The sequence below is a fragment of the Macrosteles quadrilineatus genome, unplaced genomic scaffold, assembly GCF_028750875.1.
Source record: "Macrosteles quadrilineatus isolate MER2022 unplaced genomic scaffold, UCM_ALF_1.0 Scaffold_2__2_contigs__length_208266976, whole genome shotgun sequence".
NCBI lineage: Eukaryota > Metazoa > Arthropoda > Insecta > Hemiptera > Cicadellidae > Macrosteles > Macrosteles quadrilineatus.
In genome coordinates this window covers 46172025-46244113 of record NW_026542595.1, presented here as the reverse complement: position 1 = coordinate 46244113, position 72089 = coordinate 46172025, and the positions used below count along the sequence as shown (strand labels likewise).

Below are 72089 nucleotides of genomic sequence, written 5' to 3'. Positions count from 1 at the left end.
GATGGCACCACCACACTAACTAACTATACTTGACATCCCATTGTAAATATGGAAGGGTGTTTTTCGTCTCAAGTTCATGTTGGTGACTAATTAAGTATGGTATAGTATAGTTAGTTTTATTGATAAAAAATCGGTGAAACCCATCACAATCGATGGTTACTTTCAAGGTTTACGACAATTATTCATCCCACTTAGTTGATATCAGAGTGATAGTGGTAGTGCCATCAAAATATTAAATTGTTAATTTATTAACTGGACAAAAATTATTATAAAATATTAATATGACTATTGCGTAGTTTACAAAATATGGTTGATTTCCTCACTGCATACAATATTTCCGATACTTGGTACGAGTTAATATTACAGTACTTAAATTACTTGCTTCATGTCCTTTTGAAGACCCCTTCGGTTAGTATTCGAATCGTGACGAATAATCGCCATATTTTTAGTAAACACAACCAAAATTTGTATATTTAAATTTGTAAATTGTAAATCTTAAGCTACCATGCTATTATTATGAATTAGTTAACTGTTGCAGTTTGTTTGTTTATAGATTTATTATGATCAAACTTGGAAAATTAATTATTTTATACTAAGTTATTGATATTTTACTAAAAAAACACACTATAATAACCTACCTGTAGCAGCAAACCTAGGTACCTGTTGAACCTAATTTTATTTATATACATTTTTTCCTAAAGCATCCAATCAAATGGAAATTTGCTGAGTCTGCAGGTTTGCTGTGGCAGAGTTGTTTTACTCATAAAATAAGCTTAAATTTTTAGATTTTATAGTATCACACTATTTAACTAAATAGGATAAATTATCATAAACCTTGAAAGTAACGGTCAATTTCCATGTGTTTCACCTATTTTTTATAAATAGAAAAAACAAAATATACTTAATAACAAATAACTCAAAAACCGTTGGGTTTAGAGAAATATGGTAAATACAAAAAATGTGTATTTTTAGATGACCTACATTTTGTACATTTAGCTTTTTCCTGTATCTCTAATAATAAAGTCACTATAGCAAAAAATACAGAAATATGCCGCCATTTTCCAATATGGCGGCCGTAGCACAGCTTCAATTTTAGGGGACTTTTAGTATGTTCAAAAGGAAGGTACACCCAACATCTGTACCAAATTCCCCGGTTGTGCTAATTTTTTTAAGGTTTATGGATTTTTTCTCTTATTTTTACTGCACTATAAATAAAAATTCAACGGTTCAGTAGCACAAAATTAATCAATTTTAACACTTTAAGTTTATATAAGACCTTTGCCTGGGCATATACAATGACATTGAATTTATGTCATGTTTTTAATTGGAGAAATTTAAAAACTAACACAAAACGTTCCAATTTTCAAATAGCTCTGGAGCCTGAACGGTTCATCGGAGATTACCACATTAGGGGTACATTTTGTAGCAAATTTTGTGTACTTTAATTTTTATAATATAGACTAACAACAAAAAGTTGATAGTTTGTAAGTTATAAGCTAAATATTACAAAAAATATAATTTTTTCCATATTTTTCTCATTTTTGTCAATGTTGCGCCAAGAATTTTTGTTGGCAAACCTCAGATTCGGATTCAGCACCCCAAAATACATAAGAAATGGAAAAAATCAAAACTACCCCAAAACTTTCTCCCTATGAGTAAATTTAAATACAAATTTACTAGATTATTATTGGTTCTTATTAAGAAAAAATTACTTATACTGCGTCTACTGCAACAGTAGACAGTCTGAGTCAACACTTCGCTACAAGGAATCGTTTGGTACTTGTACTCGTCTGGTACTTGTACTCGTCTAGTACTACCCGTAACAGGGAGTACACGAGTAATCGCTAACCCCACTCGTACATCTACAAAACTAGATACTAAAAGTAATCGCGATTACTGTGTATCTGGTACTCGACACTTTTAGTATCTAGATACTTTTGGAATGGCGAGTACCTAGTACAAAGTAGTGATTACTGATACTTTGACCCACCTCTATAACCAGAATCAGATTGGATTTAAAGCATGGATCACTCTTGAGTTGCTGTTGGGTGTTTCCATCAGGGAGATCTGAGATTTCACCAAGAGCAACAATGCAATGTTCAGCGCATGGCTCTTTAGAGGGACAAATTTTCAGTTTAATCTGTTAATTAACTTAATGCAGCCTGTGCCCTCGCCTGGCAAGTGTTCTGAAAACTCAAAAAGAAATAACCTGAAATAACTATCCAATCTTGCTGGTACGCCTAACAGTAAGACATTTCGTGTTTAACTTACCTTTTCTGTTATCAAACTGAATGTTTAAATGAAACAAGCATGTTTGGTTGGTTATGTTAGGTTAGCTTAGAACAGTCCCATTTCTTAATGCATCATTATAAATAAACGGTATCAGCATTCTAACACATACTTTCTCCCATAAGTTTGTCAACTACCTTTATCATGTGTAAGCGGTGAGAGTAAATATACAGAAATAGGATTTGTACAATTTTAATCAGAATTTAAAGGACTATAACATACTAAATTTTTATCAAAATCGTTCGGGCCATATTCGGGAACATCCGATTTTTCCGTTATTTTATGGGATTTTTATGGGAAAATAACATAATTTACAATAACTTTTGAACCAAAATTTTTACAGCAATGGGATTTGTACCATTTTCTTCAGAATTTAAAGGGCTACAACATACTACATTTTTATCAAAATCGTTTGGGCCATTTTTGAGAAAATCCTATTTTTCCGGGTTTTTATGGGTTATTATGGGAAAATCCTTATAAAAAATCTAAATTAAAAAAAATGAAAAAAAAAAAACGCCTGGAGATACCAAGGATTAGAGCCTACATACCAAATTTCATCGAAATCTGACCACAGGTGTAGCCCTAGCTCTGTACACATCCAGACACACAGACACACACACAGACATCACTTCGAAAACCACTTTTTTGGGTCCTGGGGGCCCAAAACGAATATATCCCCTCAAAACTCAAACTCGAAAATTTTGACGAAAACAATACTTTCTCCATATACCATGGTATAGGGGGAGAAAGTAAAAATGTTATTACTTAGGTATGTTAATTAATTGTAAACTTTATGTCTTACAATTTCTCAACCATATTACCTTTTCGGAACATCGCTAATGGCCTATATTCAGGCTAATATAACTTTCTGGTCGTCTTTTGCTTACTATATAGCACTTATATCTAAATGGCCTTATTACCCTGCTTACTTCAAGGTGGCCTCCTTCCCTTCATAATTTATCCTGGGCGCCTTTTAGGCCCTGTTTCCCCAAAATGGTGTAAACCACGTTTACCTAACCCGCCATGTTAAACTTCCCTATTCCAAGCGTGATGTATATAGCTTAGTTACTTCTCGAGTGATGTAAAGTTGAAAAAAACTCACTCGATGAGGTAATGAAACCCATTTAAATAACATTGAGTGCTTAACTTAAAAAATATACCTCTATGGAGCCAACGACGTTCAACGCTAGAAATCAGCTGTGCGCTTGAATTTTATTGTTGTGTTTTGAAGAATTTTCCTAGTCTAGCTTTTGTTTGTAAATGAACGTTACTTTTAGAAGATGAGTGAAATGGATAATGAAAAATATTGTTTGTAACCCCCTGTATATTGTCGGGTCAGGTAAAATCTTGTACGTTACACGTTACGCAAGAGCGTGTTTACATCACTTAGGTAAATTATGCAACTCGCTTCCACTCGTTGCTCAACTTTCACCTGCGTGATGTAAAAACGCTCTTACTACACTTGTAAGGTAAATAGCTATTATAATGAACTATTTTTATTTTTAAACTCCGTTTAATATGTGTGTTCCGTTTCTCCAACATTTTACCGGCTTCGTTTAAGATAAACGGCAATTCGAGCGGTTGGCTATCCTGAATGTGTATTTGTAAGCAATTTTCGGTGGGCTTTGGGCTAGTGTTTCCTACAACCACCAACACGCTACGCTACAACCCAGTAGAGCAGACAGCAAAGTGCGAATGCAGCTAGAATAACATCACTGTTTACGGGTATGTTATCAAGTTATTATAAGTTGTGTTCAAATTCAGATTCATTCCATTTATTAAAATGGTCAATTCTGTCCCTTATTTTAGTAGGCCCTCTTGTTCTAGGTACTAAAGTGTCATAATCTTCATCTTCTACTCCTACCCAAATGTCTATTAACTCTTCCGTTTAAGTTAAGGGACAAATACTGCAATTAATAGTAGCATAACTTGAAATAAAATAAAAGTACAAAAAAGAACTTAATAAAAACAATAAATTAAAATATAAATAAAACTAAACTTATAAGCTAGCCCTAAACCAAGCCTATTTTCGTCCAAATGAATTTGTAGTTGCTTTGAACCTTGAACTTTCGATGCCATGCATAAATTGATTTCCTATAGGAGGGTCTTTGCGGTAATGTGTCCGAAATCGGCGTTGGACACTGGTGGCAGATTGGTGGCTCTCTAATTCTAACACACAAAGAGAATTATTTGAGAGCGTATTGACCATTTTTAAACAAATCAATAAATAACATCTTTTCTCACATGTTTGGTATTGTTGACAGCAATCAGCTGTTTGAGACAAAACTTAAGGTGTTTTCCGACTCACTGGTACCAACCGCAGCAATGTCGGACCCGTAGTTTTCGATAAATTGATGTTCAAAGTTGTTGACTTCTTTTATGTTCACCCTGTATATATATATACTGTAGTGATTAGGGCTACTATTTTTGTATACAAATGCATTATTAAAAAAACGAAGTGCCCTTTTTTTCAAACTCATTTTATTAAACAACGACTAGTTTCGACAAGTATGTCATAGTCATGTAAAAACAACACGACTATGACATAATTTTCATTTTCTGTTATTTTGACTCAAATGATGGGAGGATTCAAGATGTTTTGTCATGTTGTATAAAACGAGTAGCTGTTCCTTGAGTTTTGTTATTTCATTTGAATGGACTTTTTTCGAGGTTTATTCTTATTAGTTATCTTTTTTTCATTAGGAAAGGGTTTTTGAACAAGTAATTTTTGATAAAAAAAATCTCCAAACTTTGTTTGCAAATCTGCTGCATTATTTATTTCATCCAAGTTTCCTTAGATAGATGATACGAGAACGATTCTATATTTGAGTTTGAAAAAAGTCTCTCATATTTATATAGGGATTTTAGAGTTTGAATGATGTTATTAAAATGAAAAGTTGCAGATTGAGCACTGTGGTCAGAGAGTCCTAATATGATATCTGAGCTATCAACACTTATTATCAGTAAACACACGATCAATGAGGCTGCTTTTCCCCTGATCTACAGTAGGAGTCACACATCTGTAATCATTAGAGATTTTTTAAACTATGTTCTGTTAAAGCAGAATAAGTCTGGGGATTCGTCGTCTATAAATATTTCCAGCTCATTAAGTTTGCTTAGCAGGTCTCTTATATTTTGGTGCATAACTTTGAGCCTAGTGTTCCGAGTCCCCACCCCCTTAGAATGCTTAGGCAAATTCTAATACGGAACATCAAGGATGTCTCTGAACAAGCCGTGTCAAAAAATTAACATAAAACGTAGGCTAGGCCTAGGGCATATAAGTTAAGTTCTTAATTCTTACCCATGCTAGAAGTATGGATCACCAGCGAACTTTATTTGTACTGCTCATTTTGCTGTATTAATTATCACTTACTCAGTTTTGCAGTTTGCGATATTCTTATAAAATTTTAAGTAGATATAAAAAGAAGAAGTAGTTGTCAATGGAAGTTATACCGAAAAGATGACGTCACTAGCGGTTCACATGTATCAGATGTACTTGAAGTACAACAATGGTACAACCACACAACTCCACAAAAGTGATTGTGTTTAGTCGGGAGTATTCAAATACAGTACAAGTAATAGTGGAAGTACAGTGCTCAAGTTTTAATACATTTATGTAGCAACGTGTGAACGTGCTCACCACACTGTTACTAATTAGTCTATGGTTATAGTAGCCTAGATAAACTTAAATTACCAGGGCATTTGCCGAATCGAATATGGGTGCAATCTATGGCACCAACAACCCTTGGGAAACTAGCTATGTCATAAAACTTCAGCTGAGCTCTTCCAATATCCTCTTGCGTTTTCGGAAAAACTACAAAATCCCCACGCTTCGCAGCTATAGCACAGCTAAAACTCTGTGAACAATTCGGTGAGAAGTGGATGTGCTGAACCCACTTAAATCTCCAGATACTGATTGGTAGCAGCCTGTTGCATAAAATCTAAGAGCGCAGAGTAACTGGTTGATTGGTGCAACACAGTCATTCCTATAACAAAATAAAAAATATTTAATATCTCCAATTTGTTAAGTTTTTGCCATCACTAGAATAAGAATTCGTTATTCATTGCACTTGCAACGTTATTAATTGGTAGGTTGGTGCAATACTCAACTACTAAGGTTACTAAAAAAAATCATCCTTTTAGTGAGGTGAAATAAATAAATAAATAAATCATGTTTTCTACTTAAAGTTAATGAAAATATAATGCCTAAGCTAGGAATCCTACTGGCAAATAGATGGGCTAAACCACAGAGAATTAAAAGTAAGATGCAGAGGATAGTAACGCATAGAGATATCGTGGATTTGTACGGTACTCACATACCGAATTTCATCAAAATCGGAGGTGTTGTCTGTCGCTCAGTACACATCTTTACGTACTTACAGATACAAACACACACAGACGCTACTTCAAAAACCACCTTAATTCTTACCTCGGCTTTACTTGCATACTTTGCAATATAATTTAGGAACGCTTCCTCTGTCAAAACTGACTAATCTTAATCCATGTTTCCCTCCAATGCTGCAACACACAAGGATTGTATTTATTGACTAATTTGAACATTTCTTTTTGTGATCAATTTTAACTGCCCCTTGTCATTTAATAAAAGGCCAGATTATTCTGCCATAGGAAAGGGGAAATAACACATGCACTCCAATTTCATGTTTTTATGTAGACAATAATTTTTAATATTACAAATAGTTTATAGCAATACTTGGCGTGCCGTTCCACCTGTTAAAACAGTTTTGTTAAGAGGATTTAATATTTTAATATTTAAAGAATACGGCATTACAATCAAAGTTTAGTAATCAATTTAATATTTTAATACTTGAATTAATAAATTAAGTAAATACTTTACTGTTTTGACAATATAAATATATTGTATCGACAGTACAATTAGGTTTAGTATTAAATAACACACTTTAATTTGTGATACATTTTTCATTGAAGTAATAGAGTAGATTGGATTTTTAGTAAGCATTTGTTTTAATTTTTTTTTTGTATTCTTTTGATTTTATGTTTTGAATATTAGTTGGTAGTTTGTTAAAGATTTTCTTCCGTTGTAATAAAGAATCAAAGAAGACGACATTAAAATCAAAATTTAGTAGTCCCTTAACTACTAAATAATACTAGTACTACAAAAATAATACAAATAATAGGCACACGTCAAACCTAATTCCAATAATATTTCAAATTAGTATATCACAAAATGCTACCATTCTTTCTCTACATTAGTAGTGTATCAAAATACGGGCATACTATACAAAGTGTAAAAATATTTACAGAAGGAAAACATATACAGAGGGTCACTAGTCCGAATCTAAGAAATATCAAATACAAACGTATATAATGTTATCTATCAAATTAAAGCTCTTTTCAATCCTAACTATTTGGCGGAATCGGATATTGATTATATTGATTCATTTCAAAATGGCGGCTGTTTTTGTGAAAAATTAGTATTTTTTTTAATACCCTGTATTTTTCTTAAAAATGCAGATATCTTGATTCTGATTCAAATGTCGCATTCCTTATGAGTTAAGCTTTATTTTGATATGCAAAATATTATCTCAAAAACAAAAAGTTTCAAAAATATCAGTTTTTGAAAATACGTACATACCCAAAACTCAAAAATTTCAAATAGCACCATAAGTCAAATAGCATTTAATTTTAAAGGTATTGCAATTCGAAGAAACTTTCAAATTTAAACCTTATGCGTACCTATCTATTTTGGTTTTCGAGTTATCAACAAAAATCAAGTTTTCCCACATTAAAACGCATGTTATTTGTTAAACATAATGGTAAAGGCTGGACCACAGGTCTAGGCGTCTGGCTGACGCATGCGCATTAATTTGCTGTATTAATTCCCCATCTGCCAAAATTTGGGCTAACATATGATTAAATGCAAATTCGTTACTACGCATGCGTCCGCCAGACACCTAGAACTATGATCCGGCCTTTAATAGTCCCATGCATAGAGTAAATCTTATTTTATAAAAAATACAATAATAAAGAACTTGTCTTGAAAAAATATTCTTTATGTTACATTTGTTACAAAACCACTATAAACAAACTTTTTGTGTATAAAATATTTCAAAAGTTACCATTATTTTTAGGTGCTACTGGATAAACTATTTACAGATGCTCAAAATGCATTCCCCCTACTTCTAAAACCATTTCAAGTCTTTTAGGAAGGTTGTTTACAGCACGACGTACTTCTTCATTTGTTTGCCTACACGCCAACCGTATCCTTTCTTTCATCTCATCTCGAGTGGTAGGAGCTGTTCCATACACCATGTCTTTCAGTCTTCCCCAGATGTAAAAGTCCATGACCGTTAAATCAGGGGCCCTAGCCGGCCAAGGGATGAGACCTCCTCTCGCAATCCACTTATTACCAAACATCGCTGTTAGAGTTTAACGAACGTCAATAGCGTAATGCGCTGGACAACCGTCTTGCATGAACCACATTTCTCTTTGTACGTTGATGGGAATGGGCCTTAACAGCTCGAGAAATTCTTCATTTAAGAATGCATTGTACATTACACCATTTAGATTCGTTTCGAAGGAATGAGGACGAATTATTTGCCCATTTGAAACGAGTAATTTTTCCTAGGGGGGGTAAATTTTCGTTATTTGGCCGTGCGATTGTTGAGGTAAGCAAGCGGCGGCGGCGAACCTGGCTAGCGCCCTTTGACCCGGCTTATCAGTTCGGATAAGCCTGGGATATCCTAGATCTTCAGCACAGTATAGGTAGGACATTCGAGTCGTGGATCCCGGAGAGTGAGGAGTTAGCTTGCGTCTAGTGAGACGTCAAGTGATTTGGGTGACATCGGAGTGTGGTGAACAGTGTTGGTGTTAAGTTGGGTGTTGAGACCCACTACTTGTGAGTGGACGACGTTCTTTTGATTTTGGTTAAGGAGTTGATATTATTAGTTTGATAATATTAATATCTGATTTTATTGCGGGAGTTAGTTGTAACCAAACTGGTCAAAGCCTGACGGTAGTTAGGATTTATTTATTAGTCAGGAATAATATCAAGGTATATTCCTGACGGTTCTGGGCAGGTGCTAAAGCGCAAATACTAGATTTTATTGACTGCAGTAGATATTATTTTGCGTTGTACCAAGAGTTAGTTATATTACTAATAACCGTGAGGCCCGACAAACCTAGGCTGCACGATTTGGCGTGCGTAGTTTGAAGCACGTGGCCAGTAGGCTAGTAGGTTATATTATTAGCCTATTATAACAGAAGCCCAGCTAAGTAATATAACGTTGATATAGTAGCAGTAGGGTTGTTATTGATTAATCATTCGATTATTTTAATTTAACTCGAACAGCTTGTTTAGTAATCCAACACGTTATCTTGGTAGCTTGGATAGCGGAGTACCGGCTATCAGATAACATATTTATCTAGTGTTTGGAACGTATTTAATATTTATTTATCTGCTACTAAGTAGCTCAATAATTTAATAGTAGTGCAATTAATATTTATCTTTGCTTGTTTGGCTTGGTATTTATTGAGACCAGCTGCTAGAGGTGTAGTCACTCTGCCTATAGTGCACTTGTGTTATTATATGATATTATTATTGAGTGAACTGTTTGATTCTTAGCTTGGGCATTAGCTTGGTGTATTGTAGTTTAGTGGCCTAGTAGACCCCGCCTGGTGATAACTCACGTTGTGGTTTTTATTGGCAAGTCGTCGTGTAACTCACTGTGTTTTAGGCACTCTGGGCTTAACTATTGGATAGTTAAAATAGTTTTTAGGACGAAGCCCGAGTTGCGTAGTCAGCAACGACCCCCTAGGAGTGTGGAGAATCGGCGTAGGCCTGGTAGTGATTATTGCACGTTTGTTTTGGTGACTTGTTATCAACTTGTTCACAGTGCCCGTGTATGAGCCAGTCCTATACCGGTTAGACCCGGCTATTGGCCTAGTGGTTCCCCTGACCTTATTGCAGACCCTGGAACTTTACCCAGCCATTGTAGGCTGAGCTATCCCCGGCAAACGTTTGCGACTGCACGCACTTTTAATTTTTTTTTCCAGTGCGTGGTTAGTGCGTCGCACATTAAATACCGCACACCACACATTAAGGGTCCACTGTCTTTGATTGTTCACTTCCCGTAGCCAATGTGGATTCTCCCTGCTCCAATACCGCATATTGTGTCTATTAACGTTACCGTTGATTTTGAATGTCGCTTCATCGCTCCACATGACGTTGTGAGCAAAGTTAGGATCATTAGGAATTTCATTTTGAGCCCAAATAGCAAAATTAATGCGGTGTAGATAATCATCTGCTTCTAATTCTTGATGCAGTGAAATGTGGTATGGATGGAAATCATTAGCCTTAAGGATCCTACAGACTGACATCTGGCTAATACCGGATTCCCTAGAGAGAACTCTGGTAGACACATGAGGATTAAGTTCTACTGCAGCTAAAATATCCGGTGCTCTGGTCTGTCTTACTGGCATAGCTTTTAGTATTTTTTTGGATGGCTGAACGTTTCTAGTCGTTCTTACTCCTTGAGCTAAACGTACAAAATCTTTACGGCACTGGCGTTGCAAATCAGGAAACCGCTCTGCATACAGTCTTTCGGCAGCACTAAAGTTCTGGAAACACTCACCTAACACCATTAACATATTAAAAGCTTCTTCGTTACTGTATACCATAATTAACAACCAACTAGTTAACACAATAAGAAAAACTAATTACTGTTTGAAATAAAATAAAACTAATAACCGCTCAGACATGCATTGTGTTTACTTAAGATGGAAACATCTAATAAATGTAAACAACTCAACAATACTAAATAACAGCTGACTATTACCACCATGTTTAACAAATAACATACGTTTTAATGTGGGAAAACATGTTTTTTGTTGATAACTCGAAAACGAAAATAGATACGCTTAAGGTTTAAAAATTAAAGTTTCTTAGAACTGCAATACCTTAAAAATAATATGCTATTTGACATATGGTGCTATTTAAATTTTTTTAGTTCGGACTAGTGACCCTCAGTTTCTGGTACACCCTGTATTTAAAAATAAATCGTTAAAAATATTTTTACGTTATTCCTTGGGGTTGGTTTAGTGGGAAATAATTTTACTTCATCATCATAGGACCAACGGTTTGTCTGAAATCAATACTGGACACCTTACGAGATTCACCCTGTATATACAGGGTGGCTGAAAAGTAACTTGAACCCCCCCCCTTAACTTTTCAACCATTTGAGATATTTGAAATCGGTTTGTGGCAACCTTCTTAGATATGAGGGGCCACAATATTCATGGTCAATTTTGAAAATTTTGCCCTTAGGGGTAGCGGGGGTAGGGGGTAGCTCAAAATGTTCAAAAGACAAGTATAGTCAAGTTTGGTATCATTTTACAGGTCTTGACGAAACATAAACATTGACATAAAGAAAACCAAAAGCGGCTCACTAATAACAAAATGGCGCCCTAAAACGTTTCAAATACAAATAACCATAAGGGTGATAAAAAAAATTAACTTGCTCCATCCTTAACTTTTTAACTATTTGAGATATTTAAAATCGGTTTGCTGCAACTTGTTTGGAAATGAAGGGCTACAATAATCACGGTCAGTTTTGAAAAAATTTTACCCTTAGGGGTAGCGGGGGTAGGGGGTAGCTCAAAATTTTCAAATAGCAAGTATAGTCGAGTTTGGTATCATTTTGTAGGTCTTGATGAAACATAACAATTAACATAAAGAAAATATAAATCGGACCATTAATAACAAAATGGCAGCTAAAAATGATGGAGACAATGTTTATTTAAAGTAATTTTGCACCTTAATAACAGAGGGAAGTCAAAGGTTGCGTTGTTAATTGTAAATGCTATAACTGACTGGTGCAAAAAGACTCAAGAGGCTACTTCAGCAAACAAAATGGAACTTGTTGAGAAAATAACAAACTCTGAGGACCCAGCTGTAAAAATACTGGAAGCTGATATGAAACAAATTATCAAACAAAACTTGGATAAGAAAAATACAGCCTTTGCACATTGCATATCAGCAGATTTCACACATGAAAGAAATATGAGTGCAGGGGTAGCAGTAGCCTTTAAAGAGGAGTTTGGTAAACCAACAGCTAATGATTATTGCGAACCTAACTTGACTTTACAAACAATTGACAATGGGGCTCATGTATTTAAAACAACCTGGCAGATCCTCAACTCTGAGATTGGTAGTAAGAAAAAACAGTGAAGCAACATTGAATTTGTATATAACGACCATGCATTAGAAGATCCGCAGGAAATTTGTAGACATTTTAATGAGTTTTTCTCCAGTTATGTTGAACGTTCGATAATTCCACAGTTAGATCCAAATAGTCAAAATAACAATAATGCTCTGCCTTGTTTCATTAATTTCACAAATCAAAATTTTAAATTTAGACCAGTTACAGAAATTGAAATTAAAAAAAATTAAGTTCTTATCCAAATAAACTTTCAACTGGATATGATGAGGTTCCGATGATAGTGATAAAGAAAGCAAGCAATCAACTAAGAAAACCAAAAGTCCACTTCATCAATTCCTCTTTTATTAGTGGGATCTTTCCGTCAAAACTCAAAATTGCAAAGGTAATCCCGATCCTTAAAAAAGGAGATGCACAAAATCTAGCCAACTACAGGCCATTATCATTATTACCAACCTTTTCTAAAACTTTTGAAAGAGCAGCCTACAATCAATTAGTAAATTTTCTAGAAACCAATTGTTTGCATGATAAGGAACAACATGGATTTAGACCAAATAGATCAGTTATTACTGCTGGCATAGATTTCATTAATTCGGTAATTGACTCTGTGGATAAAGGAGAGAAAACAATAGGTATTTTCTTGGACCTGAGCAGAGCTTTTGATAGCGTCTCGCACAAAATTCTTTTAAACAAAATCAAAGGCCTGGGAATCAATGGTAATACTTTAAATTGGATTGGCTCATACTTGGTTAATAGAAAACAATTTGTTGAAATAAAAAGTACCATTAATAATCAAACAGTCACCAGTCATTCTTCGCTAGCACAGATGCAGCATGGAGTCCCGCAAGGTTCTATGCTTGGACCTCTGTTGTTTCTGTGCTATCTAAAAGATATTCCACATTCTTTTCAAAATGGATCAACAAAAACACTTTGTCTATATGCAGATGATGCAAGTTTCAAATTTAGTAGTAATACAATAAATAATTTAGAACATAGTTCTTCTTCAGCTTTATTGGGTATCCATAACTTTTTGAATAATCACAAACTATTATTAAATACAAGTAAAACCAATTTTATTATGTTCAATGCAGAAAGAAATAAAAATTCAGTAAATCCAGTAATAAAAATAAACAACCACTCTTTGGAAAAAGTTGTATCTACCTAATTTTTAGGCTTAACATTGGATGAAAATTTATCATGGAATCTCCACATAGAGCATGTAGTTAACAAAGTCACCTCTGGATTGTATGCTTTATATAGGATGTCTAATTTTTGCTCAGTAAATACATTAAAAAAAATTATTTTTCTCTTATTGAATCAGCAATCAGGTATGGCATTGAAATCTATGGAGGTACATCAAAACAAAATTTGGATAGAATTCTTATTCTTAAAAAAAGGGCGATAAGAATCATAATGAATTTGAATTTTGGTGATTCGGTTCGTCAGCATTTTACAGATTTGGGCATAATGACTGTTAATAGTTTATATGTTTTTCACGCAGCACTTCATGCTAAAAAACTAAGTATAAACAATCTGGTTCCCAGGTTAGGTGACAGCCATTCCTATTTTACAAGAAATAGAAATCAAATTGCCATTTATTTCCCAAAATTAAATGCGGGTGCTAAGTTTTTACTACGGCTACCTGTGGAATTGAGAAACGTTTAAGATGTAAAAATGTTAAAAAAAGAAATTAAAACTGCATTTGACAAATAAATCATTATATAAATTTGATGAACTCTGACAACCATACTTTTTGTTGTTTATGATCAACTTTTGTTTTAAATAGGTACCTTATGGCTTATGGAGGAAACGTAATGACATTAATTTGTTAGCTGTAATTTAGCATAATGACGCCATTCGATGTTTACCACTGTATATTATATGAATAAAGACATTTTCAATTCAATTCAATTCAATGTAATGTCTTCACAGCAAAAGATGAAGCTGTAAAAAAGGTTTTGAGTGGGGCTGATTGATCATTAAGCACTTTTGAAGGGCATTGATAATTTTATTTCTATCATTAAGCCACTGCTTAGCCCATGTTTTCCGTTTCTTCCGGCGTTCTTCCTTTTATATAGGACTGACCACCACTAGATCGTTTATTGGCTCTATTACTTACACCTCAGATTTCCTGAAATTCACTTTAACGCTTTAAGTGATGTTGAATTATTGTGTTATCCACCGTAACTCCTGGTTAGCTTGTACTATCTTTAAATTTTATTTGGAATAATACACTGTACGACTAGCATAAATCAGGATTAAAATAAGATGTAATTGCAACAACAATTTTTACACAACAAAAGTACATTTTAATTTTACAAACAATTTTCCACTTGTTGATGCATTCTACCTCAATACATAATTAATGGCGTATAACCTGTATGGAAAATAAACAGTTAAAACTAACAATAATTGTATTTACTTTTTCCACAAAGAATGTATACATTTATGTATAAAATAAAACTTGCCGGACAAAGATGTAATTGTTTTTCCATGTATTGAATAATGTATAACTGTGAAATGAAGTTAAAATTGTTTGCAATTGGTGTTCGACGGAAATGTTAAAATAGGTAAAATAATATGTTAAAATATTAACTTACAATCATCTTACCTTACAATTCTAGTGGATGAAATAATTTAAAAGCAGTTTAATTCCTTTCCTCATTGTTCAAACCGTGTCTATTGATAGCTTCTTTGGTCTTTTTGATTTCCGCAGTTTGCCCTTTAGTAGTTGCAATAAGTTTTCAAACTTAAAAGTACTTAAATTATCAACAACCCCAAAGTTGATGCTATTTTCTGGTAGGTGGGGTAGAGCATGGATGTTATGGGACACATGACACTCTCCATACAAAAGAGAGAAGCATTTGACTAAATGACATTCCGCTGTTTTCCAGTGTGTACTTGATTTAACAGTCTTGGCTTCCGCCCAAACTCTTTGGGGACAGACATGTTTTCAAGTTCTGTCAATTAATTAGAAATAATGGTTTCAGATGCATTACCATTCCTCACAGACAGCAGATCAACAAAAGTCTTATCAACTTTCTCATTGCTCCTAAACGTACAACGTGCATGTAATCAAACGGCACATTTGACACAAGCTTTATACCAGGGATACCTTCTAAAGGGCTTCTACCCATATGGCAGTCTTCACCTCTCTGTTGTAAGAAATCGTCATATGACCTCAAATTGTCATCGACCTAAGAAAAACACAACCTTTTCTCCTTGTACTCACCAACTACACTAAACTGGAGTAGCCGCCATGATTTTTGTACATAAAATTAACGACTGGAACATCACATGTTATCACTTTAAGAGAGAATTTATACTTATTGTTAAATTTCAAGCAATTTGTTGTGAGGTCAATACACTCAATAGACCAGAGCGTCCGGTCGACAGTCGCGACAGTCTTCATCCATTCTTTGGATTTCTCACTGCGGTGTCTCAATTACAAATGTTGAAATGTTTGGTCTGAGAGTGTGTAGAGCCGTCCAAGACGGGATGCTTGCAGCCGAACGGTCTAGTCTGGTTGTGTGTGGGGGGCTTATCTCTAATAGAAGGCATAGCTTTATTTTTATGTATCAATAATAGTAAGCCAATTCATAAATACTTTTATATAGGACTGACCACTTCTAGATTGTTTATTGAATCTTTTACTTAATCCTCAGATTTTCTGAAATTTACTTAAGCGCTTTAAGTGATGTCAAATCATTGTGTATCAACCATAACTCCGGGTGCTTGCACTCTCTTTACATTTTATTTGGAATAATACTCTGTAAGACTAGCATAAATCAGGATAAAAATAATATGCTATTAAAACAAAAATTTGTACACAACGAAAATACATTTTAATTTGACACCATAATACAGAATTGTTCTGATCAATGAAGGTTTTCCCCCAAAATACTTTCAACTCTTTTATACTTCTTCCATTTACTTTAACTGTGGTGTTTGACAAACAATTTTCCACTTGTTAGTGCATTCAACCTCAATACAGAATTAATTGCATAAAACATGAATAGCAAAAAAAAAAAACAGTGTTTACTCTTTACACAATGAATGTATGCATTTATGTATAAAATAAATCTAGCCGGACAAAGATGTTATGTTTTGTCCATATATTGCATAATTTATTCCATCTTCCAGTTTTTTTAATTAATTTTTGTTTTTTCATCGCTTTTTAAAACAAATACAGTGCAACTTTAAAGGACTTGGAAATTATTCGAGATGATAAATTATTAATATGGTTATTATATTCGATTACATCATTGCCTAAAAATATGTTTTCCTGCTGTTGCCAGACAAAATTGGGCTTCTTGTCCTGAATACAGCACGCAAAGTAGCCGATTCCCGCATTGACTTATTTTTCCGCACTCATTTCACGCTGTTGGACTTTGTTGTGAATAACCGAGTTTTTGCAAAACTGTTTGTAAGATAACTGTAACTGTGGTAAGACTTATCTTTGTTTAAAATTATACTAAAAAATCATTAACCGTTTCAAAATGGCAGCATCTTAAAATATATGATGCCAAATTTCACGAAAACCGTTAACTTAAAAAAAATTGCAAGAGACAAAAAAGTGAGCAAATTTTATGTAGTTTTCAATGATACCTTATTTTTTAAGAATGGATAAATAATAACAGAGAAATGCCTTCCATCCAAAAGCATGACCACTTTTCTCCGTTCAAACAATGCTAAACAACGTAAAAGGAGTATAAGCATTGTTTATATGGAGAAAAGTGGTCTTGCATTTGGAAAAGAAGGCATTTCTCTTTTATTATTTATCCATTCTTAACAAATAAGGTATCATTGAAAACTACATAAAATTTACTAACTTTTTTGTCTCTTGCAATATTTTCGTGTAAGTTAACGGTGGTCGTGAAATTTGGCATAAAATACTTTAAAATGCTGCAATTTTGAAACGGTTAATCATGTTTTAGTATAATTTTACACAAAGATAAGTCTTAATAAGATAAACAGTTTTGCAAAATCTCAAAGCTATATTCCAAAACGTTTAGGAGTTGTTAATGTTTTTGTAAAAAACACGTAAATACCGACAGTCTGTAAACCAGGCACCGCAGACCCATGTTCCTATGATGAAATGTGTTCGTCTTGACCTAAGCAATAACACTATACTAGTGTACCTGTTGCTCGAATTCGAGCAATTGCGAAGCATTACATGCGTTATTTTAAAACAAATAACGGTCATAATTTCCGAGGACTTTATAAAAGTCGACTCAAAGATTATGGAAATACTCACGATGTACACAACAGTTAGGTAATATAATCAAAATTGTTTGTAAATACCTTATCTTTTTTCAAAAGCTGATCTTGTTTTTTTAGAGTTTTCTACAAATGTTTCCCACTCATAGCCGCATTAGGTTCTCTATAATAACGATTATAAATTAACAAAAAAACATAATTTCTATTTCTTCTAATTCTGTTTTATTTTTAGTAGGCCTATATCAAATTGTCCAGGATTTCTCGCTTTTTCCATTGTAATAATTGCAGCAACCCAAGTATCGTCTACAGATGCAATACGCCAAAGAACATCATCTAAGTGCAACACGCCTACGTACAATCTCCAAGAAGTGGTAAAAAAATGCAGAAACCAACCCATACAATAGACATAAGTTAACTCCATAAGAAATAATTTTAAGAGTTACTGTGATATTAGGATTTTCCACTGATTTGGATTGCACATTATAACATTACAACATCATATTGCAAAACATGACACGATGCAGAAGAAAATCGATTTTAAAATCAGAAAAAAACCTTTGCAAATACTTCATTTTGACAAATTCAGTAAATCACAATTTAAATATTAACAGCTGTTTCATTAAAAAGTAGTGTAAAATTGTACATATGGCCATAATGTAAAAAAATCTGCTGAGGGGACTTTAAAGGCCTCTGGGGCAGAGCCCCAAGGAAATTTACCTCGTTTCTCTTTTGATGGCTCATCTACAGACCTTTCATTAGAGACCCCTACCAGGTTTCTACGCCCAGCCGTTCTCTGAAATTAGCTGTGACAAAAAACCGTCCCCCCATAAGAATAACATGGGATGGGAATTTAAAGACCACTGGGGCAGAGCCCCAAGGGAATTTCCCACGTTTCTCTTTTAATGGCTTATCTACAGACCAAGCCCTTTCTTTAGACACCTCTACCGAGCTTCTACGCCCAGCCGTTCTCTCAAATTAGCTATCACAAAGAAAAACAGTTTCAAATTAATATATAGATACATGTGTCCTGAGAGTTACGGGACACCCTTTTTTATATTTTGCATTTTTAAACTATGTGCAACTGGTCCGATTGCAAGAGGTCTCCTTTACCCAGATGTACCACACTACTACACCTGAAATGCCTCTACTAGAGAATTCAAATTAAGACGATTGGGGCAACCTGTTCAAGATTATCCTGATGTCAAGTTAACCAACCTTTAACAACCTTTACACAGGATCCGTGGCACCAAATCTTTCTTTCATCGATTTTAGAACTGTTGGAAATACTGTCTTTGCCTGTGATACGTACAAAGAGACCTGCCAAGCTTTGGGTGGTTTAGAAGATGACCAAATATGAAAGAACACACTCGAAGAAGTAGTACGATACAGATCACCCTCGCACGTCCGATACCTTTTCTCCGTAATGTTAAGTTCATGTGGAATGTATAATCCAGCAGTTCTCTGGGAAAAATTCAGACTCCAAATGTCTGGAGGTATTTTGCAGCTTGAAGGGGTGAATGATATTGTGTACAATGAGGCACTTCGTTATATTGAAAAGAAGGATTTTGAAATGTGTGGAAAGAAAGTGAGTTTTTTGGCTCCCTAATACACAAACTTATGTTGAGGTGAACTCCGATATATTCAGAGAATTGTTATAGAACACCAGTGATCTTCAAGAAGATGTTAACGAAAATTTAAGCTTACTAATCAACAAAGACGATTCTATGACACTATAATAAACATAATGGAAGATGCATTATTCTTCATGGATACTCCTGGTGGCACTGCCATAACATTTCTTATCAACGTTTTACTTGGTGTAATTAGACAAGAAAATAAACTTGCTATTGCAGTAGCATCGTCTTAAATTGGAATAAAAATAAGCCATGCGTTTTAAAATGTGCGAAAATTACCGGTCATACATATCAAAATTAAAAATGAAATTATGTAGTCAACTAGGCCTACTAACAGCTTTATCAGCTTTATCGCTACAAAAATGCTGAAAAATGACTTCAAATAAAAATGGACATCAAAGCAATTTATGCCTATTGATTTTGTTATATTGCGCATATGGATTGATATTGAAGAAAAAAAAAAAATCAACCGCTGTCCCAAAAAAGTTTATAATTGACAGTACTGAGGTAGAACACAATAATAGTGAACACAAATAAGATAAATTAAAAGTGTGTTAAAAAAACAACGATATACCGTATTAAATAACTCGCGAAGTCAATTTTTTGACTGGAGAAAATGATTAAGTTGGATGGACAAGATGGAGTCACTTAGGAGTTGAACCTTACTCACAGGTAATGATAATTGAGTGATCCCACACGGACGAGACTTTACTGCCTCGACCTGGCCTTGTGTCGTGATTTGTCTTGCTCATAGCATACGAAAATAAAGAGGTCCAACGGTCTTATGAAATGAAACCTTCCTTCTTCGCACTAACTTAACCCTTAGAGCATTTCGAGTTGAGGGCATTTTAAACACATACAATATTAGGCTATCTTGTTTATTCAGCTCTACTATTATAAGTATATGACTATATGACTAGGTTGTACCTCTACAATAAGTACAGACGTTTTAATACAACTACACCGATTCCTATAAACTCGTGTATTAGTCAACCTTTATATGGAAGATTCACGTAACCATTTAAATTAAGTCACTCCTTAAGTTAAGGTTAAGTTCCTAATTAACAGTTAACCTGTGAGAGTTAATCATTAATTAACTACTCTCTACATGAAAATGGAACATGCTCTAAATTGAGTTTTAAATTGATGGTGACGACCCAGAACAATATCTTTTGTTAGGCATCATCCCTTTCCCCTAGACCAGGCTGCCACGTGTAGTTCATTTAAATTCTACATTTAATTAAACGTTATTACTTAAATTAACTTTAAATAACCATTGTTTTAAAATGTTTGCCTAACTCAGTTGCTTTGTCAAAATATCAATTTTAATGTTAGAACACTACACGTTTTGTAAAATGTCATTAACTCAGTTATTTTCTTGAGATTAAAAAATTTGAATAAGTATTATTTTTTTAGTGAGTAACGCATTAGTCTGTTGTCGAAATCTTTCAAATAATAATGTTTTGTAATAATTAATTCGATAAAATTATCAGTAATTTAACCTATCATACAAGTATAATATTTTATATTATTTCATTCTTTATAAGGATGTACATTAAAGAACAGTCATTTAATAAATAACATATAACTCGAGTGTTATTGAGATTTACAACAAACAACAACCTAACATGAAGATACTTCATAAATTGGGATAAGAAAGGAAACATAAACATACAAGGGGGACAATGCAAACAACCATATATTACATATATTGGGTGATGTTATTTATATAACCTAACAGAATCTACCCGTTGATTTATAAGAATGTATGTATTTAGAGATCTTGGCCGATTTATATACAGACGGACACCCAGAAAAATAAAAAGCCGGATAACAAGTTTTAAGGTTATTTTTTAAGGGGTTCAGAAGTCGAAAAGAAAAAAACTGCGAATAATGTATAGGCAACGTATATGTATATATATTTCAACGTTAACTAAATAAATATAATGATTTCAAAAAAGATTTTGTAATTGAATTCCAGAGAAAAAAAATTTATTCCATAGCATCCTTCCAATCATGATTCCACTCATTGAAAACTATTTCGTCTACGAACGGTAGTTACACAATATAATAATTTTAATTAAACATATAGTTTAATATAGTTTAATTTTGCAATAGCAAAGCTTTTAATGCGTGCACATTAATCTTTAAACTCTTTTTGTGTGTACTTCATAGAAACCCACGTTTCGTATATTTTGCGCGGATTAAATCTATAGCCCTAATAGACAATAAACGCCACTATTTTAAATAAAACTAGAGAAACAGAGATTAATGGAACTACATTTTAACTACTACTCTACTTCAATACTATTCTTGCAAACTACTACTAGTCCAGTCAATCCGTTGTAAAAATCAACCATACGTGGACAAAATTGGCGTCTGAGAAATTTTGTCTGAAATTTATGTTTTTTGGGGCGCTGAATCCGAATCTGAAGTTGTCCAACAAATATTTCTTGAGCGTTCCGAGATATTCGCAAAAATCATCAAAATTTTAGCACTTTTTTCAGTTTTTATATTATAAGTCAAAAACTATGAATTCTAGCGACTTTTACCCCTTACAAAATGAAAGTGGGCAAAATGTCCTTCAAAATGCACTATTCACACTTGAAAATCGATTAGAAATAACCTCCGCTAGAGCGCATTGAAAATTGGTTATTTTTCTAACTTAAAAAAAATTCAAGCTTTTGGTCTGGTTTTTAATGTTACTCAGCAAACACCCACCCCCTTCCATCCCATAGCTATCTCAACCCCTTCTATCTCATCAAACCTCTCCCTTTAGCATAAAATACCCTACCATACCACACGCTCTCCCCAAATCCACGCCGTTCATTTTACTTATCTTGAACGGAATGTGATAAATAATGTTAGAGAGGTAGGTTTCTACGGTAATGATTACAATTTATTCATAGTTCATATTCACTATATCTACATAGCCTAACTAACATTATTTTTAAAATGTACACGTATAATCAAGTGCTCAGGCGGGGGCGTTTAGGCCCTGCGCAAGATGGTCCTGACTGTGGCTCCTGTGGCTCTGGCGATTCTTCTATATCATCTACTTCCAGGTTGTGCTCATCGAGTTCCTCGTGGTAGTCATCAGGATCTCTCTGGTTCACGTTGCTGCATTCAGAGGCCTCGAAAATGGGCTCAGAGTCTAGAGCAAAATAGCCCAGCTTTTCTGCAGCTACATACTTTAGTGTTGCAGCTTTTTTGGCATTTACATGCAATAATCGAAAGTAAGCTTTCGGGGGCTGGAGGCTTTGTGGATAGGATGGGCTGGAGTCCATTGACAGTTCTTTTCCAGCCTAACTGTTCAGGCTGAGGCTGATGGCCAAGCCATATCTGGACCTGAAGGTAGACCCTCAGGAGGTGAATATGAGCAGCGTTCGTTGTGGGAGGCAGGGATTCCATTTTAACCGAGTTCTTGAAAAGTGCTGTCTTGTATACTTTGTACCTTAGGTCGTCCAGGTGTGTCCTGATAATTCCCCCGTATAAGGCTGCTAAGAAAGACTCTCCTGCCTCTAACATGGAATCCTGATTAAAGGTCGGGTCATGGGAAGGTGTCCTGAAAAGGGCTAGCTGGGAAGACAGCTGGGGGTGTTTGTCCAGCAACTTCAAACCCTTAGCCCTTGGCCATATAGTTTCGATTTCGTTCCTTTCCTCATGGACCCTTCTTGAAATAATGACGTAGGATACGGACTTAGTTCGTATTTCAAGAATTCTTTTAGCTCGTCTTCAGACTGCTTTGCGATAGTCATTCTTCGATAGAGTGTCGTAGGGTCAATGATAACTACCTTGTCGTGAACTTTGATTCCAGAGTGCATCACAGAGAGTGGGTTAACTCGATCATGCCTTTTGAATTTCACTGTCTTGAAATTTAAACCAACAATCCTTTCAACACCTTCTTGTCCTAATTCTCTTGTACGATGGCAATTGACTCGTTCATCACCTACGATTCCAGTACTTATAATCTGATTGTTATCTGGGAAAGGGTCATGACTCTCCATCCACTCCAACAGTTTCTTAGCGTCAGCGTTATCCCTCTGGACTCTGGATTCTCTGCTATCAGTATGTTGTTCACTAGTGCCAAATTTAACAACACAAAAATCTTCAACAACTTCAGTAATGTGAGCCATTGCTGTGTGTCCTTGTAACCAACGAAAGGCTACACTGTCGGAGAGGTCACGAGATCTGGTCAGTCCCCCCTCTACTTTCATACTTCTCATCAATGATTGTTCAATGGTCTGATCAGTAAATGTGCCGCACCACATCTTGTTACTACGGCGAACAGTGAAGGCACTTCCGCTGGTGAATTTCATGGTAACTCGATGAGCACAACCTGGAAGTAGATGATATAGAAGAATTGCCAGAGCCACAGGAGCCACAGTCAGGACCATCTTGCGCAGGGCCTAAACGCCCCCGCCTGAGCACTTGATTATACGTGTACATTTTAAAAATAATGTTAGTTAGGCTATGTAGATATAGTGAATATGAACTATGAATAAATTGTAATCATTACCATAGAAACCTACCTCTCTAACATTATTTATCACATTCCGTTCAAGATAAGTAAAATGAACGGCGTGGGTTTGGGGAGAGCGTGTGGTATGGTAGGGTATTTTATGCTAAAGGGGGAGGTTTGATGAGATAGAAGGGGTTGAGATAGTTATGGTATGGAAGGGGGTGGGTGTTTGCTGAGTAACATTAAAAACCAGACCAAAAGCTTGAATTTTTTTTAAGTTAGAAAAATAACCAATTTTCAATGCGCTCTAGCGGAGGTTATTTCTAATCGATTTTCAAGTTTGAATAGTGCATTTTGAAGGAAATTTTGCCCACTTTCATTTTGTGAGGGGTAAAAGTCGCTAGAATTCATAGTTTTCGACTTATAATATAAAAACTGAAAAAAGTGCTAAAATTTTGATGTTTTTTGCGAATATCTCGGAACGCTCAAGAAATATTTGTTGGACAACTTCAGATTCGGATTCAGCGCCCCAAAAAACATAAGTTTCAGACAAAATTTCTCAGACGCCAATTTTGTCCACGTTGGATACGGATTGACTGTACTATACTAGAAATAAGTAGCAAAGTGATCTGACAAAGTGCTTATGTTTTAATTTAGGTGTTAACTTAATAGGGCTGCTGATATATTAAATTATTGTAGTAAATAAGTATAACTGAGCACCATGAATATTATATTTTTAAAAGAAGATCTTTTAAAAATATAATATTCAGGGTGCTCATTTGTACTTATTTAGCCTACTACAGTAATTTAATTAGTGCTTAATATACTTAATAAATTTTGACTCAATCTTTTGCATCCGTTTTTATGTACTGTACACTCTGATAATTTACAGGTACAATATGCATCTTCTATGGCAAAAGACTGAGCACACACTATGATAGCAAAAAATATACGGTTTCTTGTACTATCAACATCATTTTCTTTGTACAACAATTTGAATTGCAATAAAAAGTATAAAAATTAAGTCTCGACGTCTCGGTCAAATTCCACAGATTTCTGAATCTCATACAATTCTATTATTGTCGTTGGCAAAACCATGACAACAACATACACACTTAGTTCGGGTTTTCTAAGTTATTCTGCATTGATTAATGTTAACTAGTGTACCTGTTGCTTGAATTCGAGCAATGCTAAGTATTACAGGCGTTATTTTAAAACGAATTTGTGGTGACTTTAAAATATTCGACTCAAAGATTATGAAAATACTCAAGATGTATGTAGGATTATTGTTATCAGCTGAGTTATAAAGTTATGAATCATCTGCTATTTGGTTTGTTTACATGATTATTGTTTTTGTAAATAAATAGTTTTGGTTGAGTTTACTTAAATGAGTTTTATAAATTAATTATTTTATATTGGCGACGAGGAAATGCCGAGGAAAACAGACCAATCTCAGTATAAGAGTGTAATTGATTTTAGTAACATGTCTTGCATACAAGATAGAATGAGCAGATTTTCATTTAAAGAGTACAATAGTGAACAATTGTGGGAAGACTACATAGCTCGTTTTGAGTTGACCTGCAGAGTTAAGGGACTGGGTGGTGCTGACTCAGAAGAACAGGCGGCTCGGCGAGATCTTCTATTGGCAAATATCGGAGAGGAGCACCTCAGGGCACTGTCGGACCAGATGTATCCAAGGGCCTGGGAGGAGTGCACCTACGACGAAGTCAAAGAGGAAGCCAACCGGTTGTTCAAGCCTACAAGGACCCTTTTTGCAACAAGGTTTGAGTTTGAAAGAGCTATAAGAAAAGATGGTGAGACATTTATTTTGTTTTATAACAGATTGAAGTCTTTAGCTAGAAGTTGTAAATATGGAGATAGCTTAGATGAACGAGTACGAGATAGGTTTGCAGTAGGAAGCAACTGTCCAGAATTTGAAGTCGAAGTCAGACAAAGATGGCCCGAGGGAGTTGATAACCGAGGTGAGCGAGTTAAGTCAACAGTAGTACTAGAGTTAGCTCAATCCATGGAACGTGCGAGAGAAGAAGTTTCCAAACATGCGTGTAAAAATGAGATTTTCAAAGTAAGTGACAGTAAGGAAAATAGGAAACCAGAGGTACAGAAATCTACTGGCTTCAATAGGTGTTATAGATGTGGGTTTACACATGACCCTAGTGAAGATAGGTGTCCTGCTATTTCTGCTGTGTGCAAGAAATGTTCAAAGAGAGGCCATTTCGCAAGAATGTGCAAAAGTAAAAATAATTTTGTCAAGAGAACAGATGGTAATTTGAGAAAAGTAGATGATTCTTGTAATCAAACTTATGATGATGAGTGTAGTTCTGATATTGATGTTAGTGGTACACAAATTAGGTCAGTCAAGAGTAAGGTTCCCAGAGCTACAATAGATGTAGAATTGAACGGGTATAATGTTAGAATGGAGTTTGATTCCGGGGCTCGGGTAAGTGCTATAAGTTTGTCTCTTTGGGATAGGATAAATTCAAGTGGCGAATCTCTCAAAAAGACGTCTGATGTCATCACTGGCTATGGGAAAAATAAGCTAGAAGTCATGGGTAAGGCTTTTGTGGACGTTACTTTACGTAATCGTACTAAGCGATTGCCGGTCATTGTATTACTAGAAGATGATGTTCCATTATTTGGGTTGCCGTGGAGTGTAGCTTTCAATCTTAATTTGCCTAGAGAAGTAATGGTTAGGCGTATTGACAATGGAAAGACAAGTAGTAAAGAGGCAGGTAAGAACGAAGAAAGTTATAGAAAAGAGTTACAAAAAGAAGTAGAGGCATTAACTCAGGAGTTTTCCGAACTCTTCCGTGATGAGCTAGGAACGATATCTGACTCTAATGAAGTCATCCATCTAAAAAGTGGAACAAAACCTGTATCTTACGGGGCACGACGAGTTCCATTCCCCTTAAGGGAGGCAGTGGAGCGAGAATTACAGAGATTAGTACAGGAAGGAGTTTTGGAACCAGTGGACCCTTCCGAAACACCGATAGAATGGAGTACCCCAACAGTTAACGTAGACAAGGGCGGAGGTAGAGTAAGAATCTGTGGCGATTTTCGTACAACCTTGAATCCAAACATCGTCCCGGAAAGACACCTCTTGCCAACCTTTGATGACTTGACTTCCAAATTAACTGATGGAAAGATATTTTCAGTCATAGATCTTCGAGACGCGTACTTGCAAATGAAAGTACACCCCGAGTCACAAAAGTATCTGACAATAGCAACTCATGTAGGTTACTTTCGCTACAAAAGGTTGCCCTTTGGACTTTCCTCGAGTCCGGCAAAATTTCAAAGGTACATGGAAAGTTTACTAAAAGGACTTAATGTCGGAGTTCTACTTGATGACATAATTATTTCTAGTAAGGATAAGACTACCCATATAACCACTCTTAGAGAAGTTTTGAGGCGGCTAGAATCAAGTGGAATAAGAGCAAAACTATCAAAATGTAAGTTATTTCAGAAATCTGTTAAGTATTTAGGTCATACAATAGATGGGAATGGTATTCATCCCTCCGAAGACAAAGTTGAAACCATAAGACACGCACCAAGGCCAAGAAACGTGAAAGAATTACGAGCTTTTCTAGGAGCACTAAATTTTTACGAAAGGTACATACCTAATCTTCATGCTATCGCTTCGAACTTGCATAAGCTGACTGGTACGAAGACTAAATGGAAATGGACTGACACCGAACAAAGTACGTTCGACAAGTTGAAGAATATCCTGTCATTAGAGAAGACATTAGTTCCATACGACATATCAAAGCCGATCATTATTGAATGTGATGCTTGTGAACAAGGGGTTGGTGCAGTGCTGTTACATTTGATGCCGGATGGAACGGAAAGGCCAGTCATGTACGCCTCGAGGACACTAACGGAAGCAGAAAAAAGGTATGCTACAGTTGACAAGGAAGCTATGGCGTTAGTTTTTGCCGTAAAGAAGTTTAGACAATACCTCAGTGGGAGACATTTCAAGGTGAGGACGGACCACAAGCCACTTGAAAGAATATTTGGAATGCATCGAGATCTTACCAAAGTAGTAAACAACCGTTTGGTTCGTTGGGCTTTGTATTTAATGGAGTATGATTTTGAGATCCAGTACATCAAAGGACAGGATAATTGTTTGGCTGATTTTTTGTCTAGATTTTCACTCAAGACACAAGAAGTATTGGATCCAGATGAGAGAGAGATTCGAGCATTGGTTCAGGAGAAAATCGACGTAGTTTATCCAAATCATGAACTTGTACTGGAATATAAGAAAGACCCAAATATGAAGAAACTTATAGACTACCTGGAACATGGTTGGCCAAAAGATACAGGAAACTTGCCACCATCCATGAAACCATATTGGAATAAGAGAGAAGAGCTGACATTAGAAAACGGTATAATCATGCGATTAGGAAGAATAGTGGTGCCACAGATTTTGAGAGAAAATGTATTAAAAGAACTCCACAAAGGACATCCTGGAATAGAGGCCATGAGATCCCTATCAAGGTATTATGTATGGTGGCCTAATCTGAATAAGGATGTCGAGGTTTATGTCCGTAGATGCCACCCTTGCCAGAGTAACCGATCATTTGACACAGAAGTACCTCTATATCCTTGGAATGTGCCAAGTGATCCTTGGGAGCGAATTCATCTCGACTTCGCAGGTCCATTCGACAACCGATTCTGGTTAGTAGGAATCGATGCTTACTCAAAGTGGGTTGAGATCGAAGTTATGGACCGTACGACAACTGCTGCTCTTGTAAATAGATTAAGGACTTGGTTTTCGAGGTACGGCGTTCCTAAAAAAATTGTATCCGATAATGGCACCCCCTTCACGTCCCATGAGTTTAAGGCTTTTTGTAAGAACAATAACATATGTCATGTCACATCGGCACCGTATCATCCAAAAACCAATGGTTTAGTAGAGAGGATTATCAGAACCTTCAAGAGTAGATACAGTGCTTGCAAACAAGAAGGTCTCAGTTCATCACTTGCACTTTTACAAGTGTTGCTTGCCTATCGAAATACCCCACAAAAGACCACAGGACAACCACCATCAGTCCTTTTCTATGGTAGAAGATTACCAACAGCTTTGGATAGGTGGAGGTATAATAGCAGAGAGAGAATAGAAAATCAAGTGTGGCGACAGAAGTACTACCACGACTTAAAATCCAAACAAAAGGAGTTTTCTGCCAAACAAGAAGTGTGGGTTCAAAATGAAACGAAGAAGGGCTGGAGACCAGGAACAGTACAAGAAAGGACGGGAGAGCTATCATACAACGTTTTAGTTGGGGGAGAAATAAAGAGAAAACACGCTGACCAGCTGAGAGCAAGAGAAGGTGCAACTGATTCACCTCAATGGAAAATGCAAACGGAACCTGAAGATGAGCACAGTTTCGGAAATTCAGCCTAAATTGGGTGGGGAGAAATGTAGGATTATTGTTATCAGCTGAGTTATAAAGTTATGAATCATCTGCTATTTGGTTTGTTTACATGATTATTGTTTTTGTAAATAAATAGTTTTGGTTGAGTTTACTTAAATGAGTTTTATAAATTAATTATTTTATAATGTACATAACAGATCTATATAATCAACATTTAATCTAAATAGCGTTTTCTACAAATAGCCTTACTCATAGCCGCAATAGGTTTCCAGACACGTGTCCAAAAGCCTAACAGCACAACTCCCTTTCCCATACCGCCCTGAACGATAGGGTTCATTGAGATTCGCTCTAACCTTCCCTCTCCCCTTTATTGGCAAGTTTTCATTTTTTTCTCCTTTTTTGAACATCTGCCATTTTGCGCAAGATCAACCTTTTGAAGTGCGGTTTGCGGCATTGTATTCTACTAAAAAAATACCTTTAATTTGATGTGCATATTGACCTATGCTCCATTTAAGATTTTCTTCCGACTCCTTGTGGGCCGTCCCCCTGAAGAATTATTGGATCACTGAATATGTGTTAAAATAGAGTTTTATGCCCTGTAACTTTGTACCAAGTATTTTAGCTCTATCTGCATTATTTTTTAAAATATTTAACCATTCCGGGACTTTTCTACCACAATGTATAATAACTTTTCAAAGATGTTCCCTTTGGTCGAGTAAAACAATTTAATGTCAGCTTTATATCTAGAGGTTTTATTCCCAAGTTAAAGTGGCTGCCAGTATTAAGCCGGCCACACACAGAACCGAGCAGGGTGGGGCGTCGCAGGGCATTTTGCCCGGGGCGTCTTGTGCGATAGGAATTGCAAGGGCGCTTATGGAAACGCCACACACAGGACCGGGCAAGGCAGGGCACGTCGAAAAGACGCTCCTGGGCCCCCGCAGGGCAAAATGCGGAGCTATCCAAAATTATGCCCCGAGGCAAGTTGCTGCCGGGCATAACATTCTGCGCATTCACATTCTGCGTCACGTGACTAATTTCCTCTACGTGCTTTATAACATGTGTTACAATTTATTTAATTTATTACTATTGTTAAAACATATGTAATTTTCAAATGTTAATAAAACAGTGACTTACTCTTGTAACCTTGTGTGTTGATTTTATTCTCTCTTTTATATTGTTTAATTTCAATATTTATACTCGGATTTTACACCCAATCCCACCCTGATATCCCCTAGTAGATAATGTATTCTGTGACTGTGGATACGGCTACTGATACAGATGAACACATTGTAGATGTGGATAAGCTGTTGGTTCTTGTTCAAAGCCATCCGGCCATCTACAACTCATCCATGAAGGAACACACAACCAGGAAGTACTTACCAAGATCACTCATAGCGAATGAGCTGAACGTTCCAGGTAAACATATCTACTACTGTATTTGATATTTACGCTCATTAGTACAACTATATAGGCTTTTAAGAACACCTTTTAGGTCAATTTTGTTGTATTGACCTAAAAATGACAAAACTTAGGGGAAAGCAGGGATACTTGAGCCACTTTTTACTTAAACAATTTTTTCTGTGCTATTTTAAAATATTTGGAATGTTACCTTTTTAAAGATGCTACGTAAAAATGTAATTTGATAAGCATAAGTATATTTAAAAATAGTTTTCCAAAATAATGCAAACTGTCTTACGAATCCCTTTCGCCGAATCCAATTTTGAAAAAACTTGTAACTTGGTTATTTTGTAAGATAATTTTAGGTTCTTTAAGGGAGATTTCTATTTGATCCTAATAAATATCTGCTATGTCCTCTCGTAGTGGCCACTTGAATTTAGAACCAATAATTATTCTTGCGAATTTGAGACATTCACTGACACCTTCACTTGACACATTTTGAACTTGACCTACGAATCTTTTAAAACACTTTTTCCCAGCAAACTTTACCAAAACCCAATCGCCCTCTTTTAGTTTTTTAAATGGAATGTCATCTTCATCACTGTCACTCAAATTCATTTTAGAACTCATACTTTTTGTAGAAAAGTTATCTGAGTCACTAGTTTCTGAATCACTTTCTTCTTTTTCCTTTTTTTCTTCTCTAGGCTTAATTTTTGATGGAAACAGGATTTTCTTGATAGTTGTATAACATTTTAATTCTTGTTTTGTGTTTTCTTGACTTTCGATGCTTGTTTCGCCTGTCTTTCTTGCAAAATTTTTTAAGTCGCTGTTTTTCTGATGTAGATGTCAATATTTTGATTTCATCTTAGGCCTGCCCCGATTTTTAGCCCGAGGTAAAGCCTTTGGGTAAGGTCTTATATCTTGTGGAGATACTATTATGTATCAGGTACAATCAGGTATGTTTGAGGTATATGAAGGACCAGGTGTACTCACCTCATCAATAGATGTAACCCTAATCGTAGACCCTGAACCAGAGATTTCAGACACAGGTTCCTCGAGGTTTTGTCGACATGGTTTTGTGCACATCTTGATGCGTTCTTACATTCTGGGGTCTCAAGTGGCCTGTCTGTTACAAAGGAACTTAAAAACTCATCATCAGAAAAAATATTTCTGTTAAAAAATGCAATACCAAAGCACAACTCATCCACCAAAACAACTGAATCAATACACTTAAACAACCGTACAATAGTTTTTTTTTATTTTTTTTACCTTCTTTTTTGTTTCTTTATCATTGTAGTTGTTGTTTACTGTTACTTGTTTTTTGATTTTTTATCTTTGTTAGCTAGTTACCAAATTTGTTGTTCCCCATGTTGATTGCTAATTATTGTTGTTATTTATTGTATTTATTGTTATTTATTGTTTTTAGCGAATTTCCCTATAGGGAAGTAGCTATTACCGTAGGTGGCACAGTAAGACCTAGACCCGGGACCGATTTACTTTTTTCATTTTGATGTCCCCAGAGGCCAAAAACACCATTCGTTCAAATTTTTATATATGTATATATAGACTTATATATATATATATATATATATATATATATATATATATATACCGGGTGTCCAAAACCACCCGTACACCCCTTTCAAAACGATGGAAACCATTTCTTACAAACAAAAAATAATACAGAACTAGCTAAATTGGGCACGGTCTACCAAATGGTGATAATTTCAAATCCAAAATCAAACCGGAAGTGGCTTTTTCAGACCGGAAGTTGACTTTTTTTAAATGTAAACTACCAATTTTGATTACAGAATCGGATTCTACGTTGAAAAATACATAACTTTTGTCTAAAACATTTTTTGAAAAAACTTGTTTTCTGCCTCTAATGTCCCATTAAAGTCAATAATTTTTGGTCATTCATCCGTCAAAGTTACTCGAAACAATAATAGAGAAAAACAAATAACAAAGATTACATAAAGACATGTGATAAATAGTATCAGCTGTTCATTGTAAACACCTTAACAATTGAGTTAAAGCTGGTCTACCCATTGCTTAGTTTAATTTTATTTTAAAATAAATCATTTGTTTTTACATTTAAGGAGTCATATGTAACAATAAATTATAAAAAAATTCAACTTAGCAATGTGTAGACCAGCTGTTACTCAATTGCTAAGGTGTTTAAAATAAACAGCTGATTCTATTATTCATATGTCTTTATGTAATCTTTGTTAATTGTTTTTCTCTATTATTGTTTCGAGTAACTTTGACGGATGAATGACAAAAAATTATTGACTTTAATGGGGCATTAGAGGTAGAAAACAAGTTTTTTTCAAAAAATGTTTTAGACAAAAGTTATGTATTTTTCAACGTAGAATCCGATTCTGTAATCAAAATTGGTAGTTTACATTTAAAAAAGTCAACTTCCGGTCTGAAAAAGCCACTTCCGGTGTGATTTTGGATTTGAAATTATCACCATTTGGTAGACCGTGCCGAATTTAGCTAGTTCTGTATTATTTTTTGTTTGTAAGAAAAGGTTTCTATCGTTTTAAAAGGGGTGTACGGGTGGTTTTGGACACCCGGTATATATATATATATATATATATATATATATATATATATATATATATACGTCCGTGAACGCGATAACTTGAGTAATTTTTGTCCGATTTTAATGAAATTTGGTTTAAAGGTGTAAAGCGGGATAAACTTGAATGAGTTCGCGAACCAGCACGATCGGACCATAAGAACGGGGCTTTACGGGGGGTTTTATGGGGTAAAAATTGGTTTTTCTCACTTTTGACCCTCAAAACACAAAATTTCCCGATTTCTCTTTAGACCTTTTTAAAGAGCTTAAAAAATCAAATAATTTAGTATATAAAAGTATTTTTGTTCGATTATTAGTAACGGAGAAAATTAAAAAAAATTTAAATTTAAAATTCCCATGTTATTCTTATGGAGAATATTGTCAAATGTTGTAGTTTGCTTGTTTATGGATATATTTTGATCAAACTTGGCAAATTTATTTATTTTGTACTAAGCTATCAATATTTTACTCAAAAACACACTTTATTAGTTTCCTTGTAGCAGCAAACCTAGGTAATAACCTAGGTAAACCTAATATTATTAAAATATATTTAACTGAAAATCAATTCAGACAAATGGAAATTCGCTTAGTCGGCAGGTTTGCTGCGGCGGGGGTATTTATTGTTATTTATTGTTATTCATTGTTGTTTTTTGTTATTTATTGTTATATATATTGATATATTTCGATACATTCTTATTTATTAGGGTTCTCAGTCAAGTCATCTTGATGTTATGTATGAATTGTTCTATGTAAGTCTGAATGAAACGTCTTGCCATGATTGTATGTTATGAAAATGGAGTTTTCCGTCTGTAAATAAATAAATAAATACCAGTCACTTCAAAACCTTTTACTATGGTTTTGTTAGTGAACGCAGAAGAATATGCCACTCCAACAATTTCAGCGACATAGAGTGTAATTAGTTTTCCTGAGTGTGCAACCATCCATGATTTTGCAGCATCGTTAGAAAATGCCTTAAATGGGCCATACACGGTCCAATCAAGGGGCTGTAATTTGTGGCTTGTGTGTGGTGGAAATGACAAAATGATAATCCCATTGTCCTTTGCAAGATTCAGGGATTCCACCGAAATGTGGCCTGTCATGGTTGTCCATGATTAAAAGCACTTTTTTTCGTTTGAACATTTTGTGTGTTTGATGGATTGCTTCAAAAACAAAACAAAATTGTCTTTTGTCATCCATCCACTTGACAAGGTCCATTTGGACCTCCTTCCAAAAAACATCTTTCATATTCACACGGGGGAAAATTAAAAAAAGGGGACGGAATTGCCTATTGCATTTACGCTACAGAATGCAGTAACCAATGTTCCTCTATCAGCTGAAGTAACTTGGCGTACCTGCTTGATTCAATTTTTAGCACTACTTTTTTAGGTTTATGGACAGTCGAAACTCCTGTCTCGTCGATATAAAGTATCGATTCTGGACCAAACATGTATTTTTCCAAAACGGTACAGAGGTTATTAAAAAATGGTTCCACATTGGTCCTGTTAAAGCTTGTCGCCCTAGACAAGCTTGTGGCTTGGGATTCTCTTAGTGATAAAGTTGGATTTCTTTTCATAAATCCTCTGAACCAATAAAACCCTGCTGATTTATTTTGATCCCAAATCGGTAATACATTATTATTGTTTGCAGCTGCAAATTCATATGCTAAACTGCAAACTTCCTTTCGGTTAAGTCCGCTTCTCGCTTCTCGGCCTGTTTGCTAAGATCAAAGTGTAGTTGTGCGTGTCACGCGTGTGCTGTGCCGTGCCACGAACGTTCCAACATCGTGTGCTACACGTGTGACTAAACTCGAGTGCGCGTGGTGCCAACGTCGCTGACCGCCACGAGGAGCACTACTGACCTTAATATGACTAACGTGGGACCAGTGAACAGTGAAGTGACGTGTGTGTCGGAACCCTAGTGGTGAACGTGGATCCCGGGCCGACGTCGACGATGGAGCCAGGTGAACGTCGTGACCAGGTAACCTAGCTGCAGGAAAAGACTGGATTGTGTCGAAACATGTTACTAGCAAACTGTTTGATTTTATTCTGCTTAACTGGACTACTTTTTAATTTTATTTATTGACAAAAGTTATTTATTCGTTACGTTTTATCGTTTGACTATTTATCCTATAGTATTTATTAAAGCATATGTATTTATTTATTGACTGTGCATATATTTATTCGTTAATATTTTATTATTGGACTCAAGAGAAATTTATCCATTGTTAATCATTCCATATTATTTATTTATTTATTCTATAGTATTTATTGCACGTTATTAATTACGACCATGGACATACAGTATTACATAGTGCCCTCTCCCTTGTACAAAGGCCCCCAAAGGTGCGAGTACTGTTTTGGAGTTACTAACAACAGAAAACAAGGTGTATATGAATCTCGGAAAAAACTTGAGCAACACCTGTGGCGTATACATAGAAAAAAGCCCAAGTATCAGTGTCGGGAGTGTGGCGAGCTGAGTGTTATGTTGCGAACGGCGCAGAACCATGCTTGTGGGCACGTGGCTTCCCCTGCCTCGCCTAGGAGAAGGGGTAGATGATGGTGGCGTAGCAATGATGACTCAGACGTTGAACCAACGCCTCCACGCAGATCACCAACGCCTGCCCTTGACCTAGACGTCTGCAACGTGAGGTGGAGATAGGCGACCAGGTGGAGGCTGCTGCTGCTGCTAAAGACAACGTGGAGATAAACGACCAGGTGGAGGTTGCTGCTGTTGAGGTCCACGTCCGGGATCTGCTGGACTTCACCGAGGAGGATGCTGACAAAATTTATTCTTTACAGTTCCAAGGGTGCAAGACGAAATGGGCAAACTTGAGAAACGGGTACAACAGATGAAGAACGAGATGAGGTAACGAGAGATGAAGAAAACTCCAAGTGGATCCGCTCAAAAGAAAAAGAAATGACATCTTTTTGATGCTATGCAATTCCTGGAGCCATGGACTGGGTCGACAAGGGTAATGTCGAGTAATTTGACGACTCCAGCCCAGCCCCTACCTTGGAAGTTGCACTTGATACTTCAAATCACGAAACTACGGAAGATTCTTCGACCCCTTCAAGGAGGGTGCAAGAAGAAGACGAAGTAACCATACCGATATTTGAAAGACGGGTGATATCGCAACCATAAAAAACCCAAAACAGCAGCAGACATCTTGGTTGCACCGATGGTTGATTTCCTAAAGGTAGCCACCGAGAAGAAAAAAAATCATTATGACAGTAAATAAGAAAATGTGATGCTATTTTATTTCAAAAGTTCCTGAAACATGATTCCTGAAACAGATCTTTTAACTAATGAAAATAAAAGGAAATTTAAACTGCAAGTGATGACTAGGTACTCTGAATAGTTTAATTGACCAACAATCCTACCAGCAGCGATCTAGAAATCCTTTCTCCTACAATTACAAAATCCTTCAACATTTAAAGAGCTTGAAGATGACTGCTCCAAACAATTCAAAGGAGACGTAAAAGAATTTATATAAAAATGCGGACAAAATAAAAACTTATTTTTGAAAATTATTGTATTATTGACTCCTTATACCCCAAAAACTCCAGTATTTTACTTACACTCTCCCTAAAGTGCACAATTGATCAAGACCACCACCAGGAAGACCAATCGTCTCAAGTATTGGATCACCGACTCGAAGGATATCTGCCTTCGTTGATAAACAATTACAGCAACTGGTACAACATGTGCCATCCTACATAAAGGACACTAACGACTTTCTAAACAAAATTGCTGTTTCAAACCTCCCTCAAAATTCAGACTTAGTACTTGTAACAGTTGATGTTAAATCACTATATACGAATATTCCCCACGATGGTCTGAAGGCTGCCAAACATTTTCTTAACTCAAGACCCACGAATTCTAAACCTAAAATTTTTTGGCAACTCTCATTCAAATGATACCAACCATGAACAATTTCAGATTTATGGACAAACACTTCTTACACATGAAAGACACAGCGATGGGTACACGAATGGCCCCAGCCTACGCTAATCTTTTCATAAGTAAACTTTTCTTTCAAACAATCATTTAACTCCTATTCTTTGGTTAAGATATACTGTATAGATGATATCTTTATTTTTGGCAACACGGATAAAAGTAACTAAACAAAATTCCAAAAGATTTAAACCAAATTTCTTGCTTGAAATTCACTTGGAATTATTCGGACAAAACTGTTTCTTTCTTAGATGTCTTTCTTCATTGAAAATCTTAATCTTAAAACAAAAATTCATTTTAAATAAACTAACAAAATGCAGTACTTACAATTATCAAAGTTGTCATCTAATGTATATGCAAAAATCAATTCCAAAAAGCTTATCAATTCATGCCTAAACACTCTGCAGTGAAAAATCAGGTTTTGAAAAATTTCCAACCTTATACGATTAAACATAAGAGAAGAGAATTCATGCCCTCCTCGTAGCATGTTGCTATTTGTCATCAACAACCATCGTATCAACATCAACACAGCTATAACGTCGCTGAGATTGTGATGATAACTCTGCTGATGACACGAGATGGCCTTGATCAACTCGCTGTGGTGATCACTTCGTCAACTAATGTCTTCTCCACTCGATACTTATATTTCCTGTGTGAGATGGAAACACTCACTGCTTGAATCAATCGTTATTACTACCACTTCCAAGGGTCGTTTAGAGTAGAAACCTCATCTCGTACAAATTATAAGTGTGAATATTTTGTCGAAAACCCATTATTTACATTAATTTGTTACGTTAACTAAGAAGTGTTGTTTCATAACTCCAATTTTTCACATTTAAATTATTTACTATATAATATTATGTAAAACTCATAAAAATTCATATTTCTACAACAATTTTGATTGGTGTTAGAATATAAGATACACGTTTAGATAAAACCGATTGGTAACACACCTGTGAACTTATGGTTTGCAAAAGAATAAAATTAAATAAAACAACAAACTGCAGATTAAAATCCAATATGAACACCTGTGTCCCACATCTGCCTCTATCGGTAAAGTGAAGTGAAATGTTGTTGTTCAAAACATCTATACAAACCTCTTGTACAAATGAAAATCTTAATGGTCAAATTTCAGCAAAGCTATGAAAAGTCGTGTTTGTTGATTTATTAATATTAATAAATTGATCTTTTTTATTCGTGTATTATTGATTGGAATCTACTGTAAGAGAAAATACAAAAAATGAATATTTTAAACAATGATCTGTAACGGTTTGATAAAAAAGCTTTCAAATGAAATCGTTGAGTAAACAAACCCGTGGGTCCCCGATTATAATCCACAAAGTTTCATTCGCCAGATAAAAATCTAATATAGCGGACAAGGAACAATCACACATTCTCTCGACTATTTTGTTATCGGAAAGGTTTTCTGTAATTACCTTCAAGTCTATTACAATGAACGGAAGGTAAAATGCTGTTAGAGTACATTTATTTCTAGAAGTATGTATATGCATTCATTTAATCTTTTGTAAATATTGGGTGCTTATACAGGGTGACAAAAAAGTCTGGAAACGGATTAATTTCTTTTTAACTAAATCTGTTAGAAAAGTCAAACATATGTAAGCATAGGTTGGTACGCACATCATTTTAAAGGTCTGGTTAAGAGGAGTTCATTGCCAGAAACCACGTCTCAAAAGGTTCATCCGTTACAAAATGGCGGCTAGGGGTACAAAATAGGGTTACAAAATGGCGGCCGAAGATATGGCGGCTGTTCAAAGTTCTTGTGGGACATACCTTTACAGGCCTTAGTATTGGTAAATACCCGTATTAAACATTATCTTGAGAGCTGAAACTGTATTTTAAAGTCAACTAGCTCATAGTCTAAGTTTATTCAATCTTCAAAACAAATTTAACCTGGTTTCAGATTTCCCGGCTAGTTTTGACTATGAGTAATTAATTACCATTACTATGGCCTGTAAAAGGATATTCCACAATAACTTAGAAATGCAGCCATTTTGTAACGTATGAACCTTATTTGACGCGGTTTCCGGCAATGAACTCCTCTTGACCAGACCTTTAAAATGATGTGCATATCAACCTATGCTTACATATAAGATTATGTACCTACTCCTCATGCGCCGTCCCCTGGTGAAGGTACAAAAATGATAATGCTTGCAAAAAGTAGTTTTCATACATACAGGGTGAATAAAAAGTCAAGACCCCCCCATCTATTATTTTTCCTAGTAAATATACGGAGATATCCTTTTGGGGGTCGTGCAATCTTAGCAGGAAGTTTCATTTTATGATTTTGAAATTTTTGAGTGTCCCCCCAAAAGGAGGGATTTGGGGGGTAACTCAAATATTTTAAATGTAAACCCCCTTCAAGTGACACCTCATTTTAAAGTGTTTACAACAACTTAAAGAATGGTGAAAACTAGAGGTCGCTATCTCTTTTCTATCCAAAATGGTAGCCCGTCAAATGTTGTGGAAAATCAATGGTAAAATTGGTTCGTAATAGTAATATTGCCTACCATTTTGGATAGAGAAGAGATAGCAAACTCTGGTTTTCACCATTCTTTAAGTTTTTGTAAACACTTCAAAACGAAGTGCCACTAAATGGGGGTTTACATTTAAAATTTTTGAGTGTCCCCCCAAAAGGGGGGAATGGAGGGGCAAATAAAAACTGGACTTTTCAATGTAAACCCCCATCAAGTGACACCTCATTTTGAAGTGTTAACAAAAACTTAAAGAATGGTGAAACCCAGAGTTCGCTATCTCATCTCTATCCAAAATGGTAGCCAATATTACCATTACGAACCAATATTAACCATTGATTTTCGATAACATTTGACAGGCTACCATTTTGGATAGAGAAGAGATAGCGACCTCTAGTTTTCATCATTCTTTAAGTTTTTGTAAACACTTTAAAATGAGGTGTCATTTGAAGGGGGTTTACATTTAAAATATTTGAGTTACCCCCCAAATCTCCCCTTTTGGGGGGACACTCAAAAATTTCAAAATCATAAAATAAAACTTCCTGCTAAGATTGCACGACCCCCAAAAGGATATCTCTGTATATTTACTTGGAAAAATATTAGATGGGGGGGTCTTGACTTTTTATTCACCCTGTATAAGTTGGTGTGAAAGGTTTGAATTTTCTAACGAATTTAGTTAAGAAGATATCAAGCCGTTTCCAGACTTTTTGTCACCCTGTATATAAATTTATGAAGCTATTTATAATCTATTCCTTAAAAATTGTTTATTGATAATAACAACCGCTCTTATTTACTATGTTAGCAAGTAACATGAGTGTATGTATAAGATTATTTTTATATACTTAGAATATTGTTTTGCAAGTTAAATTGTCTTAGAGGTTTAAACTAGGTTATAATATTACTCTAAAATGCAGTCTTTAATGTAGATCAGCTTACAGGTCAATGCAAGATAGCTGTATACTGTTTGGAAAACTTTGAAACAGTTTGAACAAGTGATTCAAATTAGTAACGCTAGGAGTCTGGATGCTGATAAGAACAGTATTACGTGACGTAGAAAAACAGTCTTCGCTATACGTTAACAATATCGATCGGGGTGGTGTTAAAGGTGCACTTTTCATTAAACAGTATGGCGTGTAACAAGAATATATCTTGTACAAAATACACACGGATAATCTCGATATAATTTCGAATCAAAACTTTCTTAAACATAGGTATTTTAGTTATGTTACAAAAACGTGCGGACGTCAATACAACTTTCAGTAATCTATGCGTTTGGCCATATCCCGGGTGCACTTATATGTCCCCTAAGTTATGTTGGGGGGCTTTCTTTAACATCCATGGGAGGTAAAAAAACAACTGGTCACGTTGTACAGATCATGGTCGTATGGCCGCAATATTGGAAAATGACTGCCATTCGCTAAATCATTTTCAAATACGTATCTCCGTACCCAGTGATCCGATTTTTATTTTCTAAAGCTCATCTTACTTCTTAACTTTTTTTTTAAACCCATTATTTATTGAGATTATTTTTTTATCTTTACTGTTATTTATGTACAAAGTAGAAAGACAATCATACATTTACAAAAAAAAAAATAAAAAATACATAAAAACAATAACTACCTTAGGTTTAACTTTAAAACCTATGTCGGTGGATTTATTCACTTTCTTAGGTTCTTAAATATTTGTCCGGCGGTTTTGTCCGGTCACTTACTTCACTTGGTTATAATTTACAGTGAGCACGAGTTCTTCACAGTGATCTTCTTCAGCACAGAGTAAAAAACGATACTCTTACAAACAAAAAATTATACAAAAAGAAATATTTTAACATTTTGAACAATTCCAGTAACGTTGTGGACTTACTGGCTGGTTAATGCGTCCATTCGTTAAAAAGCTTAAAACTATAGATTAAAAATACAGGGTTATTACAAATGATGTTCCTGATTTTGATTGTAAATAATACTGGGTTAATTTGTTTCAAAATTATTTAAGGTGGTACCATTGGAAAAGAAAAGCTTATACACTTTTAAGCCACACTACCCTATTTTGACGAACTACCCATGCAAGGATTTAGTTCAGAAAACAGCTGTTTGCCACCAGCTTAATCAAATGGGCTTTCATTGCGTAATACTGTACTGTAATGAGTTTTACCGGACACCAATCAGCTGATTATACTGTATATAGGTGGCAATGATCGGTTATAAACAAAAACATAACCTCTCTTAGAGGTTATGACTAGTGATTTTTAGTCCTTTAGTTGGTGGTAATGTATAAGGATTTGTACAGATTTAGTAGCTTGGCGTAAACCATCGTACGTAACTTGTCCAAAATGTGTGTACCGGACCCGTATGGTAATCCCGTACTCGACTTCGTTTCGCACGGGAACGACCACACCGGTCCGATAAAGACTTATTTTCAGGACTAGTAACGTAATATAACATTATACAGGGTGTTTTTTTTTAAAACTTGCATCTTTATTTATGTAAAAACCGCAATAGATAGAAATATGCAGTTTGCGGGAATCATCTATTCACGTAGGGGGACCAATTGTTTTGAATTCAACGTTACATTCACATTCCCCCCCTTTCCCCCCTGCCCCCAACTTATTTTTTTTAATAGCAAGGTACCCCTTGTGACATATCAAATAAAAGAGCATAAAAAAAGAAAATGTTTGATGAAAAAAAATTGAAAATCGGTTCATAAATTTGTGAGATATTCTCCCCCTCACCCCCCCGGAACTTAATTTTTTTTTAATAGCAAAGTACCCCTTGTGACATATCAAAATATAAAAGAGCATGAAAAAAGAAAATTTTTGGTGAAAAAAAAATTAAAATCGGCTCATGAATTTGTGAGATAATCACCCCCCTTTTCCCCTACCCATAACTTGTTTTTTAATAGCAAGGTACCCGCCCTTGTGACATATCAAACGAAAAATAAATTTCGCCAAAATTTTTCTTTTTTCATGCTCTTTCATTTGATATGTCACAAGGGGTACTTTGCTATTAAAAAAAATTAAGTTCCGGGGGGGTGAGGGGGGGAATATCTCACAAATTTATGAACCGATTTTCAATTTTTTTTCATCAAACATTTTCTTTTTTCATGCTCTTTTATTTGATATGTCACAAGGGGTACCTTGCTATTTAAAAAAATTAAGTTGGGGGCAGGGGGGAAAGGGGGGGAATGTGAATGTAATGTTGAATTCAAAACAATTGGTCCCGCTACGTCAATAGATGATTCCCGCAAACTGCATATTTCTATCTATTGCGGTTTTTACATAAATAAAGATGCAAGTTTTTAAAAAAACACCCCGTATACATAAGCTTAGGTGCATATCAGTGTAATAGCTGAATTTGAAGATAGGAAAGCTTTTTGTGTGTTGGATTATCCCATTAACCTATCAGTTATTAGTGTGCAGCGACACTATAGAACCAGGTTTAATGAAGATCCTCCTTTTAACTGCTCTATTCGCAGTGGATACTTGAATTTTTTTAGAAATGGCTGCTAAGAGAACCCCTTAGAGAACCCCATGAACACACTGACCTTTATGGAGAAAAAAATAAAATTGATTATTCAGTAAAATTTAAATAATATAATTCTTTCAAAATAAACCTAATTATGTAAAAATAACCTAAATTTTTTTTTAAATGGTGCCAGGTCAAATAGTCATATACGACATTAATTAAGCGATCAAATGTTTCTATGGCATCACTATAATACATATATAATAACATACACAATACTGTTTTTTTTACTATGTTGTTATTAAATAGGGTTATTTATGCAGTATTCTATGTTCTGATGAAGATTCCCTTACACGATTAATTGTATCAAGAATCTAAGCTATACAAATAAAATGCAGATTTTAATGAACGGTATTGAACTTAGGTATGAAATAAATGCTATATTTTCTTTCTTAGTTTGGTATATTTTAGGTATCATGTAAAAATAACGTAAGAAAGATGTCTATTGCGATCCATTTTTCTTTATACTCGTGAATTATTCAACTTCTAGCAATCTGAGCTCTACCGTGCTATAATTATCCCTTTGGGCCTTAATTGAGCTGGCCTTAACAAAGGCAACAGTTAGTCGTTAACAGTTAAATAGCTCAAGGAAATGTTCTTTATAATATCATTGAATACGTTCATAATATAACTAGTTGGTGGCAAGAGTTTTAGTTTCTACGGAACAAAAAAATGATTGCATTTTGTTTGAAACTAATTCCAACGGCACCATACAGCTAATTAAAGATTTTTTTAAATATTTGTTGTTGGATGTGTAACTACGAAGGTTACACATTATAATTCAGGTTGGACCAACACTGGCCGCATACTTATCTTTGTATGACTAAGGGAATTAAGTCTAGATAGCAGCAAACTTTGCAGAAAATCTCATTTAATCCTGTCATCTACCCTAGCAAATTTCCTGCCAGTTTATTACGAATCGATTCTCCTGCAACACGATCTGGGAAACGTATTGGGTCACGTTCATTGGCTGAAACAAGTCCTTAATCTCTGATTCAACAACAGCTGCGGGTGTACCACCGTAAAATATTAATGTCATCAAACAGTTTGGAAATAACTTATTAGGCTGAATACCTCAGCAATAGTTGAAAAATATTTATGGCGTTGGTATTTCCGTATATTTAATTCTTTAAAAAGCATGGACTAAATTCAAATTGAAAATGTACACACTCGAGTAATAAGAGGTATAAAGGCTATCTACATTGATTCAAACTAGTTGTTTCCAGTTATTAATATTTACTATATTTAAACATTATTAAAAGATTTAAATAACCTTTTAAATTCGATACGAAAAAAAGGAAGAACTTTTAAGAGCTTAACTTTTAATTAACCATAAATAAAAATCTTAAGCTCAATACTGTTTTAATAAAGGTTCTAAAAGAGTAGGCTTAGAATACTGATTGACAGACCAGTTAAAATGTTCATCTTACTTTTAAAATGTTAAATAAGACACTCTTCCCATACTATGTTTTTTCTAAACACTCTAACGTCTTTAGCCAGATGACCTTGGTTTCGTTGTTCTTTAACCATTATTTTTAGATCATCAAAAGCGCGGCATCTTGACGTTGCTAGGTACAATGCCCCATGCTGAAAGCAGGGCTCTGGCAGATAAAGAGCAACTTTTTAAGTCTCTGTCCTTGAATTTTGTAGTAGTCATGGCAAAAGCGATTCGACATGGGAACTGTCGACGTTTGAATTTTAGGGGGAAATTTCCTTCTGATTAATTGGGGCAGTAACACTCGTTTTCCAGCTGAACTTCCAGTAATAATTTAAAAACTAAGGACTTAATCATTCATCTCTTTCACCATTAATCTGGTTCTATTGATCAGTCTTTTCTGTGGATTTAAATTTCTTGGTAAAATTACAATTACACCTTTTTTTAGGCATAACTTGTGAGGAGGTAAACCACTTGGTGCTTAAGTGTGAAGAAATTCATCGGGTACATGTAACTGGTCTCCCTCTTCTTGAATTAAAGTGTCCACTGAGTAGTAAACTCGGCTGTCATCATTTAGCTTCTCAACTATTTTATTATTTATTTCGTCACAAAGTTCATTCTTTAGTGAAAGTATTGCATGATTTTTTGTCCTTTCTGAACTGAAGATTTTGTCAATAATATTTTAATTCACAATACATTGTGGCGGAAGACGTATTAATTACTCACCAAGATCATTATGAATTATTTAATTGGCCTTCTTGGCCATTCCCTATTCATAAAAGATATCCAGCAAGTATTGATTCGCTTGGATTGGCTCTCATGTTTTTAGCTCTTAAAATCTTTTTTAACATTGGCCATAAAGGTGATCTAATTATTGAATTTTCTTCTATTGCACAGCGACTCGCACCAGGTACTTTGCGATCACATTGCCGAAAATCACCTCCCAAAGCAACCGACTTTCCACCAATAGGCTTTTCTTGGTCTTCTCGTCTAGCAATATCTCGCATTAATCTTTCTCCAGACGATAAAGCATACTTATTAGACATAGGAGCTTCATCCCATAATATTTCTTTACAATTTCTGATATAAATCTCCCTAATACTTGAATGAAACTGCACAAATAAACTATCCCATTTCATCAGTCATCCTTGTATTGGAAAGTAAACTGATAAATAAACAGAACAAGTAAATATTTAAATGACATTAGGGAAATAGGTTAATTTATGATGTTTTTTTTTTAGAAATGAATCATATGTTTGATAAACTTAACTAAATTGTTACTTATATTTAAAAATACATGGCAACTTTAAAGTCCAATGGGGCGAAGCACATTGAACTGAGCGTGACAAAAATTATTCCATGACTTCTGCAGATAATTCCCTTTAATTTTACACATAAATCATCAAAATCGGTTAATAAATAAAAGAGTTTTGCTGTGCACAAGAAATTGATTACGGAATTAAAATAATAGATTTGTACGTTGATCAGGTAGCAATCCGTTTTACAGCAATATATACAGGGTATTTTTTTAAAAACTTGCATCTTTATTTATGTAAAAACCGCAATAGATAGAAATATGCAGTTTGCGGGAATCATCTATTGACGTAGGGGGCCCAATTGTTTTGAATTCTACATTACATTCATATTCCCCCCCTTTCCCCCCCTGCCCCCAACTTAATTTTTTTAAATAGCAAGGTACCGGTACCCCTTGTGACATATCAAATGAAAGAGCATAAAAAAAGAAAATGTTTGATGAAAAAAAAATTGAAAATCGGTTCATAAATTTGCGAGATATTTCCCCCTCCCCCTCCCCGGAACTTTATCTTTTTTAACAGCAAGGTACCCCTTGTGACATATCAAATGAAAGAGCATGAAAAAAGAAAATGTTTTGTGAAATTTATTTTTCATTTGATATGTCACAAGGGCGGGTACCTTGCTATTAAAAAACAAGTTATGGGTAGGGGAAAGGGGAGGGGGATTATCTCACAAATTCATGAGCCGAATTAAAAAATTTTTCTCCAAATATTTTCTTTTTTTACGCTCTTTTATTTGATATGCTACAAGGGGTACCTTGCTATTAAAAAAAAAATTGAGTTCCGGGGGGGAGGGGGGGGGGATATCTCACAAATTTATGAACCGATTTTCAATTTTTTTATCAAACATTTTCTTTTTTCATGCTCTTTTATTTGATATGTCACAAGGGGTACCTTGCTATTTAAAAAAATTAAGTTGGGGGCAGGGGGGGGGAATGTGAATGTAACTTTGAATTCAAGAAAATTGTGCCCCCTACGTCAATAGATGATTCCCGCCAACTGCATATTTCTATCTATTGCGGTTTTTACATAAATAAAGATGTAAGTTTAATAAAAAACACCCTGTATATAGTTTGAACAAATTTATAAATGAAAACGTGTCCAGGTTGAAAATATTAGTAATTCAATTGTTTTTAATTAAACTCCCTGCTAGTGCCCAGCCATTTTACGGCATCGGTTGCTGATTATGTACTGTTATTACGCTCTAATATTATTTACAAATTTTAGGTAACAGTACAATGATAATTTATTAGTTGGTACATGTCCCATTAGCGATGCAACAATCAAATTTACGATGGAGACACAAGAAAAGAAGACAAATTTCTTGGATATAACAATTACTAAAGAAAATGATCAACATAATTAATTTCAGTATATATAGGAAACCCACCCAAACTGACCTAATCATTCCATTTCAATCAAACTATCCTTGGCAACACAAAATTTCTACGTTCAAATCAATGATATTTAGACTACTTAACATACCAATGTCTAAAGACAACTTTGATAAAGAAAAGAAAACCATAAAAAGAATTGCAGGACCAAATGGACACTAAGAAAAAAATGATTGAAACATTAATAAAAAATGAAAAACAGAAAAGGATGAAAGTAAAAGAACAAGAAAATTAAAAGAAAAAATGTATGGGTATTCCATTCAGCTCATCTTTAGCCTTAAGAAAAACATTACCGAATTCAACATTTAATCCAAGTTTTAAAACAATCAATAACGCTTTTAACATAATTCAAAGAAGAACAAATCCGAGACCTAACCCCCCAAATGTATATAAGAAATTGGGAATTTACAAATTATCATGTAACAACTGTGAAAAGTACTATATTGGTCAATCAGGTCGAACATTCGAAGTCAAGTACAAAGATCATATACAAGCATAAGATCAAATAACATGACAACACAAAAATCCTCATACGCCGAACATATACTTCATACCGACCATACATACTCAGAAATGAAAAAAAATATGCACATTCATGATGTTGAAAATAAAGGCGAAAAAATGAATTCAAAAGATTACTTTTATATTTATAGTGGAGAGGGGGGTAGATGTGGACAGGGGCAGAAGTGCACAGTTTTAATTACCCGTTCGTTGAATGTTGGATTTAGTTGGCAATTTTGCCACAGGTAAGCAGTGGTGTAGTTCTTCTTCTCAGGAAGTTTGGAGCTCCTGCACCAACTTTGTGTCAGGTAAGTTTTTTTGTTTTATTTTTAACAGCAAAAAGTAAAATTTCTAGACTGGTGGTCAAAGCGGTCTATGGCGTTGTCTCTGTCTTCTTATCACCGGTGCGTGTTCATTCATTCATTGTTTCCCTCCAGTATCCTTATAGCTGTGTTGTAAATATAGTTGGATTGGAAGGAGAGTTTATCGTTCAAAACATTTTGATGGTCAGCTTTAACTGCTCTGTATATTTCAAACTCTTCCAATGTGTTTCTGGTTAGACGGTCCTGCGAGAAATGTAAGACTTATCGTAGATGGATGAATTAATTTCTGTTTTATCTTTCAATAGATGATTTATCTATTTTAGAACTTAGAATACGGACTAGGGATAACTAGGGATTTTTTGACGTTGGCCCAGGGATATTTTTTTTTGCGGATAGAAACACTGTTTCCTTCACTTTCTTCTTATCTGAGTTTTGCGAGATCCGAGTTAAACAATGCGAATGCATTAAAAACTTTGATTGAAAACTTATAGCTTAATACACATATGGTTTAACTATAAGCTAGGATCCTCCCTGAAAGGCCCTATCAAACACATTTTCTAAAATAGGCTAGGCTAAGTTATTGGTAAACTGATTAGCCTAGGCTATTATTAGAGCACCCTTAAAGCACCCTTTGCTCAAAAAATTAACAATGCGGACCTTGGGTAAAAAAGGTTGGAGACTTAAGTTACTTACTTGTCAAAATACCCAATGATCAAGTAAGTTACGGTACAGGGCTCTGTGTTCAGTTTTGAAGGATCAAAAAGTTAGAGTAGGCCTAGACATTGAAGGGTTAATCTGGGTATGGTTACTGGGGTACTTATATCGATCACGGACGTGTCGCTAAACAAATTTTTTTCCACTATTATTATGCTAAATTACGTCCTGAATTCAAAAATAATTGTCAATTTCGTCGGAAAAGCACCGTTTTCCCAGAAAAGCGGAAAAACGGAAAAAAACAAAATTTTGCGGAAATGGGTCATGTGTATACTGAAATTAACCGGTAAAGCGAGCTGAACAAGAATATGCAAAAAAATTTAAGATCCGATTAATATTAACAGAGATAAGCTACGGCTGAAAAAGCCCGGTTTCCCCGGAAAAACGAAAAAAACCAATTTTTGCGGAAATGAGTCATGTGTATACTCAAATTAACCGGTAGAGTGGTCTGAACAAGAATATGCAAACGTATATACAGGGTGTCCCGTAACTCTCTGGACATATGTATATAGCGTTATTCCTTAGGTCAAGACAAACACATTTCACCATAGGAACATGGGTCTGTGGGGTCTAGTTTACTTACTGTCGGTATTTATGTGTTTTTTACAAAAAAAACTAATAACTCCTAAACTGTTTGAGATACAGCTTTGATATTTTACAAAAATGTTTATCTTATTAAGACCTTTTATCGTTAGAAATAATACTAAAAAATCATTAACCGTTTCAAAATGGCGGCCATTTAAAATATTTGATGCCAAATTTCACGAAAACCGTTAACTTTACAAAAAAAGTGCAAGAGACAAAAAAGTTTGTAAATTTTATGTAGTTTTCAATGATACCTTATTTGTTAAGATTGGATAAATAATAACAGAGAAATGTCTTCTTTTCCAAATGCCTGACCACTTTTCTCCATTTAAACAATGCTAATACTCCTTTAACGTTGTTTAGCATTGTTTAAATGGAAAAAGGTGGTCATACATTACGAAAACAACTAGTTTCTCTGTTATTATTTATCCAATCTTAACAAATAAGGTATCATTGAAAACTACATAAAATTTACAAACGTTTTTGTCTCTTGCACTTTTTTTGTAAAATTAATGGTTTTCGTGAAATTTGGCATCAAATATTTTAAATGGCCGCCATTTTGAAACGGTTAATGATTTTTTAGTATAATTTCTAATGATAAAAGGTCTTAATAAGGTAAACATTTTTGTAAAATATCAAAGCTGTATCTCAAACCGTTTAGGAGTTATTAGTTTTTTTGTAAAAAACACATAAATACCGACAGTCGGTAAACTAGACCCCACAGACCCATGTTCCTATGGTGAAATGTGTTTGTCTTGACCTAAGGAATAACGCTATATACATATGTCCAGAGAGTTACGGGACACCCTGTATATATATATACAGGGTGTTGAAAATGTCTGGAACCAACATTATATCTGGTGAGTGGTTAAAGAAAAAGAACTGATATTTTGTGTACGGATATACTATGGTTTTACCTATCTTTTGGTGCCTTATGAATTTTTTTTCCACTTACAGGGAACGTCCTGTGGAGGATGCAGTAAAAAGTTTTAATGGAAGCCTATGGTAAATGATACATCATTTTAAAGGCCATTTTTTTCTGAGTAAGGAGCCACAAGTTTCATCTCAAAAGGACCACCCTAGCAAAAATGGCGACTGTTTGAAATTTAAAAACCCACTTATAGGGAACGTCCTGTGGAGGATGCAGTAAAAGGTTGTAATGGAAGCCTATGGTAAATGGTACATCATTTTAAAGGCCATTTTTTCTGAGTAAGGAGCCACAAGTTTCATCTCAAAAGGACCACCCTAGCGAAAATGGCGACTGTTTGAAGTTTTTGAAAATAATTGAAAGCTTAATTGGTATTTCTGTTTAAAATAAGTTTAGTAAAACAACACAAACAATTTAGTTAAATGTTGTTTTTTTTCAGCAAGTGTTTATTAAATGTACAGCAAGACAATTATGTTTTATAACTGTATTATTTGTTTGTACCCAAATGAATTACATTAGGTTGTAGAATGAGAATAACAGGTCAAAGTTCTGATATCAGCCGCTTTCTCTTAACAAAAATGTTTGCTTAATTAAAAATAAAAATTTTAATAATTAGAATTTTAAATCTTATTCAACACTTTAAAAGTCATTTTTCAGTTCACCACGTGATAAACTACTGTACTTCGTAACTGGCTTGTAATAGCATTTAAAGGAAACAAATCCGGACCATTTAAATAGCAATGTTTTTAAATTTCAAACAGTCGCCATTTTCGCTAGGGTGGTCCTTTTGAGATGAAACTTGTGGCTCCTTACTCAGAAAAAATGGCCTTTAAAATGATGTATCATTTACCATAGGTTTCCATTAAAACTTTTTACTGCATCCTCCACAGGACGTTCCCTATAAGTGGGTTTTTAAAATTCAAACAGTCGCCATTTTTGCTAGGGTGGTCCTTTTGAGATGAAACTTGTGGCTCCTTACTCAGAAAAAAATGGCCTTTAAAATGATGTATCATTTACCATAGGCTTCCATTAAAACTTTTCACTGCATCCTCCACAGGACGTTCCCTATAAGTGGTAAAAAATTTCATAAAGCACCAAAAGATAGGTAAAACCATAGTATATCCGTACACAAAATATCAGTTGTTTTTCTTTAACCACTCACCAGATATAATGTTGGTTCCAGACATTTTCAACACCCTGTATATATAGCATATATACTAAACATAAAAATTAACTTCCGAAATTATCTTTTTAATCCTACAAAATTGAACCTAACCTTACTTTTCAAAGGGACTTCAGTACACAATTTTAATCAATTCAAGATTTAAAACTTTCTTAAAATAAATTTTACTTCTTTTAGGCATGTTGTAACAAAATTAATCTTAACAGTACAGTTAAAGTGTCTAGCAGTTTTCTAGATACTATTTTACCTATTACACAGTGGTGCACAGAGTACCCCTCTGCATGTTTCATCGGCAAAAACTTCTCATGAAATGACTCGCTCTAAATTTTTTCTACTGTACAGATTACGAACCGTCTTGAGAGACACATAACGTTGTACCCGCTACAAGACAACAGCACAAAACACAGGGTACAACGGCACAGTTGTACCCTTCCCAAAGAAATGGAAGCCAAACGTACCAATACGAGCAGCAATAGATCTTGATTTCCCTAGAGCAAACCCCTTCTGGTATTGGAGGAAGTCATAACTCAGTACTAGTAATACATTTCAACATGAAAGTATCAATGTTGAAGATATCCCCGACGTAAACCAAAGCATAGGCCTAGTCAACAAAGGAATGCGATCCTTTCCCAGTCTCCTGTCATGTCAAAAGCTTAAATATTTTTAGAAACCGATGCAAAGAGAATTAATCAGTAAGACGTTTACGGTAACACCTAAACCCAACCTCAACCTGCCTCCATCATCAGCTAAAGAATATATATTTTTTAAACATACCTCCTTTAAATTTTCAATTGATAATTTTAAGCTTTTAGAACGAATGAACGCAATTATCAGCCAGTAAGCCCACAACGTTACTGGAATTATTCAAAATATTAATATATCTAAATAAATAATGCGTTAAAAAAAGGTAATGACAAAGCTTGTTTGCCTTCAGTTAAGGAGTAAAATGATCTCTATATAATTAAAATCGGACCACGAGCTACGGAGATACGCATTAGCAAATAATATAGCAATTTGGCGGTCATTTAAAATATAACGGCTAAACTAACATGATCTGGACCACGTGATTAGTTGATATGCATACTATGCTTTCGGGCTATTTCGATGTTGCACTACATTTACGCCAACTATAAACAGTATGTCATGTAACGAAGGTAGGAGTTTCCTACAGCAGCACTTTCATGTGGTAAACTTGCTCCAGGCTACCAGTAACTGGCTCATCGTGTAATGTTGTTAACCATTACTAGACTTAAACATATAATGTAGTAAGATCTGTTGACAGCGCAGTTTAGTGTAGTTGTTGTTAATGCACATTGTGAAATCTTACTAGGGAACGCATACTTAATATAATGTTTAGTACTTATTAATTCTTATAACCAGCCCCATATTATTTATTTTAATACGCTTTGATTCAATATGTTCACATTTATTATTTACCATCTGATGTTTAATTATTGTTTGGTACTGTTTATATCTCAGTGTTAAAAATGTTTCCTTCTTAAAATACAGTTAAACTATTTTTATTTTATTCTTACCTAAATACAGTCCACTTATTAATGTTAATTCTGTGTGTTGTACATTTCTGCAATCACTGTGGAAATCAAATTAAATACAACCGGAATAGGCATATTAGTGGAGAGCGAGCCTTGTCAGGCATGCTTTGTGTATCTTAACAAATACATGATGCCCAGGCCAGAGTATCTTTTTTAAAACATTGAACCGCTTCACTAATTCTTAATACACAGTTTTGTTATTTGATATTGTTTATTTTTATTGGAATTAAAAAAAAATCATTACATAAAAAAATATGGTCAGTACTTATTAATTCTTATTATCAGTCCCACATTATTAACCTTCACATCACACCTCAAAGACGACCTCGTTTACTAGACTCTTGAATCTTAACGGTATTTTTATCATAATTTTCTTGAAATTGGACTCTGATATTATTTAATGGATATTATTTAAAACACAGTTGAAAACCACCTAAATTTATTAATAGGTACTTACTTACATACTTGATACTTCTTTGACCGTGATTACAGATGGATTGTGTCAAATTTATAATACTTTTTACAATGTAAAACACATATTTACAACACATAAAACTGAGGTTGTGGCGGAAATTCATCCCTGCATGAGAGATTCCTCAACTATCTTGCATACTATAGAGTGGACAATTGCAATGGAAAATCGCCAGTTTTGATCTGAAGGCCTTGAGGTCTAGGCTTTCGGGCAAGGTAGTAATGGCTATTTACCTTACATGTGTAGTAAGGGCGTTTTTACATCACGAAGGTGAATGCTGTGCAACGAGCGGAAGCGAGTGACTGTAATAAATAACTATTTACATTACAAGTGTAGTAAGAGCGTTTTTACGCAGGTGAATCTGGTGAATGTTGTGCAACGAGTGGAAGCGAGTTGCATAATTCTCCTAAGTGATGTAAACACGCTCTTGTGTAACGTATAACGTACAAGATTTTACCTGACCCGACAATATACAGAGGGTTACGTACAATATTTTTCATTATCCATTTCTAAACTTCCCTATTCCAAGCGTGATGTATACAACTTCTTAACTTCACGAGTGATACAAAGTTGAAAAAAATCACTCGGTGAGGTAATGAATCCCATTTAAATAACATTGAATGCTTAACTTAAAAAATATATTTCTATGGAGGCAACGACGTTCAATGCTAGAAATCAGCTGTGCGCTAGAATTTTATTATTATGCTTTGAAGATTGTTTGTAAATGAACGTTACTGTTTGAAGATGAGTGAAATGGATAGTGAAAAACATTGTTCGTAACCTCTTGTATTTCGTCGGGTCAGGTAAAATCTTGTACGTTACACGTTACGCAAGAGCTTGTTTACATCACTTAGGAGAATTATGCAACTCGCTTCCACTCGTTGCACAACATTCACCAGATTCACCTGCGTAAAAACGCTCTTACTACACTTGTAATGTAAATAGTTATTTATTACAGAGTGCGAAAGATGTGCGGGTTGCTCTTTAGCGTTTAGTGTCTATTGCTGATCTCAAATCCGGTTTAGAGAGGGAGATGGTCATATGTTTTTCGTGTATAACCCCATCGGACCACTTTCGGGGTGAACGAGAACGACATTATAATCAAGATGTCTAACCCAATTGAGCAAGACGGTTGTCCGGGCGTGAGGCATTCGGTCAGCTGTGCCGGCGCTCCTCAGCAAAACTCGATATTAGTCCAGTCAAGTTAAACACCCGTGCGAGCAAAAGGTCATGTAGTTCTAGTTTTTTAGTATGTTGTTAGGACCTATACCACAAATAAGAAACCAAGTTTGCAGCCTCGAAAGACCTGTGCTACCAGCATAGTAGCCAAAAAACCGTAAAAATCAGACACTTTTTTCACTTTTTGCTGAATATCTTCTCAAGTATGCCTCTAACAGAAAATAATGCCTTATCCTGTCAAAACAGTATAAAATTTTCTAAAGTTTGAGACTATAACGACTCCAATACGTCCATTATCAATGAATCTACAACACTTTAAAAACGATAGAAATCTTCAAAAAAATTAAAAAGTTTAGTCATGGTCTATTATTTTGTGTCATATTGTTAAAAGTACTCATAGAAAAAAAATCTATATGAAATTAAATGAAAGATTCTCCTTGCCAGGAACAAGTGGGCAGAAGAGAAGGTATCGATCGGCCGATAATGTAGAAGAAGTGATGGAATGTATCTATAAACACATATTCGAAAACAGCGAAGAATGCCAGTTCTCATTAGATGGCCTTTTGAAACTGATAATAGGTAATAACATCCCTGATGTAAGAACAGTGAAATCTCGTCTCAAGAAACGTTTCGGTGATGACATCGTGATATCAGAGGCCGGATCCAACAGGGGTGCAGTAGTTTGTTTTAAAGATAGTGGACACAAAATTTTGTATGATCATTGGTATGAGGTAAGACATAGTAATGTTCAGCAAGAGCGGTTAAGAGTGGTGAAGGAAGCGGCCGAATTAATATTAGAAGATATTCGGTCTCAAGTATATGACACAAGTGAATATCCTCCACCTGATGGGTTTTTTTAAACAACATCAACCTTGCCCGTCTACCACCGTCAGAGGATGCTGCAGGATACCACGCTCTCAAGTGCTACCACCAAGTTCAAAAATGGTTGGGTGTTGACAAAAATCCTACTGATTGGGGATGGAAGCTCGAATATCAAGGACTTACCCCCATTACGTCTACCATGGATCCTGCTCCCGAAATACTCCTGCGCAAAATATCATGCAAGTGCAAAAAGGGTTGCAGCGGAAGATGCAGCTGCCGTAAAGCAGGGCTGAAATGTTCCCTCCTTTACCAAGCTTGTGGTGGAAAATCCTGCTCAAATACTCCCAGACTGGAACTCGATGCTTCAGATGATGAGGATAAGGATCTTAGAATTGAGTGTACATCGGATGACCTGGCCAACATCGGCAACGAAGCATTTGAACATTTTCCCGAACCAAGGCCGGTGAAAGTCCGAAAATTTTTAATACTTTCTAATATACTTGGGTTTTTGTCAGTCTCATGTAATATAATTATTCTTTTTATTTAATAAATTATCACTACCTCCAGATCCGTTAAATAGTTTACTTTCATTTCTGCTAAATCCCCTTCTTACATTCTATGTTATCTGCCGTTTTTGAAAGAACCATTGGGTCTAGATGTGTCCACTGGGGCCAGCTAATCAGCTGGTTTATATTAATGTCACCAACTAACAGCTGATTGGGTTACATGCAACAGGAAAATAAACTGTGATATTGATAAATAATTTTCACACTGGTTCTAACATCCGTTTTTCATGTTCTATGTTATCTGCTGTTTTTGAATGAACCATTGGGTCTATAAGTGCTTGCTGTGGTTCAAATGAAAGCTAATTAAATTATCTTTCATTTAATTCCATATAGATTTTTTTTTTTGGATGAGTACTTTTAACAATATGACACAAAATAATAGACCATGACTAAGCTTTTTAATTTTTTTGAAGATTTCTATAGTTTTTAAAGTGTTGTAGATTCATTGATAATGGACGTATTGGAGTCGTTATAGTCTCAAACTTTAGCAAATTTTATACTGTTTTGACAGGATAAGGCATTATTTTCTGTTAGAGGCATACTTTAGAAGATATTTAGCAAAAAGTGAAAAAAGTGTCTGATTTTTACGTATTTTTGGCTACTACACCGGTAGCACAGGTCTTTCGAAGCTGCAAACTTGGTTTCTTATTTGTAGTATAGGTCCTAACAACATACTAAAAAATTAGAACTACATGACCTTTTGCAAGCAAGACCCTTTTTTATGTTTAATTTGACTGGACTATATGAGATAGGCATAGTTGAGAAGATTTGACAAATGGTGACATTTGTCATTTGACATTTTATTTTTTATTAGAAACCTAATAAAAAATAAAATAACGTCTAGTCAAATCAGGTAACGATAATCAGAGCGAGAACTTAGTCTGATACTGCATTACCGACCTTACGAACTGCTTTACTAACCACAGGGCTAAAAGGGTTAGTTGAAAATTCTATTATATGCATTTCCTGGTGAATTGGTATGCAAAAACTTTACCAAGTCAAAATTAAGTAAAAATATATAACTGAAAATAAATTTAAAAATTAAATATACGTAGAAAATTAAAAAAAATTACCATTTTTAAAAGTAGGGCATTTTTTATGGGAGTAAGGGTGCAATAATCCTTTCAGATTTTTGCTAGCTCTTTCATAGATGTTTAAAAAACGTGTTTTGTCAATTTCAGAGGGGTTAAAATTTAAAAATTGGACTTTTGGACATTTGATCGATAATTTAAGGCAACGGTCTACACTGCAGTCACATTCTCTAGCACGTTTCTAAAGGGGTTCATATGAGCATACCAAAGTCAGCCAATTTCAAGCTTATTCCCCATAATAATAACATGGGGGGAGGTATTTGGAATTTCCGGGAGTTATAAACACCTCACAATCTTTCGTATAAACATGTAATCTTTTCACACGCATTTAAGTTCCACTTATCACGTTTGATTGTGTTTATATTTACAATTGACATTACGTTACCATACTGTATATATAATTAGTAATACTTCAAGAAGCAGCAAGTGAATATTTTAGTTTGTTGTGGTGGCTGAACCGTATTTTGAGATGACGTAGCGTCCCCACTACCGACGTTCGCTCTCAGTCCCCCGTCATATGTTTAACAGGTTAGTTGACTTGTTTGAGATGACGTAGCGTCCCCACTACCGACGTTCGCTCTCAGTCCCCCGTCATATGTTTAACAGGTTAGTTGACTTGAATTGATAGTGCCGGGTTCTTTTAAGCATTTCATAGTACAGTACTAAATATTAGCAACTAAATTAAAATTTTCTTTGAGTATAGATAGCTCTTGCCTACCACTATCTGGTCCTTTAATGTTGGTATGAAGTACCAAAGATTGAACACTAATTTGCCGAACAAAACTCGATATGATAAATACTTCTTTATTTCTAATGTAAATTGCCATTTCCAATATATTTAAATCTACATAATCGTTATCTCATTTACCATTAAAAAGGAAGATTTAGACTATAAGCATTTTATAACCAGAACCTCACACACTAAACCACTCTAACTATCCTTATTAGTAGAATAAGGCAAAAAATGCAGATGTTATTTTTTTTGCAATTAATTGATTTTATTTTTTAATTTATATAGTAATGTTACGCCTCAACTGGGGTGTTTTATAAGAGGTTGAATGCACCTAACCTGCAAAACAATCTTTTTGTTGCCCGTAATTTGCAATGGAAATTTTAGCTAAACAAATACTGGATTCCCTTAAAAGCATTTCTTTGTATGATGATGTTTTATTTCAAACCTTGTCAAAATTATAAAAGATACAAAAAAAACATCAAATGCTGATTGCAAATAGTAATGAAAATATTTTTCTTCTAGGTTGAACGATATGTATGGTTATTTTTTAAATGTAAACTACCTTATCCTTTTAAAAAAGAAAAAAAGTATTTTTTTCGTACAGTAGCATACACTTCAGAATTAATATAAATAATTAAATTTAGGTATTTTGTCTTCTTTAAATCTATTAAAACCCAGAAACGAACCCAGAATAGTACATGTCGTAGTACTAATTAAAGTGGTTATATCTTACTAATATTATAAATCTGAAAGTTTGTGAGTTTGTGTGTATGTTTGTGTGTGTGTGTGTTGCTCAATCACGCATAAACTACTGGACGGATTGGGCTGAAATTTGGCATGATGATAGCTCACATTCCCGATTAACATTAAAGCATATTCTTATCTCAAAAACCCTTTCGGGCTCCGCCCCAGTGGCTCTGTAGTTCCCCATGTTAATCTTATGGTTTTTCATATTTAAAAGTAATTAATGAATCTTAACAGCTGTTTCAATTAAACAAGTTGGTTCTATTCTATGATGTTCAATAGCATAAAAGTTACAAGGATTACCAACAGGGTGCAGCACTATTATTATTTTTTTTTTATTTATGACAACAGCTAATTTCCAACCAAAAGGTGAGTGAGCGTAGCGAACGAACTTCAACCTGGAGGCGAGTTAGCGTAGCGAACGAGCTAACCTGAAGGCAAGTGAGCGCAGCGAACGAGCTAACCTGAAGGCAAGTGAGCGCAGCGAACGAGCTCCAACCTAAAGGTGAGTGAGCGTAGCGAACGAACTTCAACCAGGACGTGAATGAGCCATGCGAATACTTATGAAGTTAAACGGGGCGAAGCCCGCGGGTACAGCTAGTAATTATTTAAAGTCCGAAATGATTAATTATAATTTGAAAATAATAATAAACAAAGTATTTATCTTACATACAGACTGTCCCAAAAGTCCCGGACCGGTTTAATATTTTCTAAACGACAACAGATAAATCAATAAGATTTGGTACATCAACATCACACCTAAAAATATACTTTTTTATGGAAATATAAATTTTCTGTCACATCATGGGGACGTCCCGCAAGGAGTCAGAAGGAAATCTTAAATAGAAGCATAGGTTGACATGTACATCAAATTAAAGGTCTTTAATAGCAGAATATAATGCTGCAAATTTGAAATCAAATGGACAACCAAGTCAAGAATGACAGTGGTTCAAAGATTCTTTTAATTTGCATTTGGGGGCACAGCCCTAGGAATCGGAAAAACATTTTTAACGTAAGCATAGGTCGATATGCACATCAAATTAAAGGTCTTCACTAGTAGATTACAATGCCGTAAACTCAAGCTCAAAAGAACGCCTGAGTAAAAAATGGCAGTCGTTCAAAGATTCAAAATGGCAGGTTCAAGAAATCTTTGAACGGCCACCATTTTGTAACGGGTGATCCTTTCGAGGCGCGGTTTCCGGCATTGAACTCTGCTAGCTAAGCCCTTTAAACTGATGTGCATATTGACCTATGCTCCTATTTAAGATTTCCTTCTGACTCCTCGTGGGACGTCCCCATGATATGACAGAAAATTGATAGTTCCTTAAAAAAGTAGATTTTTAAGTGTGGTGTTGATGTGCAAAATCTTATTGATTTATCTGCTGTCGTTTAGAAAATATTAAACCGGTCCGGGACTTTTGGGACAGTCTGTATATGTTACACATAAATACCAGTGTTTACAGAAAGTAACGAAACAAAAATAAATATCAAGTTGAAAGAAAAATTATTTAAGCATGACTGTTTATTCGTTTAAGCATATTATTCATTTAGTTTTATTTGACGAACATACAAAGGTTAAGATTCGATTATGCTAATAGTAATCTCTAGTCAATGAAACATTACAAGTCTCCTTGAATGGTGCGGTTTAGAAACAACTGTTTGTTTAATTATTCATTAAAATACTACAGACGTCACTGAATAATTATCTTTATAATTTTAAATCACCTTAGTATGTAAACTTTTAAGTTATGAGAACGTGCCTTGCTTACTTCTACGTAACGATGTTTATCTTTACTTCTGTCTCGTCATACAGATTAGACCTCAACTAGGGATACTTATCTGCCAGGACCTCATTAGAGCTATGCTTTACCTCAAGCCTATTGTTACAAAATAATGTCTTCAGCTCCTGGTCTGAAAGAACGCCTTTAACTCTAACATTTACTTTGAAATTGTATCGATAGCAAATTTAAATAAAGCACAACTCGTCAAAATATGTTAATAAATATTATACACGCTTCACTCAAAGATAGCAACGTAAATTCAACAAAAGATATATATTTTGTAGTACTAGATAGTACTACTAGTGCACAGTTGTTCATCACACGTAGTGAAAAGTCTTTTTGGTACTTAATCGTATTTCCAAGCTCATTGCGTACTCAAAAACCATTTTCGTTCCTAATGATGAAAACTACTATTTCAATTAGCTTAATTTTCATACACTTACAATGACAATTAAAACATAACAAGTGGTTACAGAATTGGTTGAATTGCTAACAGTACTTTTTATTAAACACATTTTCCAAGAGAATGACAAAGAGGGACTTTCAAGAAGTACAAAGCTTCAGTTCAAGGTAAATCCACTTACCGGGCAAAAGTTTCAGGCTTTATTCTAAAGCAATTACAGCAAACCAGAACGTTTTACTGCATGTCAAACTTTAGATTAAAGGACTGTAGTTGTCTAGCCTGAAGCAATGTGAAAACAATCCCAGGCTCGTGCCTAGCGTCCTAGGAAAAAAAAATATATATATATAATAAGTTATAGCTATTAAGCACGTGTTATAATTGACTAGAGGAAAGTGGTCAAGTCTACATTATTTACACTGTCTTAAGATAAGTAATAAATTGTGATCAATGGGGCTGTTGTTTTCTTCATCAAATGTAAGCTGGTGTTGCCACAGCAATTTCTATTGTCTAAGACACTGTGTTTTATTGTTTTTTTTGTTATTTTTTTATTATGTGGGTTATGAAATTATGTGATTTGAAAACTATTAAGTAAAAAGATGAAAAAATTTAATTGTTTTTTCTATTGGAAACTTTTTAAACTCTAACATTTCAAAACAAGTTTTTTTATGTTCGTTTTTTGCATTTTTATTCTGAATATATAATATATATATATTTTTAAGAACGCTTTACTAGAAAAGCGGAAAAACAGAAATACACTCTTTTGCCCTAAAGCCATGTTATAGGCACCCAAACTGTGCATTATTTTACGATGAATTCAACGGCATATATTTCATTATGTTTCAACAGCTAATAACCCCTCAAAACTCCGCCAAATGTCTAACAATAGAAACGAAGGTTTTCGTCGTAAATTAATCTTGCTCCTATTGCATTTGTGCGAAATTTTAAGACAAATTCAACAGTATGATTTTCATTGCGATCCGACCACTAGTAACATAAAGCCCACCTAATACTGTGCATGCGTCGTGACTGTAGATGATTCTGTTCTGCACGGAAGCTCGGTGTAGACGGACGTGTGGCACCGATAGAAGATAAAACTTCAAATTATAGTACCCACGGCTACGTCTACCGTGTCTTCTTTTTTCGGGAGGTCCAACGGAAGTTTCGAAACACTAATTTACAACGTCTGGGAGGGCCGAAGTGCGTCGTTGGAATATACAGGACTATAAGCGCGGCAGACTAGTGTACCGGCAGTGGGTCCTTAGAGGCGTGACAAGGCAATTAAAAGAAAGCATTTTTTACCGATTCCTGACTGGTCAAGGAGAAAATCAACCATCGGGGGTCCATGGTCGGTGGTGAATTTGGGGGGCTTTTGCGAGGTGATTAGCTGTCAGAACGTAATTAAAATATACCGTTAAATTCTTCATAAACACACACACACACACACACAAATAAAAACACAACTAAACAACAATTCAACAACATATCATCATCAGAAAAGAACATCATAAGGAACACAGCCCTTCTAGTGCCCTGGCTATACTTTACTTGTTGATGCAGATTTAACCAGGAAGCAGTATGAAATTATACATTCGGCGAATAAGAGCATCTATCCATGTTATTCGCTTGTTAAAAAAGCCAAAACCGACTGCTATCCTGACGAAAACATGATAATTGTGACTGAAACCACTGCAGAAATAGACCTTCAAGCACTGCTTGACAACACATGTGCTAGATTGTGTGTGTATGTTGATGAAGTATTATGCGTCCTCACCCAAGAAGAACAGCAAAACTAAAACTGGTGTGTAAGTGGGGATGTGATGGTTCAAAACAGGCTCAGTACAAGCAAACGTTTTTTTTTTTTTAGATACAGATAGCGATAGCAATATTTTTCAATCATCTTTCGTCCCATTACAGTTAGTATAAAAAAAAATCAATCCGCAACGTTGTTGTATGGCAAAACCCAACGCCATCTTCTCCACGATTTTGTAGACCAATTAGAATCCAATTCATTCACGAAACTAACGATGTCACTACTGCTAAAATGGAATACATTCAAAATCTAGTAGAAAACTTGACACCCACAACACTTGTTATAGGGAAAGACTCTAACCTAAAGATTAAACACATTCTTTTACCAATGCTAATAGACGTCAAGGTGTGTAATGCACTAAAAAATACATTATCTACAATTAGATTCTATATATGCAAGAGAACATCAAAAGATTTCAATAACCTCAAAAAATATATTCCCAGAGGTCACTAAACACTGAAATTCGGATTATCAACCCTGCATGCCCGGATATATTTCGAGTCATTGCTACATCTATCTTACAAGCTGCCAATCCAGAAATGGCAAGCCAAAACACCTGAAGATAAACAAATCGTAATGGATCGGAAAAAAGAAATCCAAGCTTCTTTCAAAACTGAAATGGGACTTTTAGTAGATGTCCCAAAACAAGGTTAAATACCAATGATGGGAACACTTCTAGACTGTTTTTTGAAAACTGCGAAACTGCGTCACGTATGACGGGGATTGATCTCTCCCTGATGGAAAGGTTTAAGGTAATATTGGAGTTTATATGCAGTGGACACAAAATCGATATCGACTTGTTTCAAAAATACACCCGTGATACAGCTAAACTAAGCTGGTACCCTATGACCCCAAGTGTCCGTAAGGTTTTACTGCATGTATCTACAGTAATTCAGCATGCGTTGCTTCCAATTGGACAACTGTCTGAGGAGGCAACCGAGGCAAAAAACAAACACTTCAAACTATATAGAGAAAAATATTCAAGGAATTTTAGTAGGGAGGCGTGTCTCAGAGATGTTCTACACAGGCTTCTGCTGACGAGTTCGTTCTTGAGCTGCTCAAGAAAACATCAAAAACCAAAGAGACGACAACTTTATCCTGAATCGTTGAAACTTTTATCATCCGCAAGTCCAACTTCGAGTTTTGAACCTGAAGAAGAGAGGGAAGAAGAAGTAGATGATGAAGCAAATCTCTCTAGTTCAGATGATTAAGCAAATCTCTCTAGTTCAGATGATTAAAACCTGATTTTATTTGATGGACTATAAAAATATGTGACAAACTATATGGCATATTTTTGTGTTGTCTTTGATTTGTAAATACACACGAGTTTTAAAGAAATGTTTTAGGGTGGGTGAATATGGTTTATTTTTATTTTTAGAATACCTACCAAACAAAATGAGTGGTATTCAAGACGTGTTGAATCAGTTTATTTAGTAGATAAAAGGTTCTATTAAGTTTTTAATATAATACTAAAAAAGATCACCTTTAAATTCCCCTATTTTAGATAAAACTGCTATTTATATGCAAGCAAAAACCTATTCAGGGTGAAAGGAACAGAGCCACCATTGGTTCCTCAGAAACTTCTAGATAGAAAAAATGAAATAAAGAAATCAACTAACTATTTTATTTTTTTTTTTTTTTATAAAATATGATATTAAATCAATTATTTTTTTAATTGTGCCATTATAAAATGATGTGGGTAAGTTCAAAATAGGAACACAGTATTTTATAATCTTTTTATATACTTGCAATTTTAGGACAAATCTTTTGTTTTTGTATTTTTTTTGTATTTTCTCTCATAAATTACTCTTTTTTTGCGCTACAGGATTTCGAATGTACTCAGAAAGTACTTTTTCACAGGTGTAACACGCTATAACTCCTAAACAGGTTGCTTTAGAGAAATTATTCCAAGAATAAAAACGTTTTCAAATCGTATAAAAATTCAAAATCAATCATAAGTTACAAGTTTTTTTCATAAGAAGTCCGCCATCTTGGAAAGTGGAAGCCTTTACGAAAAGTGGTATTCGTATTTTAGAATGTCATGAAAAATAGTTAAAGTCCTCCATTTAATTTTTTTTTAATCTAATAGTTTCTAAGATACAAAATATGGCACAGTTACGTAGGACACTCTGTTAATTATGTAGCGTACCTGCTATTATTTTTGCGAACGGAGTAAGAATTGGGCAAAGCCGTTGAATAATAAAAAATGTTTATCTAATATCTGGTAAGAGTAAATGCAAGAAATTATAAATATGTTTAAACTACCGTAAAGATTTTTGGCCACGAGTCATGGTTAAATACTCCACTGTGCGGCAGTGGGTTCTTAGAGGTGTGACAAGGAAATTAAAAGAGAAAATTTTTTACCGATTCCTGACTGGTCAAGGAGAAAATCCACCATGGAGGGGTCCATGGTCGGCGGTGAATTTGGGGGACTTTTTCGAGGCGATTAACTGTCGGAACGTAATTAAAACATACCGTTGAATTCTTCATAAACACACACACACACAAATAAAAACACAATTAAGCTACAATTTACAACATCTGAATAACAAAAAAACATGACTTTTGAGCGAATAGTGATTATCCGGTTTTTTGCTTTTCCGTGAAAACGGTGCTTTCCGCAAATAAAGATTTTTTTACTTTTTTTAAAGAGTTTATTTTCATTTTTTGTAACTTATTAACTTATAACCAAAGAGTGTAATGCCAACTAATATCAATATACAGGTTATCCATCAAAAACGTTTCGGGACTTTGGGAAATGAATCCCCATACTAAAAGGAAGAAAAAAGTTTATGGGAAAGTATGTCCGAAAATGCATATTTACCCAGATATCCGCCATTTTGTTTTTTATACAAAAATATTTTTATCTCCAAAGTTTTTTGTTTGATAATTATTAAATTTGGTAAACATGTTAACATACACAATACCTATAATAGAAAAAATAATAAAGTTGTTGTGATTGTAAATTTCAAAATGGCGGCCATTTGAGTTTTTCTAACTTAAATAACTCAAAAACGGCTAATTCTATGAAAAAATGTCAGATATACTTTTTTTATCATTTTTCATTTCCTATCAAACATAACCAAGATCAAAAAGATCGGACAAAAGTTCACTGAAATATAACGTTTTTGACTGTAAAAATAAGGCAAAGTTAGTCGGGGAACCCTTAATTTTAATCGAGGAATTCTCAGGTGACAACCACGATTCCGTAATGCCCAGCAGATCAAACTGAAAGTCCTCCACAATCGTACAAAACCCCTGGAAACCAGTGTTCAGGGAGCGAAAATTAAAATGAGCTATCTTAAAACTTGAGAGGGTTGACCTGTCTCGTTTCCCGACAGAGGTATTGGTTGCGGGTAACTTGGAAGACTAGATAGGACAGATACTACAGAATCATTACATGGAGTTACGTCGACCGCTTGTGAATCTCTGTTTTCATGAGACTTCGTCATTGATGGACACAATTTTGGAGAGTATAAATTTGTCTATAAGTTAAGTCAAAATATTTTTGAAGAAACTGTGTTTTCACGTTTAAACACCATTCATACGCTTTGCATGTTCCCTGTTACAGATGGAGTACACTGAATACTGCTGATTCATCGTTTCCTCTTCGTTTATATAACAGGTAACAGGGAATTTACTTTATAAGACTTTGTATACAGTGTTAGAAAGTGTGTCGTGTATTGTTTGTTAGAAAAGTCTCGGAACGGTTTAATATTATTTTAATCACCACATTTAATACAAAATAATTTGATACACGACTAATGATTATAAAAAATCGAATTTTGCGCGTTTTTTTTCATGAAGAGAAAGTGGAAAATCTCAAACCTAAGCATAGATTGATATTGAACTACGCCCTCGTGCCTGCACCCAGGCTAACGACTTGGAAGCGTGATTCCATGTGCATGCACAAAAACTTTACATCAACAGGAAAAACCGTGGAGGAAGGTTCAAGAACAACGCGCCATTTGAGAGAAACAAGCTGTAATAAACAATTAAAATTAACATTAACATGAATTACATATATAAATACACCTAATACAAGATTATAAAGTTGACTAAATAAACTCAAACTTTCTGGGGACCTTTATGAGCAGTTAATACAACTTATATTTAAATAGTTTGGCAAGGACAAAGCAACATACAAGATTTTAGGAGCACTTGATTGGGTAACACAACTGAGAATTTTTACAAGATAACAACACTAAATTTTAACAGGACATAAGACAAACAGCTAACAAAGGTAGCAGCCTAAGACTTACATTTAATGAGCCAAATTGTAGGCATAGGCCTCCCACAAAACAGACAAACAGACTGACGGTATTCAAACAAACATTTCTCAGTTTATTCTAGGCCTAGCATCTCGGGGAAAGCCCTGAAATCAACAAACAACAGAGAAACTAGGAAACTAAGCTACAAAACTGTCCAACGACCACGAAACTAGGTTCCAAATCCAGTGCAAACATGTGCTCAGCGGCACTTTTCTCTAAGTATCAAAAATTGTTCAAAACTTACCCATCAAACGCGCTGGGCGCTCTTAAATTACACTATAACGACGCAGACTAGGACACGAGTTGAGAAACAGAAACAACTTTGCATATTAAAACTTACAAAAGGTAATCAAATACGATGAAAAACTAGTCTGCGAGGTTAACTTGTTGAGCGTCGCGCAACCTCTAACCTCTTGGCGGTGGGAGTAAGGAAAACATGACACACAGCCTCATTGAGGGTCGTTGGAACAGTAACAAGTCGAAACACATACTATACATAAAACAGTTTGACCGTTGATTATGAGTCGTGTCATTCGCCGGTGGAAAGTAGTCACAGCTCAATATGGAAATTAAATTAAAGGCCTTAGTTAGCAGAAAATGATGCCCCATATCTCTTAAGTTACGCAAATCAATAATAAAATCAATTCTAATAATAAAAATCAATTCTAACTATTTGAGATATGAAGTCAGTTTGCGGAAACTTTCTTAGATAGGGGCTGCAATGATCATGGTTTTTTTTTCAAATCTCACCCTTAAGGTTAGTAGGGGTAGGGGGTAATCTTCATATGGTATTATTTCACACGTCTTGACAAAAAAAAAGTTACATACAGAAAATAGAAATTGAACCACTAATAACAAAATGACAGCTAAAAATTACTTCCAATAACCAGCACCTTAAACATATTTGTCAATTTGTTATTAGTGGTCAGTTATCCAATTTTAATTTTCTCAATGTCAATTGCTTGGCTTTGTGTAAAATAGTATGAAAGTCGACTATACTCCCCATTTGAAAATATTTAGCTTCGTCCTACCCCCAAGAGTAAGATTTTAAAAATTAACCATCATAATTGTAGCCCCTAATTGAGCGAAGAGAGCGAAGCTCTTTGGGATCAGCTTCAATGCAAAAAATATAGCACCATCACTCAATAACGGCTGAACGCATTTCAGCCAAACTTAACAAGATTACTTAGACTAATAGTGAGATGGTTTTTAAACAAACAAATTTCAATTAGATAATGCTAATGCAATTTAAAACAAACTTAAAATTTCAAATTTTAGCGAATTTCCCTATAGGGAAGTAGCTATTACCGTAGGTGGCACGGTAAGACCTAGACCCTGGACCGATTTACTTTTTCATTTTGATGTCCCCAGAGGCCAAAAACACCATTCGTTCAAATTTTTATATATGTATATATATATAGACATATATATATATATATATATATATATATATACGTCCGTGAACGCGATAACTTGAGTAATTTTTGTCCGATTTTGATGAAATTTGGTTTAAAGGTGTAAAGCGGGATAAACTTGAATGAGTTCGCGAACCAGCACGATCGGACCATGGGAATGGGGCTTTTTGGGGGGTTTTATGGGGTAAAAATTGGTTTTTCTCACTTTTGACCCTCAAAACACAAAATTTCCCGATTTCTCTTTAGACCTTTTTAAAGAGCTTAAAAAAACAAATAATTTAGTATATAAAAGTATTTTTGTTCGATTATTAGTAACGAAAAAATTAAAAAAATTGTAAATTTAAAATTCCCATGTTATTCTTATGGAGAATATTGTCAAATGTTGTAGTTTGCTTGTTTATGGATATATTTTGATCAAACTTGGCAAATTTATTTATTTTGTACTAAGCTATCAATATTTTACTCAAAAACACACTTTATTAGTTTCCTTGTAGCAGCAAACCTAGGTACTCGTTAAACCTAATGTTATTAAAATATATTTAACAATTCAGACAAATGGAAATTCGCTTAGTCGGCAGGTTTGCTGCGGCGGGGGTATTTAACATTTAGGCTTATGGTACTAAAGTAGCCATGACAGTTTTATGAATTATTAAGAAAAATGTAAACAAGAGAATCATAACATATGGTCTTACCAAACCATCTACAGTATTTAGCAAATTACAACAACATACAGACAAAAAGAAAAGAACATTTGTATTTGGACCTTTGACACCATAGCAAAACTTACATATAATTTATGAAATGTGAATAGTTGTATATATCATTAAATACTATTCTGTAAAATTAATAATTGTTCAGCAAATCCTCATTTTAATTACTTACTTTGACTTATTTCCTTGCGTTCCTGAGAATGGCCGGAATGTGCATTTCGTGAAACAGTAATTTGGTTACAATTCAGTAATTTCGTATTTTGATAACAGTAGCCTATCCTATATATAAATTCTGTTATTTGATTGCTAAGCCACGGACTATACATACGTCCAGTTACAACTATAATAAGTAAATAATTAATTACCTACTTATTGGGATTATAGGTTACCATATTAGGCTACCATTAGGCTTATAGAAGTCCACTTTTAACCAAGGTATGGATAATTGTCTAGGCCTGTCCAGAAGTAGGCTCCTAATTTCTAATAATTATATAGCCTATTGAATAATTGTTTGTAGTTGTGTACGACATGTAAGAAGACATAACTCATTAATAAGAACGAGGAAAACTATCGTTGCTATACTTGCAAAGCTGGTAAGTCGTTAAAATTTACATCAGCTAACCATATGGATCCAGGCTTAGTTCCACCTGAATTGCAAAATCTGACTAAGATTGAACAGATGTTAATTGCTAGGGTACAGCCAATACCAGCTAAAATTAGCAGATCAACCTGGAAATTTCCGATACAAAGGAAACATAATCAATGTTGAGCAAGATATAAGTGAAGTGGCTCGTGTTCTCCCAAAATCACCAACGAATCTTGATATCGTTATCATACGAAAGAAGTCAGTAACTGGATATGTGGATTTTCGTATTAGGCATCAAAAAGTATTAGATGCTCTTCACTTCTTGAAAGACAACAATCCCTTTTATAGTGACATAGCAATAGACAGGGACATTATAGTTAGTTTACCTGAGGGTTAATTTTTTACAGAACAGCTACCAAATTTTAATGACAATAGTGCCAGTGAGATCATTGATGGAAATGACCATGCAACCGAAACTTGCCTTCCAATTTTACCAGAACAATGGGGCTCTGAGTTCTCATGCATTTCTCTCATGCATTATAATGATAAACGTTTTGCTCAAGACACACGGTTTAGGTTTTTGTCCTTTATCGAGACCAGCGGCGTGACGCCATTAACTCTAGCAAAATATTCGCAAAAACACGATTTTAATGGTTCTGTTGATCAACTTATTCAAGAAATTAAGCTTCGCCCAAATTTACTAAATAAGCTGTTGTCATTTGGAGCAAAAATCCGTGGATCATCATCATATTGGTTTAAAAGGAGACTTGAATTACAGTGTATGGTCGAACAGTTGGGTGTCCCAACAATTTTCTTAACATTTAGTTCTGCAGACTTTTGGTTTCCCGACCTTTCAAACATACTGCAAGGTTGTAACATCCAAACGAATAATAACTTAATCAAGTATTAGTCCAAATATGCTGCAAAAGGTGAACCGCATTCAAACACATATAAATAAATTATCACTGAAATAGCATCAAGTTTATCAAAAACTGCTCCCACTCGAACCGTGTTCACAAAACTACTAAATAAAATCTTTGGAAACCTTGACTATAGTGCATGCGAAGTTCACTATCTACTAAATGGCGATCCTTTGTACCACTGCAGTAGGCAGTTCGTAAAACAGTTTATAGGGAATGAAGAGTATGTTAAATTGTCGACATCCGCAAACCGAAACACTAAATCGATTTTGGAAACATACAAAAACCGTCCAGTGCAGTATGAAAATATGACTCTATTTGAGTTTGTAAGTAGTTTCAAAACAGTGGGATTTAGGTTAGTAGCATTTCATAAAAAATATTTAGTACAAGTTGTCCCTTATGTTTCATTGGGTATGAATGAATCTACAGATGAAATATATTTCAGGCAAAAAGTGTTGCTTCATTCAAATTTTCTAATAGAATAACATGTGAAAACTCATCAGACCTGGAAAGAGACATATGAAAATAGTACATTAAATGTTTGGGACTTACAAGGAACTCCAGACGAATAAAACATTGAATATGAATATGAAGGCGATATTGACCAACGTGACTGGATGGAGATTTCTGCAGCGCAGCTCATCCTGAAGTGCCTACAACCGAAACAGAAATTAATTGGTTTGCGTGCACTCGTCAGAGAACACAATTGGTACCATGCATATGACCAGTTTCCAAACATTGAAGAGGCAAAATACTTCATAAAGCAATAAAAAATGGTGAGGAGATTAACGCAGTAAATAATGGCAACGAAGAAATTGTGTTTAACCTTGATCAGCAAAATGTCCTCGATCATTTTAATCGTCAGTTGAATAATGAAACTAGTAAAAAGCGTACAATTGTAAATGGATCTGCCGGAGTCGGAAAAAGATGTGATTCGAGAAATGATTCGGCTATGCAAAGTACGGCATGGCGACGAAAGTATACTCTTACTAGCTCCCACAGGCATTGCAGCTAATAAAATTGAGGGAGAGACAATTCATTCATCCTTGCATTTTAATTTGAATCGATTTGGTGAAGTCAGAGAATTTTCTGGAGAGTCTAGGAAATCTTATCAAGAAATACCCAGTAACAATTATAACCGCTATAAATAACAAAAACACTTCAAGCAGAGCTGATACTGACGACTGCCAAGGACTTCCATGTACACTCAAGCTATGTGTTGGTTGAAAAGACTTTGCAATGGAAGTTTGGGGACAGTACATGAAATAATTTACAAGACTTCAGATTTTTCAAACCACTTAGAAGATAAACCTTTGTGTGTTTTGGTTCATTTTAGCGAATTTCCTCTATAGGGAATAAGCTATTACCGTAGTACTCAAGGTAAGACCTGGACCCGGGACCGATTTACTTTTTCGTTTTGAGGTCCCTAGAGACCAAAAATACCATCCGTTCAAAATCATATATATATTTATACATATATATATATACATACATATATACATATTTATATATGTGTCCGT

The 72089-nt window shown here is 34.8% G+C and overlaps 2 protein-coding genes across 2 annotated transcripts; one reads left to right on the top strand and one right to left on the bottom strand.

Moving 5' to 3' along the window:
- Positions 1-22953: 22953 nt before the first annotated feature.
- LOC128984141 (uncharacterized) lies at positions 22954-23736 on the bottom strand. The gene has a single exon (XM_054403430.1). The coding sequence runs from the start codon at positions 23734-23736 to the stop codon at positions 22954-22956; it is 783 nt and encodes a 260-aa protein (XP_054259405.1).
- Positions 23737-25305: 1569 nt separating this feature from the next.
- On the top strand, positions 25306-29220 carry LOC128984140 (uncharacterized protein K02A2.6-like). The gene has a single exon (XM_054403429.1). The coding sequence runs from the start codon at positions 25306-25308 to the stop codon at positions 29218-29220; it is 3915 nt and encodes a 1304-aa protein (XP_054259404.1).
- The last annotated feature ends 42869 nt before the right edge of the window (positions 29221-72089 follow it).

What these genes read in the sequence shown, in the direction of transcription:
- LOC128984141 (XM_054403430.1), bottom strand. Translation starts at nt 23,736, where the DNA reads ATGGTCCTGACTGTGGCTCCTGTGGCTCTGGCAATTCTTCTATATCAT.
- LOC128984140 (XM_054403429.1), top strand. Translation starts at nt 25,306, where the DNA reads ATGAGCAGATTTTCATTTAAAGAGTACAATAGTGAACAATTGTGGGAA.